At 48.1% G+C, this 72,089-nt stretch overlaps 1 protein-coding gene and 1 pseudogene across 3 annotated transcripts; both read left to right on the top strand.

The window, feature by feature from the left end:
- The first annotated feature begins 17,545 nt into the window (after window positions 1-17,545).
- LOC144603126 (E3 ubiquitin-protein ligase TRIM39-like) lies at window positions 17,546-28,936 on the top strand (annotated as a pseudogene). Its single transcript, XR_013548545.1, has 6 exons — window positions 17,546-17,956; window positions 18,047-18,142; window positions 19,004-19,237; window positions 19,900-19,922; window positions 20,010-20,128; window positions 28,240-28,936. The product of XR_013548545.1 is annotated as an E3 ubiquitin-protein ligase TRIM39-like (transcript).
- Window positions 28,937-39,627: 10,691 nt separating this feature from the next.
- Window positions 39,628-42,307, top strand: LOC144603125 (vespryn-like). Of its 2 annotated transcripts, XM_078416274.1 has the most exons (3): window positions 39,628-39,727; window positions 40,503-40,625; window positions 41,767-42,307. In XM_078416274.1, exons 1-3 carry the CDS (start codon window positions 39,631-39,633, stop codon window positions 42,015-42,017), a joined length of 471 nt encoding a protein of 156 aa, XP_078272400.1. In that variant the 5' UTR covers window positions 39,628-39,630; the 3' UTR covers window positions 42,018-42,307. The 2 variants fall into 2 exon arrangements, with proteins under 2 accessions (XP_078272400.1, XP_078272402.1); XM_078416276.1 differs by lacking the exon at window positions 41,767-42,307 and having other exon boundaries at window positions 40,503-40,883.
- Window positions 42,308-72,089: the final 29,782 nt, after the last annotated feature.

The raw sequence follows: 72,089 nt of genomic DNA, 5'->3' as shown, positions 1-72,089 counted from the left end.
GACCCCAAGCTAGGCGATCGAAACTTGTCCGGGAGATCACACAGGTCTTACTCCTTACTATCCCCACACAATACTTCCCAAGCAACACAGCTTGGTGCTGCTGCTGCTGATTGCTGCTGGCTGCTGCTGTTGCTGCCGATTGCTGCTGTTGCTGCTGATTGCTGCTACTGCTGCTGATTGCTTCCCAATTGCAGTTTCTGTCCCGTTAGTATATATTGTAAATAACTGCGGTCCCAGAAATGAGCCTTGCGGCACCCCACTAGGGGTTGGTGGACGGATAAATGGGAATTAATGGACACGTGAGAAGGAATAGGCAGCTGGGAATTGTATTAGGGGTAGAGGATTGATGGGTTGTAAGATTACCCTCACGATACTTTAGATGCATTTAGAAAAACTATTAAATTGCCAAAGCAAATAAAAATGCACAGGCCAAATGTCACCAGTAAAGACGCGAGGAACCATAATCAGTGACATGAAATATTGATCTTCACCTTTCATTTCACAGGAACAGTCACACAACCTTCTGTCCAAGATCACATCCCAGTTTGCTGAACTGCATCAGATTCTCACTGAGAAAGAGCAGCGCGTACTGGCAGATATCCGGGAGGAAGAGAAGAAGATTCTAAATACAATGGAGAAAAAACTTGAAGAGATTGAGGAGAATTTAAATTCCATTCAGGAGGAGCTCTTTAAGTTGCAGCAACGGATGGATCAAAAGAACAGTGTGGTGTTTCTGAAGGTGAGGGGTGACTCCACAGTTTGGCGAAGTGAAAGTGCACAGGCACAAAATGGTAGGGGATATTTCTAAAATAAATGCTGCTTTTTCCCAGTAATTGAGAACTGGGTAAATGCCCCGTCTGTTCCAGAGCTGTGCTGCTGTTGTTCCCAAACTAAGTGGCCTCCCGCATAATCTGCGGGATCTCTGTACTGCCTGCGGTCTCCTTGGGATGAGTTACTGTGATCCTGTCACTGAGTTAGCGAATGTTGGAAATTTCCCCGAAAAGATGGAAAATCTCCAGGAAATCAAAAGATCATCTGGAAAGTTTGTCGTATGTTCCTCTTTAGTGGGAAAGAATTACGCGGCATTAAAGGGATCTGTTGAAGGCTTGCCCTCGGATACACAATCAAAACCCCTGCAATTTACCCACCTTAACACGCCTTGAGGTCGCCAGCACTTAAGAGGACCTGTCCTATCCTAATTATCCCTTTGCTCTTAAAGAGACCTATTCTCCCCCTAGTTATTATTTTGCTATTAATACACTTGTAGAATCTCTAGGGCAATATCCAATTTCTGTCTCTGTGACGACGACAATAAATGCTGGGCAGTGGAACATTTCTGGGGCATGTTGTGATTTGTGTGAAACTCCTGTTGTCGGGATGTGGATGTCCCGTCTCAGTCTACTCAGATTTGTGTTTTGTTTCTTGCAGGAGGAAGCTGGTGGGAAGAGGAGGTAGGATATGCTCTTGACTGAAACACTGCATATAACAACTACAGCATGGAAACAGGCCTGTCCGGCCCTACCAGTCCACGCCGACCATTCTCCCTGACCTAGTCTCATCTACCTGCACTCAGACCATAACCCTCCAATCCCCTCCTATCCATATACCTATCCAATTTACTCTTAAATAATAAAATCGAGCCAGCCTCCACCACTTCCACCGGAAGTCCATTCCATACAGCCACAACCCTCTGAGTAAAGAAATTCCCCCTCATGTTACCCCTAAACCTTTGTCCCTCAATTCTGAAGCTATGTCCCCTTGTTGGAATCTTCCCCACTCTCAAAGGGAAAAGCCTACCCACGTCAACTCTGTCCGTCCCTCTCAAAATTTTAAAGACCTCTATCAAGTCCCCCCTCAACCTTCTACGCTCCAAAGAATAAAGACCCAACCTGTTCAACCTCTCTCTGTAGCCTAAGTGCTGAAACCCAGGCAACATTCTAGTAAATCTCCTCTGTACCCTCTCCATTTTGTCGACATCCTTCCTATAATTTGGCGACCAAAACTGCACACCATACTCCAGATTCGGCCTCACCAATGCCCTGTACACTTTCAACATTACATCCCAACTTCTATACTCGATGCTCTGATTTATAAAGGCAAGCATACCAAACGCCTTCTTCACCACCCTATCCACATGAGATTCCACCTTCAGGGAACAATGCACAGTTATTCCCAGATCCCTCTGTTCCACTGCATTCCTCAATTCCCTACCATTTACCCTGTACGTCCTATTTTGATTTGTCCTACCAAAATGCAGCACCTCACACTTATCAGCATTAAACTCCATCTGCCATCTTTCAGCCCACCCTTCCAAAAGGCCCAAGTCTCTCTGTAGACTTTGAAAATCTACCTCACTATCAACTACTCCACCTATCTTAGTATCATCTGCATATTTACTAATCCAATTTGCCACACCATCATCCAGATCATTAATGTAAATGACAAACAACAGTGGACCCAACACAGATCCTTGGGGCACTCCACTAGACACTGGCCTCCAACCTGACATACAATTGTCAACCGTTACCCTCTGGTATCTCCCATTCAGCCATTGTTGAATCCATCTTGCAACCTCACTATTAATACCCAACGATTTAACCTTCTTAATCAACCTTCCATGTGGAACCTTGTCAAATGCCTTACTGAAGTCCATATAGACAACATCCACAGCCTTGCCCTTATCAATTTCCCTGGTAACCTCTTCAAAAAATTCAAGAAGATTAGTCAAACATGACCTTCCAGGCACAAATCCATGTTGACTGTTTCTAATCAGGCCTTGATTATCCAAATAATTATATATATTGTCCCTAAGTATCTTTTCCATTAATTTTCCCACCACAGACGTCAAACTAATAGGTCTATAATTGCTAGGTTTACTTTTAGAACCTTTTTTAAACAACGGCACAACATGCGCAATGCGCCAATCTTCCGGCACCATCCCTGTTTCTAATGACGTTTGAAATATTTCCGTCATAGCCCCTGCTATTTCTGCACTAACTTCCCTGCATGTTTGTGTGTAACAGCTCAAATAAATTGTTGAGGCTCAGTTTATAACCAGCTGCTAAATATTTGCAGGGTTAGTGATGAAGATAGTGCACTCACAGTGACAGATGGTGCCGTGCCGATTGAAAAATTCCATCACCACTTTTTAATGAACACGCTGTGGAGAGAGACATCTGACATTAAGCACGGTAAAACCTGTTCAGTTTCCCCTCTTCTTGTTTATAATGCCTTTTAGTAACACAGATGCAAACATTGCCGATAGAAATTGTATTCGCCTCTAACACCTCCTATGGCAGCTATCTCTCTGCCACCCAGTGCCTTAAAACGTTGCCGTTGAAGAACATTTTAGACTTTCCCTTCACAACTTAAACAGATGCCCTCGAAGTTTAGAAAACTGCATCTCCCACTCCTCAGTCCGTTGGCCCAGTTCATTACGATCAGTTTAATCTTAGACAACCTTCTTCACTCTCCACCATGTCTCATGAATTTTAGTCTCATCCACAAACCTGCTAGCCATGCCACCCACATACACATCATTTATCTAATCATTTGTATAAATAGGGACCAACAGTGGACTCAGCATTGAGCATTGTGGTGCACCACTTGCAACAGGCCTCCAGTCTGAAAATCAACTCTCTACCTCCGACCTCTGTCTCCCACCTTCAGGCCACATGTTTACCCATTGGCTAACTACCCTGGATTCCATATGTTCCAGCCTTCCTGATTAGCCGACCATAGAGGTTGCTGCTATCAAATTGTTAATCATACCTCTGACATTCACATCCACGCCTTAGAAATATAACATATAAACAGCAGTGAGCATCTGAAATGTTCTTCCCTAGGAGGCAGTGATAGGTCAGATTATTGGAATAGGCAAAGTGAACACAGATGGATATTTGAAGGATCGAGAAATTGGCGGTTATGGAGAACTTGTATAGAACAGGAATTGGTGCCATCTTAGATCAGTCATGATCACATTGAATGGCGGAGTCGACCTGAGGAGCGGAGCCTACTCCTCCTGCTATTTTCTTGTGATCTTTACTTTTTTTCATGCCTACAGCATGATAAACCTTACACAGAGTTGAATATGGCAAAGATTGACAATACTTGTCCCTGGGACAATGAGTTTGCTGTGCGGGGTGAGATTGGATAGACTACGCCTGTGTACTCGAGCGTTTGAGTGTATTAGAGGGGATCACAGTGAAACACAGAGTCCTTACAGGGCTCAGTGGGCTGGATGCAGGGAGGATGGTTCCCCTGTCAGAGGGGTCTGGAGAGTGGGCACTCTCTCAGAATGTGGGCTGCACCATGTGGCACAGAGATAAGGAGACATTACTGCACGCAGAGACTGGGGAACGACCCTGCACCGGTGGCTGTGGAGACTCAGTCATTCAGTGCTCTTGGAGCTGAGAGCCATGGTTGTACATTACAGAGTCTGGCCCTTCGGCCCATCATGCCCATGACCATCTTTTCCCCAGCTATACTAATCGATTTGCCCACATTCCATCGGCATTCTTCTCCACCTCACCTATTTAAATACCTCCAATATATTGATGATATCTCACTCCACCACCCCCTCTGTAGCATGTTCCAGATATCACCCATTCTCAGTGTAAATCTATGTACTAAACCTCTCGTTTGTTTGTTTGTTCCGGAACTACAGCCAAAACGGTACACGATAGCACGACGATTTTAAGCCCACCTTACTCACCGTCATCCCTTTGGTGCTAATGGAAGACGTTTCATTGAAATCGGTGTTATATTTTTTGTTATTCACATTTTAAGGTTTAATTCTATCTCTAGGGACGTAGGGGGGAGGGAGGGAGAGAGGAGGGGGGGGAGGAGAGGGTGCTGCACCAATGCAGGAGAGGTTTGGGCCCAACGGATCCACTTGGTCTAGTAAAACCTAAATCTCAGATATACTTTAAAATACTTTGCTCTCAATATAAACCTGCACTCTCGTGATTTGATATCCCTGCATGTGAATAAGGTTTAGATAATTACCCTGCATCCTGCTGCAGACTTTGACAACCTTCCCTACTATCCACAATTTTTGCTTCCTCCCCAAACTTACTAATCACACCTCCCACATTCACATCCAAGCCATGATCATATAACAAAAACAGCAAAGGGGACTCGAGGTAAAAGAGCCATTAGGAGGCAGTGATCTCAATATGGTAAGTTTTACTTTAAAAATTGAGCGGGAGAAGGGAAAATTGGAAGTGTCAGTATTACAGTACAGCAAAGGGAAGGCATGAGGCAGGAGCTGGCCTGAATTCACTGGAAGGAGGCCCTAGCAGGGAAGACGGTGAAACAGCAATGGCAGGTATTCCTGGGAATAATGCAGAAGTTGCAGGATCAATTTATCCCAAAGAGGAGGAAAGATTCTAAGGGGAGTAAGAGGCACCCGTGGCTGACAAGGGAAGTCAAGGGCAGCATAAAAATAAAAGAGAAGTACAACAAAGCAAAGAAGAGTGGGAAGCCAGAGGATTGGGACTCTTTTAAAGCGCAACAGAAGATAACTAAGAAGGCAATACGGGGAGAAAAGATGGGGTACGAGGGTAGAAACATAGAAACATAGAAAATAGGTGCAGGAGTAGGCCATTCAGCCCTTCGAGCCTGCACCGCCATTCAATATGATCATGGCTGATCATCTAACTCAGTATCCTGTACCTGCCTTCTCTCCATACCTCCTGATCCCTTTAGGCACAAAGGCCACATCTAACTCCCTCTTAAATATAGCCAATGAACAGGCCTCAACTACCCTTTGTGGCAGAGAATTCCACAGATTCACCACTCTGTGTGAAAAAAAACGTTCTCATCTTGGTCCTAAAAGACTCCCCTTATCCTTAAACTGTGACCCCTGGTTCTGGACTTCCCCAACATCGGGAACAATCTTCCTGCATCTAGCCTGTCCAACCCCTTAAGAATTTTGTAAGTTTCTATAATATCCCCCCTCAATCTTCTAAATTCCAGCGAGTAGAAGGTGAGTCTATCCAGTCTTTCTTCATATGAAAGTCCTGCCATCCCAGGAATCAATCTGGTGAACCTTCTCTGTGCTCCCTCTATGGCAAGAATGTCTTTTGTCAGATTAGGAGACCAAAACTGTACGCAATACTCCAGGTGTGGTCTCACCAATGCCCTGTACAACTGCAGCAGAACCTCCTTGCTCCTATACTCAAATCCCCTCGCTATGAATGCCAACATACCATTCACTTTCTTCACTGCCTGCTGCACCTGCATGCCTACTTTCAATGACTGGTGTACCACGACACCCAGGTCTCGTTGCATCTCCCCTTTTCCTAATCGGCCACCATTCAGATAATAGTCTGCTTTCCTGTTCTTGCCACCAAAGTGGATAACCTCACATTTATCCACATTAAACTGCACCTGCCATGCATTTGCCCACTCACCTAACCTATTCAAGTCACCCTGCAGCCTCCTAGCATTCACCTCACCGCTAACACTGCCCCCCAGCTTCGTGTCATCCGCAAACCTGGTGATGTTGCATTCAATTCCCTCGTCCAAATCATTAATATATATTGTAAATAGCTGGGGTCCCAGCACTGAGCCTTGCGGTACCCCACTAGTCACTGCCTGCCATTCTGAAAAGGACCCGTTTATTCCTACTCTTTGCTTCCTGTCTGCCAGCCAGTTCTCTATCCACATCAATACTGAACCCACAATACCGTGTGCTTTAAGTTTGCATACTAATCTCTTATGTGGGACCTTGTCGAAAGCCTTCTGGAAGTCCAGATATAACACATCCACTGGTTCTCCCTTATCCACTCTACTAGTTACATCCTCGAAAAATTCTATAAGATTCGTCAGACATGATTTACCTTTCATAAATCCATGCTGACCTTGTCCAATGATTTCACCACTTTCCAAATGTGCTACTATACCATTTTTAATAACTGACTCTAGCATTTTCCCCACGACCGACGTTAGACTAACTGGTCTGTAATTCCCCGTTTTCTCTCTCCCGCCCTTTTTGAAAAGTGGGGTTCCATTATCTACCCTCCAATCCTCAGAATCTAAAGAGTTTTGAAAAATTATCACTAATGCATCCACTATTTCTGGGGCCACCTCCTTAAGCACTCTGGGATGCAGCTTATCTGGCCCTGGGGATTTATCGGCCTTTAATCCATTAAATTTACCTAACACCACTTCCCGACTAACCTGGATTTCACTCAGTTCCTCCATCTCATTTGACCCCCGGTCCCCCGCTATTTCCGGCAGATTATTTATGTTTTCCTTAGTGAAGACGGAACCAAAGTAGTTATTCAATTGGTCTGTCATGTCCTTGTTCCCCATGACCAATTCACCTGTTTTTGACTGCAAGGGACCTACATTTGTTTTAACTAATCTTTTTATCTTCACATATCTATAAAAGCTTTTGCAGTCAGTTTTTATGTTCCCTGCCAGTTTTCTTTCATAATCTATTTTCCCTTTCCTAATTAAGCCCTTTGTCCTCCTCTGCTGGATTCTGAATTTCTCCCAGTCCTCTGGTAGGCTGCTTTTTCTTGCTAATTTGTATGCTTCATCTTTTGTTTTGATACTATCCCTAATTTCCCTTGTTAGCCACGGATGCACTACCTTCCCTGATTGATTATTTTGCCAAACTGCGATGAACAATTGTTGTAGTTCATCCATGCGGTCTTTAAATGCCTTCCATTGCATATCCACCGTCAACCCTTTAAGAATCAATTGCCAGTCTATCTTGGCCAATTCATGTCTCATACCCTCAAAGTTACCTTTCTTTAAGCTCAGAACGGTTGTTTCTGAATTAACTATGTCACTTCCATCCTAATGAAGAACTCAACCATATTATGGTCACTCTTGCCCAAGGGGCCACGCACATCAAGACTGCTAACTAACCCTTCCTCGTTACTCAATACCCAGTCTAGAATAGCCTGCTCTCTCGTTGGTTCCTCTACATGTTGGTTTAGAAAACTATCCCGCATACATTCCAAGAAATCCTCTTCCTCAGCACCTCTGCCAATTTGATTCACCCAATCTATATGTAGATTGAAGTCACCCATTATAACTGTTTTACCTTTGTTGCACGCATTTCTAATTTCCTGTTTGATGCCATCCCCAACTCTACTACTACTGTTAGGTGTCCTGTACACAACTCCCACTAGCGTTTTCTGCCCCCTAGTGTTTCGCAGCTCTACCCATATCGATTCCACATCCTCCAAGCAAATGTCCATCCTTTCTATTGCGTTAATCTCCTCTCTAACCAGCAACGCTACCCCACCTCCTTTTCCTTTCTGTCTATCCCTCCTGAATATTGAATATCCCTGGATGTTCAGCTCCCAGCCTTGGTCACCCTTGAGCCATGTCTCCGTAATCCCAACTATATCATATTCATTAATAACTATCTGCACATTCAACTCATCCACCTTATTATGAATGCTCCTTGCATTGAAACACAAAGCCTTCAGGCTTGTCTTTACAACACTCTTACCCCTTATACAATTATGTTGAAAAGTGGCCCTTTTTGATTTTTTGCCCTGGATTTGTCAGCCTGCCACTTTTACTTTTCACCTTGCTACCTATTGCTTCTACCCTAATTTTACACCGCTTTGTCTCTCTGCTCATGCTCCCATCCCTCTGCCACATTAGTTTAAATCCTCCCCGACAGCACTAGCAAACATTCCCCCAAGGACATTGGTTCCATTCCAGCTCAGGTGCAGACCGTCCTGTTTGTACTGGTCCCACCTCCCCCAGAACTGGTTCCAATGTCCTAGAAATTTGAATCCCTCCCCCTTGCACCATTTTTCAAGCCACGTATTCATCTGAAATATCCTCCTATTTCTACTCTGACTAGCGCGTGGCACTGGTAGTAATCCAGAGACTAATTACATTTGAGGTCCTACTTTTAAGTTTATCTCCTAGCTCCCTAAATTCACCTTGTAGGACCTCATCCCGTTTTTTACCTAAATCGTTGGTGCCAATGTGCACCACGACAACTGGCTGTTCACCCTCCCCCTCCAGAATGTTCTGCAGCCGCTCAGAGACATCCCTGACCCTTGCACCAGGGAGGCAACATACCATCCTGGAGTCTCATTTGCGGCTGCAGAAACGCCTATCTATTCCCCTTACAATTGAATCCCCTATTACTATAGCCTTTCCACTCTCCCCCCCCCCCCCCCTTTGCCGCAGAACCACCCACGGTGCCATGAACTTGGCTGCTGCTGCCTTTTCTGATGAGCCATCTCCCCCAACAGTATCCAAAATGGTATATCTGTTTAGGAGGGAGATGACCGCAGGGGACTCCTGCACTACCTGCCTACTGCTACGCTGGCTAGTGGCCACCCGTTCCCTTTCTGTCCGCTTAACTTTTACCTGCTGTGTGGTCAACTCACTGTACGTGCTATTCACGATCTTCTCAGCATCGTGGATGCTCCTGTATGAATCCAACCGCAGCTCCAACCGTTCAATGTGGTCTGCCAGGAGCCGCAGCTGGACACACTTCTTGCACACGTAGTCATCAGGGACACCGACAATATCCCTGATCTCCCACATGTTGCAGGATGAGCACTCCACTCCACGGTAAACTAGCCAATAATATAAAGGAGGATAGTAAAAGCTTTCTTAGTTATTTAAAGAGGAAAAAAAGAGTCAAGGCAAATGTGGGTCCCTTGAAGACAGAAGCAGGGGAATTTATTATGTGGAACAAGGAAATGGCAGACGAGTTGAACCGGAACTATGGATCTGTCTTCACCAAGGAAGATACAAGCAATCTCCCAAATGTTCTAGTGGCCAGAGATCCTAGGGTGACGGAGGAACTGAAGGAAATTCACATTAGGCAGGAAATGGTGTTGGGTAGACTGATGGGACTGAAGGCTAATAAATCCCCAGTGCCTGATGGTCTGCATCCCAGGGTACTTAAGGGGGTGGCGCTAGAAATTGTGGGCACATTGGTGATCATTTTCCAATGTTCTATAGATTCAGGATCAGTTCATGTGGATTGGAGGGTAGCTAATGTTGTCCCACTTTTTAAGAAAGGAGGGAGAGAGAAAACGGGAAATTATAGACCAGTTAGTCTTGCATCAGTGGTGGGGAAGATGCTGGAGTCAATTATAAAAGACGAAATTGCGGAGCATTTGGATAGTAGTAACAGGATTGTTCCGAGTCAGCATTGATTTACAAAGGGGAAATCATGCTTGACTAATCTTCTGGAATTCTTTGAGGATGTAACTAGGAAATTTGACTGGGGAGAGCCGGTGGATGTGGTGTACCTCGACTTTCAGAAAGCCTTCGACAAGGTTCCACATAGGAGGTTAGTGGGCAAAATTAGATTTTTAGATTTAGAGATACAGCGCGTAAACAGGCCCTTCGGCCCACCGGGTCCGCGCCGCCCAGCGATCCCCGCACATTAACAATATACTACACACACTAGGGACAATTAAAAAAAAAAAACATTTACCCAGCCAATTAACCTACATACCTGTACGTCTTTGGAGTGTGGGAGGAAACCGAAGGACTCGGAGAAAACCCACGCAGGTCAGGGGAGAACGTACAAACTCCGTACAGACGGCACCCGTAGTCAGGATCGAACCTGAGTCTCCGGCGCTGCATTCGCTGTAAGGCGGTAACTCTACCGCTGCGCCACCGTGCCGCCCATGAGAACATGGTATTCTGCCTAACACCCGATCATTCAACCTCTGCTTCCTTCCATGGTCCAAGCCACCCCTCCCTCTCTCTCACCCTCCACTCTAAGAAACAGGGCCAGGTCATCTGGCCCCTCGTGTCTGCCCCTTTTCACTGTGATCATGACGACCCCACCATGCACCTCTACCTCCTCTTTAACATCCTCAAATTACCGCTAACCTCAATATCCTCTTGCTCCGATCTGCCTCCAGATGTGTACCCCCCTTCGATTCTCCTTCACCACCGCAATCTCACAATCCTCCTCACTCTCCACACTCTTCCTCCCCGTCCACCCTCCCCCACCTCACGAAATCCCCCTCGCCATCTCTGGATTAAAAACTCCGGGGGAGATGTCTGTTGTCTACCCGATGTGGTTGTGGGTGAAACCCCGGGCAAGGTTTCAGTTCTCCGCCCGCCTGTGCCTGAGGCCGAGCGGCCTCTCCCCCGGTCCCGGGGTCGCGCTGCCCGAGTCTCCCCCCGACCCCCGGGGACTCTCTGATTCTCTGCTTCTCCCCCCCAGTCTCCGTCACCCTGGATGTGGAAACAGCGCATCCGGAGCTCGAGGTGTCTGAGGATCGGAAGAGGATGAGACGGACCGGGACCCGGAGGAGTCTCTCTGACACCGGGAAGAGGTTTACAGGCAGTGCGTGTGTGCTGGGATCGGACGGATTCACATCAGGGAGACATTACTGGGAGGTGGAGGTGGCGGGGAGTGAGGGCTGGAGTCTGGGAGTCGCCGCAGAGTCTGTGGAGAGGAAGAGACCGGTCACACTGACCCCGGAGGCTGGAGTCTGGAGCATCGGGCGGTGGGATGACGAGTTTGCTGCACTTACCTCCCCTCCATCCCGTCTCCCCGCCCGTCCCATCCCCGGGAGGGTGGGAGTTTATCTCAGTTACGAGTCCGGGACAGTTTCGTTTTACGATGCGGACACCAAGTCCCATCTCCACACCTTCACTGGGAATAAATTCACGGAGAAACTTTATCCTTTCTTCTGGACGTGGGATGGAAACTGGCTGAGAATCTGCTCCGGTTCCGCTCCGGGTGTGTAAAAGGGTCGGGTCCCGGGACCGGCGTCAGGAGCGGGGCTCAGGGGCTGTGGGGCAGAAACCCGGTGGACAACAGGTCGGCGCTGAACGGCTCCCATTTAATCCCCAAATTCCGCGTCGTAAAAACTCCAGTGAGCGCGGATATAAAACCAGGGGGAATGTAAATGTGGGAAGAGAGAAATAAACAGCAAGTGGAATCAGAGCTGTCGATCCTTTCATTTTAACGCCTTAAACGCGTCCGGCAACAGAACAGAAATTACTTTTGTGAAAATATTTTAAAAATGTAATGGCATTGGACCCTTCTGGTCAAAAGTCGTCACGGTATTATTAACTCCGTTCAATGACTAGTTCAATGTAATAGATACATTTCATGTTCAGTGATTTGGAAAATGTACACAACCATTGACACACACGACAAGCTAATTGAAAGATCGCATTTACAATACAATACAATATATCTTTATTGTCATTGTACCCAGGGGTACAACGAGATTGGGAATGCGCCTCCCATACGATGCAATAATTTAAGTAATTTAGACAACAGCAACCCAACGAAACAAATGTAACAGTTTTAGACAGGGTAAAGTGCAAGTTGATCTATGCGTTGCGACCATCCGGCTCAGCAGGACCGGTTCATAGCAGCTATGGCCCTGGGGATGAAGCTGTTCCTGAATCTGGAGGTGCGGGCGTAGAAAGCCTTGTATCGTCTGCCCGATGGAAAGAGTTCGAACAGACTGTTGCAGGGGTGTGAATAGTCTTTGTGGATGCTGGTGGCTTTTCTGAGGCATTGTGTGTTGTAGATGCCCTCCAAGTCTGGTAGCTGTGTTCCGATGGCCCTCTGAGCTCTATGGACTACCCGCTGTAGAGCTTTCCTTTCTGCCTCCGTGCAGCTTAGGTACCACACAGGGATGCCATGCGTTAGGATGCTCTCTATGGTGCAGCGGTAGAAGGTCGTCAGCAGCTGTTGGGGTAGACCAGACTTTTTCAGTGTTCTTAGGTAGAACAGTCTTTGTTGTGCCTTCTTGACCAGCGCAGCAGTGTTATTGGACCATGTTAGGTCCTCCGAAATGTGAGTGCCCAGAAACTTGAAGCTGGACACTCTCTCCACACTGTCCCCGTTGATAGAGATCGGGGCATATTCCCCATTATGTGACTTACGGAAGTTGATGATCAGCTCCTTGGTCTTGGTGGTATTTAGGGACAGGTTGTTATCCGAGCACCAGTCCGCCAGGTTCTGCACCTCCGCTCTATAGTTTGTTTCATCCCCGTTGGTGATAAGCCCGATCACCGTTGTGTCGTCTGCAAACTTGACAATGGTGTTGGTGACGAATGCAGGAACACAGTCGTGTGTGAAGAGGGAGTAGAGCATGGGGCTCAGAACACAGCCTTGTACTCAGGGTGATAGTGGAGGACAGGTGCGGGCCCATTCTCACTGCCTGCGGTCGTTCCAGCAGGAAGTCCAGGATCCAGTCACATAACGATGAACTCAGGCCTAGCTGGTGGAATTTGATGATGAGCTTGGTGGGGATGACCGTGTTGAAGGCGGAGCTATAGTCTTTGAATAGCATCCTCACGTACGTGCCCTGTCTCTCTACGTGAGTCAGGACAGTGTAAAGAGCCAGAGAGATGGTGTCCTCTGTGGATCTATTTGCCCTGTATGCAAATTGATGTGGGTCCAGTGAGTCAGGGATGCTGGATTTGATGTGTGAGAGGACCAGCCTCTCAAAGCACTTCATGACTATCGGCGTTAGGGCAACCCGGGCGGTAGTCGTTCAGGTTGGAGATCTTTGCTTTTTTCGGCACCGGAACTATGATAGCCGACTTCAGGCACTTGGGGACCGTAGCCAGAGATAATGACAGGTTAAAGATCCTGGTGAATACCTCAGCCAGCTGTTCAGCAGTCCTTCAGTACCCTTCCTTGAACTCCATCCGGTCCTGCAGCCTTGCGTGGGTTGACCCTTTGCAGAGCGCATTGTACCTCCTGTGTGCCCAGTTGCAAGACCTGTCCCTCCGCCTCGGCTGGGGTTCTTCCACTCAAGGTGGTTTTGGCAGTTTCAAAGCGGGCAAAGAAGGTGTTAAGCTCGTTGGTCAGTGCCATATCGCTGTGGGGGCAGGCAGGGCTGCTCTTGTAGCCAGTGATGTCCCTGACACCCTGCCACATGCTTCTGGTGTCCGTGGTGTTGAAGTGGTCTTCCACCCGTTGCCTGTGGGTGTCTTTGGCCCTTTTAATACCTTTGTTCAGGTTTGATCTGGCAACACTATGCTGAAGTGTCACCAGATTTAAAGGCATTGTTGTGTGCCCTCAGCAGGTTCTGTACCTCCTTGTTCATCCAGGGTTTCCGGTTTGGGAACATCTTTATCTCCTTGTCCTCCGTGACATTCTCCAAACAGCAGTTGATGTAGGAGAGCACAGTGGATGCGTATTCCTCCAAGTCTACCTCTGAACCATAGGTGGCCTGTTGTGCAAACAGGTCCCAGTCGGTGCGATCAAAGCAGTCCTGGAGTTGTAGGGTGGCATCCTCGGGCCATATTTTGACCGTCTTTATTGTGGGTTTGGTCTTGCGGATGAGGGGTTTGTATGCGGTTAGTAGAAACAGTGAGAGGTGATCGGATTGTCCCAAGGGTGGGCAGGGGAGAGCTCTGTAGGCGTCCTTTACGTTGGTGTACACCTTATCCAGTGTGTTTGAGCCCCTGGTAGGGCACTGCACATGCTGATGGAATTTGTGGAGCGAGCATTGTTGCTTCCAATACTGTCATTGAAATAAACTCAAAATTACTTGAACTGTACAGCTTGCTTTTGAATTCTTTTGAAATCTACTGAACGGGGAGACAGCAGTTTAGTTTGGTTTAGTTGAGATTGGAGATACAGCGCGGAAACAGGCCCCTCGGCCCACCGAGTCCGCACCGACCAGCGATCCCCGCACATTAACACTACCCTACACACACGAGGGACAATTTGCACTTATACCAAGCCAATTGACCTACAAATCTATACCTCTTTGGAGTGTGAGAGGAAACCACAGAACACGCAGCTCACGGGGAGAACGTACAAACTATGTACAGACAGCACCCGTAGTCCTGATGGAACCCAGATCTCTGGCGCTGTGAGGCAGCAACTCTACCGGTGCCACCCCTTAATCTTTTGAATTGTGTTTTTGAGTTGTCCTTTCTACAAATTGGCGACTGCATTCCCTACACCTTCAACAGTGGCAGGTTTTGAGTGACAGGGGTTGAGGGGGACCCGTGAACCACTTGCTCTGTGGTTGACTGCAGGGGAACCACCTCTGTTGGCGCCGCAGGTGCATTTGTCCCATTTCTTTAAATTGGTCGTCATGATGGAGACCCTCGGGTCCTCTGGCCGGCGCCCCTCTTCCCAGACGGAAGCAGACATCGATGGTGAAATCCACCAGCTCCTACTGCGCGCCTGCACAAAGTTTGGCCGCCTGAGGAGAAGAGTGTTTGATGAGCGGATCTCCAAAGCTCCACAAATCTCGGTGAACGCTGCCCTGGGCATGAGAAGCACAGGTTAGGACCCCGACTGGAGAATCTGGTCTATTTCCCTTCACCAAACACAAGGAGTGAATCGGGAGGCTTCGGGAAGTTGCAGGAGATATTTGCTGGAGAGGTTTTGGAGATGACGGGGTCCAGGTTCAGGATAAGACCGGAGAAGAGTGTTTGTTTCTCCGGGGAACATAGATAGGGGCTGTCGGGAGATTTGACAGAGGGGTCCAATTTCGGTCCGGAGCAACAGGGGCCAATGATCTTCCCATCTGTGGTGGTCAGTGGGAGGAGCAAAGACCACACCGATTTCAACAGAGACGCAACCAGGTGGCGAGTAAAGTTGGGCCGATGGGCCTGTTTCCACGCTGCATCACTCCTTGACTCTGTGACTCCAACAAGGGGAATATGATGGAAAATGACCTGCACTGACGTTGGAAATTCAACAAATTCGATCCCAGGCTTTCGATGCGGAATGTTCACCGCCCCCCACTGTCACTCGTGAGCGGACAAACCTAAATACTCGGGCATAAAGGTTAATGGATTCTATAACACAATTTATCAAGCGATGCGCCGCGTCTCCAAATATAGATTGACCTGAAGACTGGCGCACGAGAGACAGGTGCACTGTGGGGATTAAAATAAGACCGGAGAGAGGTCTCCGTCCATCCTGATCCCGGGCTGGGAACGGAGATGCGGGCGGCGGGTTCCACTGCCCAACGCCTTCTCAGTTACACCCGAGGCCTCGTTAGCACCGGGCCCCGACCATTTATCATCGAGTACAACTGCACGGACGCAGATCTTTCTGCCCAACTTGCTCGTGTCGACCAATATGCCCCATCTACACTCGTCCCAGCAGCTCGCGTCTGGCCCATTTCGCTCTAAACCTTTCCCATCCCTGTACCTGCTCAAATGCCCTTTAAGCTACGTTGTAGCACCGTCCTCAATTGCTCCCCTGCCAGCGTGTTCCATATATCATCTACCCTCTGCGTAAAGGTTGCCCCTTGTGTTCCTGTTGAATCTTTCCCTCTCTCATTAAAGCTATCTCTGGTTGTTGATGTTATCCCAGTTTTCAAGAAAGGAGCGAGAGAGACAGCGGGGGGGATTATAGACCAGTTGGCCTGACATCGGTGGTGGGGAAGATGCTGGAGTCAATTATTAAAGAGGTAATAACGGCGCATTTGGATAGCGGCTAAAGGATTGTTCCAAGTCAGCGAGGATTTATGAAGGGGAAATCCTGCTTGTCAAATCTTCTGGAATTTTTTGAGGATGTGACAAGTAAAATAGATGAAGGAGAGCCAGTTGATGTAGTGTATCTAGACTTTCAGAAAGCCTTTGATATGGTCCCACACGGGAGGTTGGTGAGCAAAATTAGATCACATGGTATTGGGGGAAGGGTATTGACATGGATAGAGAATTGGTTGGCAGACAGGAAGCAAAGAGTAGGAATAAACCGGTCCTTTTCAGAAAGGTAGGCAGTGGAGAGTGGAGTGCTGCAAGGCTCGGTGCTGGGGCCGCAACTATTTACAATATATATTAATGATTTGGATGAAGGAATTAGAAGTAATACTAGCAAGTTTGCGGATGATACAAAGCTGGGTGGTAGTGCGAACTGCGAAGGGGATGTTAGGAGGTTGCAGGGTGACTTGGATAGGTTCAGTGAGTGGGCAGATGCGTGGCAGATGCAGTATAATGTAGATAAATGTGAGGTTATCCACTTTGGCGACAAAAACAAGGAGGCAGATTATTATCTCAATGGTGTCATGTTCGGTAAGGGGGGGAGTGCAGCGAGACCTGGGTGTCCTTGTACACCAGTCACTGAAAGTTGGCGTGCAGGTACAGAGGTATAGAGACATATAAAATTATAAAAAGACTGAATAAGCCAGATGCAGGAAAAATTTTCGCAATGATGGGGGTGTCCAGAACCAGGGGCCACAGTTTAAGAATAAGGGGGAGGCCATTTAGAACGGAGATGAGGAAAAACATTTTCACTCAGAGAGTTGTGAAGCTGTGGAACTCTCTGCCTCAGAAGGCAGTGGAGGCCAATTCCCTGGATGCTTTCAAGAGAGAGCTAGATAGGGCTCCAAATGATAGCGGAGTCAGGGGGTATGGGGAGAAGGCAGGAACGGGGTAATGGTTGTGGATGATCAGCCATGATCACGTTGAATGGCGGTGCTGGTTCGAAGGGCTGAGTGGCCTTCTCCTGCAACCTAATGTCCATTGTCAAATAACATTCATTGCCCGGGAAGGCAATGGACACTCGCGCTACTGCAGAGGTTGGTCAGCAGCTCCACGTCAATGAAAGGATTTTGAAGCAGGAAGAGGCGGAGTTACAATGGCTGCGAAAGACCCGGTCGAGAGTTTAACCGAGGAGGCAGTTTGTCCCATCTGCCTGGATTTCTTCACCGATCCGGTGGCACTGGAGTGTGGCCACTACTTCTGCCGCTCCTGTATCACACAGAGTTGGGACAGGGAGGGGAGAAACTCCTGCCCGGAATGTAGAGAGGTGTTTACAGACCGCACCCTCAGGGTGAGTCGGGCCTTGGCGAGACTGGCTGAGAAAGCTCGAGCACTGAGCCTGAATCGGACAGAGAAGGAAAGTAAACTTCACTGCGAGAAACATCAGGAAGAACTGAAGCTGTTTTGTGAAACGGATAAGAAGCTGATCTGTGTGATTTGTGCAGCTGGGCGGGAACACAAGTCTCACAGCTTCATGCCGGTAGATGAAGCTGTTGAATTCTACAAGGTAAAACCAAATCGTTTTTGATCACATCATTGTGTAATCTATTCTTTATTGTCTGACATGTTTATTCTCTGATCTGAAACCCAACCCCAGGATCAGGTGGAATCATCTTTCGAATCTCTCACAGAAAAGAAATCAAAGGTCAAGAAAATTAAGCAGAAACAGAAACAGAGCATTTCTGGAGTTCAGGTGAGGCTTTGTCTTATTGATTTAAGGTTTTTGTGTAGATTCAATCCCTATGTTGCGTGTAATAAGTGGGCACCTGTATAGAGCTCAGTGGTCGAGGGCCCGAGCTATTGGGAGAGGTTGGAGAGACAAGGACTTTACCAAATGGAGCGCAGGAGTCTGAATAATGATCTATTGCAGGTGTATAATATCATGAAACGAAATGTTCCGGTGAATACTCAGTCCTTTACCCTGAGTAGGGCGTCGAGATTGCGAGGGCATGGGTTTAAGGTGAGAGGGAACAGAGTTAATACGAACATTAAGGGCAACTTTGGTAGTGGGTATATGGAACGACTGCCAGAGGAGGTAGTTGAGTCAGGTACCATAACAACAGTTTAAACGTCTTTGAATAAATTCCTGGAGAGAAAAGTTTTGGAACTATCTGGGCCAAATGCGGACTGGTGGAAATAGCGCAGATGGGGCGTCTTGGTCGGTATCTAACACCCCTTGCTGTATGAATCTGTGAAGTCTGTCATTCTAAGTGGTGCTGCTGTCTGCTAGTCCTGGTGACCTGGTTCTGTCCAATGAGGGTTAATGGACACATGAAATTGAACAGGTTGCAGGGAATTGTACTGGGGAAATGGGAATGATGTGCTTGTACATTACTTTCACCGACTATTTCAGACTTATTAAGCCGATCTCTTGAATTGCCAAGGTAATGAAAGCAATGGATTAAATAGATGTAAATGGAATTAGTGTAGATACGTACAGAGCCTGGCATGGACATGTTGGTCTGCACTGCAGGACTCGACATTGACTAGCCAAATGTCACATTCCACGTCATGACGGAACACAATATATTGATTTTGAATTTTCATCTGACAGGAAGAGTCACACAACCTTCAGTCACAGATCACATCCCAGTTTGCTGAACTGCACCAGATTCTCACTGAGAAAGAGCAGTGCTTACTGGAAGAGATCCGGGAGGAAGAGAAGAAGCTTGTAAAAACAATGCAGAAAAATCTTCAAGAGATTCAAGAGAATTTAAAGTCCATTCAGGAGGAACTCTCAAAGTTACAGGAACAGATAGATCACAAGGACGGCGTGATATTTCTGAAGGTGAGGGGTTACACTACAGTTTGGTGAAGTGAAAATGCACAGTCACAAAATGGTGGGTTATAATTTCTGAAATAAATGCCACATTTACCAGTAATTCAGAACTGGGTCAATGTTCCGTCTGTTCCAACTACTCACCACATCCTACAACAATGCCCCAAATTCCAGGAATCCTCATGTATTTATCCCACTTCAACTTGCCTTTATCTGCAATATTGTCTCCAGGCCGTCCCGTGAGTTCCACGTTCTCTTTGCTGCATTTCTTATGGAATTTATCAAAAGGTTATCTTAAATGTCAGCTTTGATTTTTGCTCCCCCCACAAGTAGTGATAATATTTCCATCCCCCGCCCATTTAAATCTGACGCTGATCCTAAAATATTCCATCCAATTTTCTGTAACATCTTCTCCAGGTAAAATCCCATGACCTCCCCAGTCTTACTCGTAGGTTGCATGATCGCGCCTATTTTCGTCAACATTCCTAATGCTTTCCCCCGTTTTCGATGTCTCTACCAGAATATCCACTTCTTGTCTGTGTGGCACAGGCAAAGAGTTTGGAAATGGGAATTATCAGTGGGTTTTTTTGTAGCAATTTGGCGAAACACCCGCTGTCGGGATCATGACGATCCATCTCAGTCTATTGACATTTGTGTTTTATTTATTTCAGGAGGTAGCTGGTCGCAAGACGAGGTAAGACATGCTTTTGACTGAAACAACATATGTTTTAAAAGAACAGCTCAAATGCTCAGTTTATAACCAGCTGTTAAATATTTGCAGGTTTAGTGATGAAGCCAAACCAATGTTGGTGGTAGATGACGCGTTGCCAATTGAAACGTTTGATCTCACCTTTTTCTACAACATGGCATTGAGAGAAACATCTGATATCATCAAGCGAGGTAAAACTGATACCTCTTAACAACTCTTTGTGTGAAGAAAACTGTGTTCTCCAGAATTTATATCCCCGCATGAAAATAATGTTTCGATGATCCAGCCTAGATCTTGTTGCAAACTTTGACAGATTTTCTCGCAACCCATAACATTTCCCATTCTCCACAAACGTACTATATACACCTCCTACATTCACACCCAAGCCACGAAAATATAAAATAAACAGCAAAGGTTGCAGCACCGATCTGTGATACACACCACCAGTCACAGACCTCCAGGCAGGAAAATCATAGAAACATAGAAAATAGGTGCAGGAGTAGGCCATTCGGCCCTTCGAGCCTGCACCGCCATTCAATATGATCATGGCTGATCATCCAGCTCAGTAGCCTGTACCTGCCTTCTGTCCATACCCCCTGATCCCTTTAGCAAAAAGGGCCACATCTAACTCCCTCTTAAATATAGCCAATGAACTGGCCTCAACTACCTTCTGTGGCAGAGAATTCCACAGACTCACCACTCTGTGTGAAGAAATGTTTTCTCATCTCGGTCCTAAAATACTTCCCCCTTATCCTCAAGCTGTGACCCCTGGTTCTAGACTCCCCCAACATCGGGAACAAACTTCCCGCATCCAGCCTCTCCAACCCCTTAAGAATTTTATATGTTTCTATAAGATCCCCCCTTAGTCTTCTAAATTCCAGCGAGTACAAGCCCAGTCTATCCAGTCTTTCCTCATATGAAAGTCCCGCCATCCCAGGGATCAATCTGGTGAACCTTCTCTGTACTCCCTCTAAGGCAAGAACGTCTTTCCTCAGGTTAGGAGACCAAAACTGCACACAATACTCCAGGTGCGGTCTCACCAAGGCCCTGTACAACTGCAGCAGAACCTCCCTGCTCCTAAACTCAAATCCTCTTGCTATGAATGCCAACATACCATTCGCTTTCTTCACTGCCTGCTGCACCTGTATGCTTGCTTTCAATGACTGGTGCACCATGACACCCAGGTCACATTGCATCTCCCCTTCTCCCAATCGGTCACCATTCAGGTAATACTCAGCTTTCCTGTTCTTGCCGCCAAAGTGGATAACCTCACATTTATCCACATTATATTGCATCTGCCATGCATTTGCCCACTCGCCTAATCTATCCAAGTCACTCTGCAGCCTCCTAGCATCCTCCTCGCAGCTAACACTGCCACCCAGCTTCGTGTCATCCGCAAACTTAGAGATGTTGCATTCAATTCCCTCGTCCAAATCATTAATATACACTGTAAATAACTGGGGTCCCAGCACTGAGCCTTGCGGTACCCCACTAGTCACTGACTGCCATTCCGAAAAGGATCCGTTTATTCCTACTCTTTGCTTCCTGTCCGCCAACCAATTTTCTATCCACCTCAACACTGAACCCTCAATACCGTGTGCTTGTTTGTACACCAATCTCCTATGTGGGACCTTGTCGAAGGCCTTCTGAAAGTCCAGATATAACACATCGACTGGTTCTCCCTTATCCACTCTACTAGTTACATCCTCGAATAATTCTATAAGATTCGTCAGACATGATTTGCCTTTGGTAAATCCATGCTGACTTTGTCTGATGATTTCACCACTTTCCAAATGTGATGCTATCACATCTTTAATAACTGACTCGAGCATTTTCCCTCTATCGATGTTAGGCTAACTGGTCTATAATTCCCTGTTTTCTCTCTCCCTCCCTTTTTAAAAAGTGGGGTTACATTAGCTACCCTCCAGTCCTCAGGAACTACTCCAGAATCTAAAGAGTTTTGAAAAATTATCACTAATGCATCCACTATTTCTGAGGCTACTACCTTAAGCACTCTGGGATGCAGCCTATCTGGCCCTGGGGATTTATCTGCCTTTAATCCATTTAATTTACCTAACACCACTTCCCGACTAACCTGGATTTCCCTCAGTTCCTCCATCTCAGACCCCCGGTCCCCCGCTATTTCCGGCAGATGGTTTATGTCTTCCTTAGTGAAGACAGAACCAAAGTATTTGTTCAATTGGTCTGCCATCTCCTTGTTCCCTATGATCAATTCACCTGCTTCCGACTGCAAGGGACCTACATTTGTCTTAACTAATCTTTTTCTCTTGACATATCTATAAAAGCTTTTGCAGTCAGTTTTTATGTTCCTTGCCAGTTTTCCTTCATAATCTATTTTCCCTTTCCTAATTAAGCCCTTTGTCCTCCTCTGCTGGACTCTGAATTTCTCCCAGTCCTCTGGTATGCTACTTTTTCTGGCTAATCTGTATGCTTCATCTTTTGTTTTAATACTATCCTTGATTTCCTTTGTTAGTCACGGATGCACTACCTTACCTGGTTTGTTCTTTTACCAAACTGGGATGAACACTTGTTGTAGTTCATCCATACGACCTTTAAATGCCTTCCATTGCATGTCCACCGTCAACCCTTTCAGCATCAATCGCCAGTCTATCTTGGACAATTCACGCCTCATACCCTCAGTTACCTTTCTTTAAGTTCAGAACACTTGTTTCTGTATTGACTTTGTCACTCTCCATCCTAATGAAGAACTCCACCATATTATGATCACTCTTGCCCAAGGGGCCTCGCACAACAAGACTGCTAACTAACCCTTCCTCATTACTCAATATCCAGTCTAGAATGGCCTGTTCTCTCGTTGGTTCCTCGACATGTTGGTTTAGAAAACCATCTCTCAAACATTCCAAGAAATCCTCTTCCTCAGCACCCCTGCCAGTTTGGTTCACCCAATCTATCTGTAGATTGAAGTCACCCATTATAACTGCTGCACCTTTAGTGTACGCATTTCTAATTTCCTGCTTGATGCCATCCCCAACCTCACTACTGCTGTTAGGTGGCCTGTACACAACTCCCACTAGCGTTTTCTGCCCCTTAGTGTTTCGTAGCTTTACCCATATCGATTCCACTTCCTCCAAGCTAATGTCCTTCCTTTCCACTGCTTTAATCTCCTCTCTAACCAGTAACGCTACCCCACCTCCTTTTCCTTTCTGTCTATCCCGCCTGAATATAGAATATCCCTGGATGTTGAGCTCCCAGCCTTGGTCACCCTGGAGCCATGTCTCCGTAATCCCAACTATATCATAATCATAAATAATTACCTAAGGATATTAATCAGAGATTTTTGCAATTTTATCAGTCATTATATTCATCAAAAATAACAGATACTTCTGCGCAGATGCAAAAGTTTTTGCAGGAATGTAACCTTCCTGGTTTGAATGTGAGTGATAGAAATTTACTGGGCGCAGAAATAACTATGAAAGACGTTGAAGAGACTATTAAATCCATGAAAAATGGGAAGACTCCTGGCCCTGATGGCTTAAATAATGAATTTTATAAAAAATTCAGTGGTTTGATCTCTCCACGTTTGCAAACTGTATATAGTTACGCTTTTAAACAACAGAGATTGCCACAAACTCTGACTGAATCAACAATAATCCTCATTCCTAAAAAAGATAAGGATTCTGAAGACCCTGGTTCGTATAGGGCGATAGCTCTTTTAAATACTGATCAGAAGATATTAGCGAAAATCTTAGCTCAGAGATTAAGTCTAGTTATAGACAAATTGATACACCCCGATCAATCAGGCTTTATAGCCAAACGATATTCATTTTTCAACTTGAGACGCTTGTTTAATATAATTTATTCAAATAGATTATTAAATGAAGATTTAGCAATCATCTCGCTAGATGCTGAAAAAGCATTTGATCAAGTAGAATGGCCCTATCTTTTCTCAGTGATGGAAAAATTTCAACTAGGTGAAAATTTTTGTGCATGGGTGAAACTTTTATATACATCCCCAACAGCTAGAATATTAACTAATCAAATGCTGTCATCTAAATTTCATTTAGCTAGGGGTTGTAGACAAGGATGTCCACTATCACCACTTTTATTTGCCCTTATTATAGAACCACTTGCTGAGAGTATTAGATCAAATTCAGATATTTATGGCTACAACACTAAACATACAACCAATAAAATTTCTTTATATGCGGATGATGTATTAATATATATTACAAAGCCAGAAATTAGCATTCCGAATTTATTAAATCTCATAACTCAATTTGGTTCATTTTCAGGTTATAGAATTAACTGGTATAAAAGTGAAATTATGCCAATAATGGAGCATAATCCGGCCATACTTCAACAATTTCCTTTCAAAATTGCCTATGAAAAGTTTAAATATCTTGGAATTTACGTGACTAGGAAATATACTTCTTTATTTAAATCAAATTTTCCTCCTTTACTTGCTAAATTACACAGAAATATCCAATTTTGGAAAACACTTCCTATATCATTAGTTGGTCGTAGTAATGCTATAAAGATGATCTTTCTTCCACAGCTACTATACTTATTTCAAGCAATTCCGATCTACCTTCCAAAAAAGTTTTTTTTAAAAATTGATTCAATTGTTACTAATTTTATTTGGGACTACAAGACTCATAGAATAAATAAAAGACACTTATGTAAGTCTAAAATTAATGGAGGAATTGCTTTACCTAACTTTTTATTTTATTATTGGGCGGTTAATATTAAAAATATAACCTGCTGGTTGGATGATTCTGATCAACAACCGGATTGGTTAAAGATGGAGAAAGAGGATTGTTTACCATTCGATATTGGTGCGATCCTCTTAGCTCCAATAAATTTAAATAAAAAAACATATGGAGGTAATCCCATTATACATAGTGTTATCCGTACCTGGAAACAATTAAAGCTTACGTTAAAATTGAGTAAATTATCTGTTTTCCTTCCTATTGCGAATAATCCTTCTTTTAAACCGTCTGTCTTAGATAGAGGCTTTGCTCAATGGAAAAGTTATGGAATCAAAAGGGTGGGAGATCTTTATCATAAGGGAACTTTTCTTTCGTTTCAGGAGTTACAGCAGAAGTACGGATTACATGTTAATAATTATTTTAGATATTTACAACTTAGAGATTATGTAAAATCACACATGCAAGAATATAAGTTTAGAGGTCCAGAAACACTTGATGTATGCCTGAATCGACATTATAACTCAAATAAATTAATATCTTTTATTTACAATATTCTCCTTGACATTGACATTCCGTCATCAGAATCTTATAGACGAGCATGGGAGGACGAATTGAATCAATTTATAATGCAAGATATATGGGATGAAAGTTTACAACATATACATCAATGTTCATTGAATACTAGACATTCCTTAATACAATTTAAAATAATACATAGATTACATTATTCGAAGACGAAATTAAATAGGATTTTTCCTAGTATCTCTCCTATGTGTGATAAATGTCAATTTCAAGAAGCTAATTTAACTCATATTTTCGTAACTTGTATAAAAATGCAAAACTTCTGGTTGGAGATTTTTAAAATAGTTTCTAAAGTTATTAATAAAAAATTAGATATGGACCCAAAATTAATTATATTAGGATTATCAGAACATACTACAAATTTTACAGTAAGTCAGGTACATTTTCTTGATTACAGTCTAATAACTGCGAAAAAACTAATACTTAAATTTTGGAAAAAACCAATAACCCCCACAATTAAAATGTGGATTATGGAAATGACAGAGACCCTGCATTTGGAAAAAATAAGGTTTGCCTTAATCGACAAACCTGAGTTATTTTTAAAAATATGGTCTCCATTTATTGAATTTTTAGAAAAGTAAATGGGTTTGGCACAGGACTAAAATTAAAAAAAAATTTAAATAAAAAGTTGAAACTGGAGTTGGGGGTTGGATGTACAGCTGTGGTTTTTGTCTCCCGGATCTACTCCCGTTAATTTTCATTGTTAGATCCTTTTTTATTTTATTTTTTAACCCTCTTACTCTCTCTCCCCAAGTTTATAGTTTTATATTTTTATTTTTACTTTCTCTCTTCAAAAATTTAAAAATTGAAGCTATGTAAGAACTTTGTAACAAATGTGTTTTTTCTTATTTCGATTTGTACATATGCTTTTCAAAAAATAAAAAATAAAAAAAATAAATAAATAAAAATAAAAAATAATAATTATCTCCACATTTAATTCATCCACCTTATTACGTATACTCCTTGCATCGAGACACAAAGCCTTCAGGCTTGTTTTTACAACTCTCTTACCCCTTATACAATTATGTTGAAAAGTGGCCCTTTTTGATTTTTGCCCTGGATTTGTCTGCCTGCCACGTTTACTTTTCACCTTGCTACCTGTTGCTTCTACCCTCATTTTACACCCCTCTGTCTCTCTGCTCCTGCTCCCACCCCCCCTGCCACATTAGTTTAAATCCTCCCCGACAGCACTAGCAAACACTCCCCCTAGGACATTGGTTCCATTCCAGCTCAGGTGCAGACCGTCCTGTTTGTACTGGTCCCACCTCTCCCAGAACTGGTTCCAATGTCCTAAAAAATTGAATCCCTCCCCCTTGCACCATTTTTCAAGCCACATATTCATCTGAAATATCCTCCTATTCCTACTCTAACTAGCACGTGGCGCTGGTAGTAATCCAGAGATTATTACCTTTGAGGTCCTACTTTTAAGTTTTTCTCCTAGCTCTCTAAATTCACCTTGTAGGACCTCATCCCGTTTTTTACCTAAATCGTTGGTGCCAATGTGCATCATGACAACTGGCTGCTCACCCTCCCCCTCCAGAATGTCCTGCAGCCGCTCAGAGATATCCCTGACCCTTGCACCAGGGAGGCAACATACCATCCTGGAGTCTCGTTTGCGGCCGCAGAAACGCCTATCTATTCCCCTTACAATTGAATCCCCTATCACTATAGCCCTTCCACTCTTTTTCCTCCCCACTTTTGCCGCAGAGCCACCCACGGTGCCATGAACTTGGCTGCTGCTGCCTTCCCCTGATGAGCCATCTCCACAAACAGTATCCAAAATGGCATATCTGTTTAGGAGGGAGATGACCGCAGGGGACTCCTGCACTACCTGCCTACTGCTACGCTGGCAAGTGGCCACCCGTTTCCTTTCTGTCCGCTTATCTTTTACCTGTTGTGTGGCCAACTCACTATACGTGCTATCCATGACCTTCTCAGCATCGTGGATGCTCCAGAATGAGTCCAACCGCAGCTCCAACCATTCAATGCGGTTTGCCAGGAGCTGCAGCTGGACACACTTCCTGCACACGTAGTCATCAGGGACACCGACAATATCCCTGATCTCCCACATGACATGTCTTACCTCCAAATTAAATCAAATCCCTCTTAATCCTTTAAACTGTACCTTTACTAAAGCACTGAACCCTTAACTCACTGAACCCTTAACTCACTGAACCTTTAACTCACTGAACCCTTAACTCACTGAACCCTTAAATAAAGTACGAACAAAAAGCAGAAAATCATCCTTCTGCCGCTACCTTCCACCTCCAACCACCAAGCCAATTATGGGTCCATTTCACCAGCTCGTCTTGGATCCCACCTGCCTTAGCTTTCTGGACCAGCCTTACATGCGGAACATTGTCAATTCCCTCAGTGAAGTTCATATATTGGTTTACAATGAGATCAGTGTGTTAGTTGTACACACCCATCAAATCCACCCGTGAATCCGCTCACTTTCAGCAACCCCACAACCACAGGTCTCCACCCGTTCTGTCCAACACCCGATCATTCAACCTCTGCTTCCTTCCATGGTCCAAGCCACCCCTCCCTCTCTCTCACCCTCCACTCAAAGAAACAGGGGCAGGTCATCTGGCCCCTCGCGTCTGTCCCCTTTCACTGTGATCATGACGACCCCACCACGTACCTCTACCTCCTCTTTAACCTCAAATTACCGCTAACCTCAATATCCTCTTGCTCCGATCTGCCTCCATGTATGAGTAGCCCCCCCCCCCCCCCCCAATTTCTCCTTCACCACCGCAATCTCGCAATCCACCTCACTCTCCGCACTCTTCCTCCCCGTCCACCCTCCCCACCTCACGAAATTCCCCTCGCCATCTCTGGATTAAAAACTCCAGGGGAGATGTCTGTTGTCCACCCGATGTGGTTGTGAGTGAAACCCCGGGCAGGGTTTCAGTTGTTCGCCCGCCTGTGCCTGAGGCCGAGCGGCCTCTCCCCCGGTCCCGGGGCCGCGCTGCCCGAGTCTCCCCCCGACCCCCGGGGACTCTCTGATTCTCTGCTTCTCCCCCCAGTCTCCGTCACTCTGGATGTGGAAACAGCGCATCCGGAGCTCGAGGTGTCTGAGGATCGGAAGAGGGTGAGACGGACCCGGACCCGGAGGAGTCTCCCTGACACCGGGAAGAGGTTTACAGACAGTGCGTGTGTGCTGGGATCGGAGGGATTCACATCGGGGAGACATTACTGGGAGGTGGAGGTGGCGGAGAGTCAGTGGTGGAGACTGGGAGTCGCCGCAGAGTCTGTGGAGAGGAAGGGAGAGGACGACCCGACCCCGGAGACTGGAGTCTGGAGCATCAGTTGGTGTGATGACGAGTTTGAAGCAGATACCGACCCCCCACTCCCTCTCCCCGCCCGTCCCATCCCCGGGAGGGTGGGAGTTTATCTCAGTTACAAGTCCGGGACAGTTTCATTTTACGACGCGGACACCAAGTCCCATCTCCACACCTTCACTGGGAATAAATTCACGGAGAAACTTTACCCTTTCTTCGGGCCTTATTGGGGTGAAAACAAGTGGCTGAGAATCTGCTCTGGTTCCGCTCCGGGTGTATAAAAGGGTCGGGTCCCGGGACCGGCGTTAGGAGCGGGGCTCGGGGGCTGTGGGGCAGAAACCCGGAGTACAACAGGTCGGCGCTGAACGGCTCCCATTTATTCCCCAAATTCCGCGTCGTAAAAACCCCAGTGAGCGCGGAAATAAAACCAGGGGGAATGTAAATGTGGGAAGAGTGTAATAAACTGCAACTGAAATCAGAGCTGTCGATCCGTTCATTTTAACGCGTTAACCGCTCGGTGAACGGAACAGAAATTACTTTTGTGAAAATATAAAGATTGAAACAATCGCCCTTCCCGCGGGTTCAGCAGCGGCCGCGGGCGGCGGGTCCTGAGCTCCGGGCTCCCCCGGGTTCTAAAGATTGTAGTTCGACGTCGATACATAGATCATTCTTCATTCAGTCGCCGCCAGACCCCTCCCCCACCTCTCCCTCAGTTACATCACTTCTGTATCGCTTATGCTTCCTGCTTTTGTTCACCGCATTAAGTTCATAAGTGATAGGAGTAGAATTAGGCCATTCGGCCCACCGTCTACTCCGCCATTCAATCATGGCTGATCTATCTCTCCCTCCTAACCCCATTCTCCTGCCATCTACCCGTAATATCTGACACCCGTACTAATCAAGAATCTATCTGTCTCTGCCTTAACGCTCATCATATGTTAACATACTCATTCCTGGTTGGATAAGAAAATAACTGCAGATGCTGGTACAAATCGAAGGTATTTATTCACAAAATGCTGGAGTATCTCAGCAGGTCAGGCAGCATCTCGGGAGAGAAGGAATGGTCGCCCATTCCTTCTCGCCCGAGATGCTGCCTGACCTGCTGAGTTCCTGCAGCATTTTGTGAATAAATACTCGTTCCTGGGATCATTCTTGTAAACCTCCTCTGGATCCTCTCCAGAGCCAGCACATCCTTCCTCAGATATGGTGCCAAGAATTGCTCATGATATTTGAAATGCGGCCAGGCCAGCGCCTCATAGAGCCTCAGCATTTAACGCTTCATCTCCCTCACCTCTCTCTCAGGCACATCATGTCTGTATCGGTGCTGCTTCCTGCTCTCGTTCACGGCATTAACACTTCACCTCCCTCACTGCCAGTTTCCCACCAGCTCCCACTTTCCTCTGCTCGAGCCCCGACTCTTCCCTTCGCTTTCTCGCCGTCTCTGTCTCCGTTTCAGGGAAAACGCGAGTGACCATAGTCCACTCCAACCCCGCGGACGCCATCGGCTACTTTGTCTCTCCACTACCCCTGTTTGCGCATCGGAAATGGAATATTCCCTCTAAAGTCGAGAGCGTACAGCAACAACTCGCTTACATTTACACAATGTCCTTGCATCCCTTTTAGGAGACCCCAGAGTGCTTTACAGGCGCAAATCTCTTTAAAGTGCAGCCACGAACGGCGACTGAAATGCAGGAGTCTATTTGCAGACAGGAACATTCACAAACTGAGTTTAAATGCAAGCGATACTCTCCAAAGAGAATTAGGTTGATTTCAATAGCAGTTTTTTGAAGCATCAAGCACATTCTAACAAAAACACAATATTTCTATTCAGTTCTTGTGAATGTTACTGGTCGTGTAAATTATGGAAATTCACCAACAGGGTATTAAATGTATCTGTTGCGGAGAAAAGAACAGAGGAGGCCGTCTGGATATCTAGATTTGATGAAAATTGCGCCATTACTCGTGTTAATTGTTCATTAACTTGAACAGTTAATAAGATAACATCTTCCATAAACACTACTCCATCTTCCTATAGAGGAATACTTAAATGGATGATCTTGATCGGTGTTAAGGGTTTGGTTGTCGCTGCAGGTACATCACTTACTGCACATCCCTAATTATCGCCTGAGTGGTTCCTTCAAGCACTTTGAACTTGATGCGTGTCTTAGCAGCGTTGTGGTCTTCGCTCCTCGGACAAGTTTATTTTTAGAGGATTTGAGATGATATTTCTGAGATGATATTTCAATGGATATTTTTAAGGCAGAGAGAGCTAGATTTTTGAATAGTACAGGTGTCAGGGGATACGGGGGAAGGCAGAATGGGGTTAGGAGGGAGAGAAAGATCAACCATGATTGAGTGGCTGTGCGGACTTCATGCGACGAATGGCCCAATTCTGCTCCTATCACTTATGAGTAACTGTATTTAAGGTGCGTTAGGAGACTTCAATTTGTGTCTCTGGGTTCCTCATTCAATAAATAAATCACTGCCTCAACACCTCACGCCGACTGCCTGTTGCTGCCTTGAGTTCGCCAGTCTCTATGGAATTGCGGCCCTTTAGTTAATAATCATGCTTAAAACCGGGATTAAGGCTGGCCAGCATTGTAACATTACACAGCGATGTAGTTTATTGTCACGTGAACTGAGGTACAGGGAAAAATCATTGGGGAAGCTCCCGGCAGGCGCCGAGGAGTCGTCTGGAGAGGACCCAGCGGCGGTGTGGACGGGGCCGGTGGTCGAAGGAGAGGAAGGGGCCGCTGGTCGAGGATGGACGTCGGCGGTCGAGGACAGGCCTGCAGAGGGCGCCATGAGGTCGACAGGCTCGTGTGCGCGCAGAAGGGTGGAGGTATCACAAAATGCTGGAGTAACTCAGCAGGTCAGGCAGCATCTAGGAGAGAGGGAATGGCTGACGTTTCGGGTCGAGTCCCTTGGTTGGACGCGCGGCCGAGAACAAATAGGGACCGGCGTGTTGAGGGGGGGGGGGGGGGGCTGCGAGAACAGAGGGACCATTGGGGACTAAGTGGAATACTTTGTAACTCTATCGGCGCCCATTATGTGACGACTCTTTGCAGACTTGTGTATGCAAAACAAAGAATCACACCGTGACATGTCACATGTGATAATAAAGTATCATTCGTTCATTCATTCATTCATTCATTCATTCATTCATTCATTCATTCATTCATTCATTCATTCATTCATTCATTCGTTCATTCATTCATTCGTTCATTCATTCATTCGTTCTTTCATTCATTCATTCATTCATTCATTCATTCATTCATTCATTCACTCATTCACTCATTCACTCATTCATTCGTTCATTCATTCGTTCATTCATCGTTCAGTTATTCATTCATTCAGTCATTCATTCACTGACACGCTGACAGCAACATGGTGGTTTCGTTAGGTTTATGATTTCACGTGCACCGAGGTACAGTGAAAAGCTTTGCCTGCGTGCTGTCCATTGAAATCATACTGTATACGAACACAATCTAGATGTACCAAGTCATACCAGCGGCCGCGCGGTTCAAGGGGAAATTCAAGTTCTGAAAGTGAAATTCTGTAAAAGCTCGTTCTTTTTTACGCACGATTTTAAAGAAGAGAAGCCAATCGTCCATCAAGCCTGAGGATCACGAGTGGAAACGTGAAACATCCATGTCCCTCCACAGATGCTGCCTCACCCGTTGAGTCGAGCGGATTTTTAAAATGTTGTTCCATATTCCAGCAACTCCTGGCTCTAGTGAGTCAACTCTCTGCCGCCACTCACTATATTCCCATCAGCCCCACTGCTTGCACTAATTCATCGCACTCGAACCATCAGCCCCCCACCCCCCCTCACCCTACCCTATTCCCCCATGCATCCACCCCCACACTAACCTACGCTGGGGTCACATCAAGCAGCCGGTTCACCGAGAGCCCCTCACGCCCTCGGGAAGTGGCAGGAAACCGGAGCACCCGCGGGAAAAGCACGAGGCGACGGGTTGAATTAACAAAGTCCACACAGGCAGAACCGGAGGCCAGGATCGAACCCTGGTCGTCGGATCTCGCTGGCGGCAGCTGTAATCACTGGAACACCCCGCCAGCCACGGCAGCGTTTGTGATGGGGTAGTGCAGCGAATTTGTCGATTAAACCAGTTAAATAATTATCGATTTATATTCCAAATATGTGACTTTCTTCACAGAATGCCCAAAAGTCTCTGTGAGTGAGGCCACCATCATTACTCGGCGGCCCTCCGGATCACGGACAACACGGGGGCAGAACATAAACACCGGAGGGAGTGAAACCCCCGCCCACCCAACCCGCCCGCCTCCCACCCCCGGCACTCCTCACACCCCTGCAATAGTCTGTTCGAACTTCAACCACCGGGCAGACGATATAAGGCCTTCGACGCCCGAACCTCCGAACTCACGAACAGCTTCATCCCCAGGGCCATAGCTGCTGTGAACCGGTCCTGCTGAGCCGGATGGTCACATCGCACATCGACCCGGTACAGATCTACTTGCACTTTATTCTGTTTTAAAACTGTTTCTAATTTTGTTTCATTGGGTTGTCTAAATTTATACTGATTAGCCAATTGATTTATTGGATCGTATTGAAGGCGCATTCCAAATCTCGTTGTACCACTCCCTGTACAATGACAATAAAGATATATTGTATTGTATTGTATTGTAGCATATAGTTCTCAGCATTGCAGCGTCACAACCCGCTAACATTTATACAATGTCCTCCCATCTCTTTTAGGAGACCCCAGAGTGCTTTGCTGGCGTAAATCGCATTGAAGTGCAGCCAGTAATTGTAACAAGAATGGAAAATCGATTTACAGACAGGAACATTGACAAACAGACTTTAAAAGCAAGTTATACTATCCGAACAGATTTGTGTTGATGTGTTGGAAAGACTTGCAGATGCTGGTTGAAATCGAAGGTAGACACAAAATGCAGGAGTAACTCAGCGGGACAGGCAGCATCTCTGGAGAGAAGGAATGGGTGACGTTTCGGGTCGAGAAGCACCAAGCACATGTTCTAATAAACACAAATTTCTATTCGGTTCTTGTGAACCTTACTAGTCGTGGAAATTATCCAAATTCAACCAGAGGGTATTTCATTTATCTATTGCACGAACCTATTAATATAAAATATTGTAAGTGGGTATGAGTTTTTAAATTGTCATTAAAAGACAAGTGGGAGACCAAGTTCCTCGTAGAGGGTGTACAGGGAAGGGGAGAGGGTGTGACAGAGGAGCCCTGGATCCAAAGCCTCTCCTGTATTGGTGTAGCACCCTCAACCCCCTACTCTATCCCCCTTATCCCCCCCTCCCCACCCCCACTCTCCCATCTTCCCTGACCCCCACCGCCCCCTCCCCCCCACCCACACTCTCTCATCCCCCCCATCACCCCCTCTCTACCCCACCCCTGCTGTCCCCTTCCCCCACCCCCTCCCCCACACGCCCACTCTTCCCTCCTCCTCACCCCGCTCTCCCTCCCACCCCACTCTCCCCCACCCCCCAATAAACACCACCCCCCATTAACCAACAACCCCCTTTCCCCCACTCACTCCCTCCCCACCCCCCATTTTCTCCCCCATCCCCTCCTCCCCCACTGTTCCCCTCCCCAGCCCCACTCTCACTCTCCCCAACCCTTCTCTCCTCCACCCCGCTCTCTCCTCCCCCCACCGCCACCCCCCTCCTACCCCCACACTCGCACCATCCCCATTCTCACTGTCCCCCTCCCCCCTTTCCCCACACCCCCACTCTCCCCTCTTCCCCACCCCAAACTCTTCCCTGACCCCAACTGTCCCGTTGCCCCCCACCCCCACTCTCTTCCCCCACCACTATCCCCCTTCCCCCGCTGTTCCGCTCCCCAGTCCCACTCTCCCTCCCACCCACCCTCACGCTCTGCTCCTCCCAACCTCCCCCCCACTCGTCCCTCTTCCCTGACCCCCACTGTCCCCCTTCCCCCCCCCACCCCCACTCTCTCTTCCCCCCACCACCACCCCTCCTCCCGCACTGTCCCCCTCTCCAGTCCCACTCTCCCTCCCACCCCTACTCTCTGCTCCTCCCCCTCCCCCCCATTCACTCCTCTCCCAACCCCACTCTCACTCTCCCCTACGCCCTCTCTCCTCCTCCCCCACCTCCCGCTCCTCTCCTCCCCATCCTTAGCCCCTCCTACCCCACCCCTCCACACACTCGCCCGACCCCCATTCTCACTGAACCCCGCCCCATACCCCCACTGTCCCCTCTTCCCCACCCCCACTGTCCCCTCTTTCCCACCCCCACTGTCCCAATCCCCCACCCCACTCTCTTCCCACCACCACCCCCCCCCTTCCCTCTCGTTCCCCAGCATCCCCCTCCTGCCACACCCCCTCCTCCCCCTTTCACTGCCACTGTCCCCTTCCCCCACCCACCTTCCCCTCCCACCACTCTTCCCTGACCCCCACTTTCCCCCTTCTTTCCCATACCCACTCTCTCTTCCCTCCACCACCCCCGCTGCCCACTCCTCAGTCCCACTCTCCCTCCCACCCCCACTCTCTGCTCCTCCCACCCTCCCCTCCCACTCTCCCCTCTTCCCTGAGCCCCACTGTTCCCCTTACACCCACCCCACTCTCTCTTCCCCCAACCACCCCCCTCCCCCGCTGTTCCCCTCCCCAGTCCCACTCTCCCTCCCACCCTCCCACCTCCCCCCCACTCTCCCACCCACCTCCCCCCCAACTCTCTCCTCCCCCACCCCCAATCTCCCTCACCCCCCCTTGACCCTACTCTCTCCTCCCCACCCCCCCCCCCCCCCATTCTCTCCTCCCTCAGCCTCACACAGACAGACAGACAGACAGACAGACAGACAGACAGACAGACAGACAGACAGACAGACAGACAGACAGACAGACAGACAGACAGACAGACAGACAGACAGACAGACAGACAGACAGACAGACGGTCCTCCCCCGACATCAGTCCGAAGAAGCGTCTCGACCCGAAACGTCTCCCATTCCTTTTCTCCTGAGATGCTGCCTGACCTGCTGAGTTACTCCAGGACTTTGTGAATAAATACCTTCGATTTGTACCAGCATCTGCAGTTATATTCTTACGACAGACAGACAGACAGACAGATAAACTGCCCTGGCCTGTCTTACCAACTTGCATCACCTTTATCCGAGTCAAATAAATCAGCCGTTAATATGATATGATATGATATGATAATCAGCCCATTGGCCCAGTTCATGGAAATCTTGCTCCTTCCCAGATGAATGGATTCACTCTCCAAAACTTCACCATAGAAACGGCGAAACATAGAAAATAATTGCACGAGTAGGCCATTCGGCCTTTTGACGAATCTCTGACGATTTGAGGCAGCAACTCTCCCGCTACCACCCCTTAATCTTTTGAACATTGTTTTTGAGTTGTCCTTTCCGTAAATTGGCGACTGCATTTCCTACAGTGGCAGGTTTTCAGTGACAGGGAGGTGATGGTTGATAGACAATAGACAATAGGTGCAGGAGTTGGCCATTCAGCCCTTCGAGCCAGCATTGCCATTCAATGCGATCATGGCTGATCACTCTCAATCAGTACCCCGTTCCTGCCTTCTCCCCATACCCCCTCACTCCGCTATCCTTAAGAGCTCTATCCAGCTCTCTCTTGAAAGCATCCAACGAACTGGCCTCCACTGCCTTCTGAGGCAGAGAATTCCACACCTTCACCACTCTCTGACTGAAAAAGTTCTTCCTCATCTCCGTTCTAAATGGCCTACCCCTTATTCTTAAACTGTGGCCCCTTGTTCTGGACTCCCCCCAACATTGGGAACATGTTTTCTGCCTCTAATTTGTCCAATCCCCTAATTATCTTATATGTTTCAATAAGATCCCCCCTCATCCTTCTAAATTCCAGTGTATACAAGCCTAATTGCTCCAGCCTTTCAACATACGACAGTCCCGCCATTCCGGGAATTAACCTAGTGAACCTACGCTGCACGCCCTCAATAGCAAGAATATCCTTCCTGAAATTTGGAGACGAAAATTGCACACAGTACTCCAGGTGCGGTCTCACCAGGGCCCGGTACAACTGTAGAAGGACCTCTTTGCTCCGATACTCAACTCTTCTTGTTATGAAGGCCAACATTCAATTGGCTTTCTTCACTGCCTGCTGGACCTGCATGCTTCCTTTCAGTGACTGATGCACTAGGACACCCAGATCTCGTTGAACATCCCATCTTCCTAACTTGACACCATTCATATAATAATCTGCCTTTCTATTCTTACTTCCAAAGTGAATAACATCACACTTATCTACATTAAACTGCATTTGCCATGTATCCGCCCACTCACACAACCTGTCCAGGAACCCCTGAACCACTTGCCCTGTGGTTGACAGCGGGGGAACCCCCCACCCCACCCTTGTTGGCGCCGCAGGTGCGTATGTCCAATTTCTTAAAAGTGGTCGCCATGATTGTGGCCCTCGGGTCCTATGTCAGACGACCATCTGAGACCGGGTGGAAGTCTAATTCTATCTTGATCCCGGGCTGTGAACGGAGATGCGGGCGGCGGGTTCCACTGCCCAACAGGTGCAACGCCTCCTCAGTTACACCTCCTTAGCGCTGGTCTCTGTCCCGCCTTACACAATCCCAGGACAATCTCTCCGCTTTCGTCTATATTCAGGCCAGTTTAATGTCGAAGTGACCCCTCCCTCGAGTGATTAGTTGGAAGTGGCCAGGACACCTTCACACTGAACACTTGCAGCCAAATAAGGTCATTGCCGGAGACGGCAGCGCGCGCAGTGGAAAACACTGAACCAGGAAGAGGCGGAGTTACAATGGCTGCGAAAGACCCGGTCGAGAGTTTAACCGAGGAGGCAGTTTGTCCCATCTGCATGGATTTCTTCACCGATCCGGTGGCACTGGAGTGTGGCCACTACTTCTGCCGCCCCTGTATCACACAGAGATGGGACAGGGAGGAGAGAAACTCCTGCCCGGAATGTAGAGAGGAGTTTGAAGAACGCACCCTCAGGGTTAGTCGGGCCTTGGCGAGAATCGCTGAGAAAGCTCGAAAACTGAGCCTGAATCGGACAAAGGGAAGTAAACTTCACTGCGAGAAACATCAGGAAGAACTGAAGCTGTTTTGTGAAACGGACAAGAAACTGATCTGTGTGGTTTGTGCAGCTGCGCGGGAACACACGTCTCACAGCTTCATGCTGATAGAAGAAGCTGTTGAAATCTACAAGGTAAAAGCAAACCGATTCTGATCACTTCATTATGTCACGTCTTGTTTATTTTCTGGCAATTTTATTCTCTGATTTAAAACCCAACCCTAGGGTCAGGTGAAATCTACCTTCGAATCTCTCAGAAACAAAGAATCAGAGATCTGGCGAACGGAGGAGGAACAGAAAGAGAGCTTTTCTGAAGTTCAGGTTTGTACTGTCGATTTAATGTTCTTGTGTACATTTCATCTTGCGATGTGTGTAATAATCTGGCACCTCTATAGAGCTCAGTAGTCGAGGGCCAAAACACTTGGGAGAGGTTGAGCAGCCAAGGACTTTACTCCCTGGAGTGCAGTAGTCTGAAGAATGGACTGTGGCAGGTGTATAATATCACGAAACGGAATGATACGTTGGATGGTCAGTCATAGTAGGAGGATCGGGAAAGTGAGGGTGTAGGTTTTAGGTGAGAGGGAAAAGATTTCAAATGAACATGAAGGACAAATTTGGTAGTGTGTACATGGAAAGAGCTGCTAGATGAGGTCGTTGAGTCAGGTACCAAAACAACATTTAAAAGGTATAGTGCAGATGGGGCGTCTTGGTCGGTATGACCCCTTGCTGTATGACTCTGTGAAGTCTGACATTCTAAGTGGTGCTGCTATCTGATAGTTCTGGTGACCTGGTTCTGTTCAGTGAGGGTTAATGGAGAAATTAAATGGAACATGTTGCAGAGAATTGAATTGGGGAAATGGGAATGATGTGCTTGTACATTACTTTCACAAAATATTCCAGAATTATCATGATGAGCTCTTTAATTGCCAAGGTAATGAAAGCTATGGTTTAAATACATGTAAATGGGATTTGTGTAGATACATATGAAGCCCAGCATGGACATGATGGACCAAATGGCATATTCTGCGCTGAGAATGATATAACATATATATTATCATCTTTCATCTGACAGGAAGAGTCACACAAACTTCAGTCACAGATCACATCCCAGTTTGCTGAACTGCACCAGATTCTCACTGAGAAAGAGCAGTGCTTACTGGGAGAGATCCGGGAGGAAGAGAAGACGATTGTAAAAACAATGCAGAAAAATCTTCAAGAGATTCAAGAGAATTTAAAGTCCATTCAGGAGGAACTCTCAAAGTTACAGGAACAGATAGATCACAAGGACGGCGTGATATTTCTGAAGGTGAGGGGTTACACTACAGTTTGGTGAAGTGAAAGTGCACAGGCACAAAATGGTGGGTTAAATTTTCTGAAATAAATGCCGCATTTACCAGTAATTCAAAACTGGGTCAATGTTCCGTCTGTTCCAACAACTCACCACATCCTACAGCAATGCCCCAAATTACAGGAATCCTCATGTATTTATCTAACTTCAACTTAAATTTATCTGCAATATTGTCTTCAGGCCGTCCTGTGAGTTCCATGTTCTGTTTACTGCATTTCTTATGGAATTTAGCAAAAGGTCATCTTACATTTCAGCTTTGATTTTTGTTCCCCCCACAAGTAGTGATAATATTTCCATCCCCCACCCATTTAAATCCTACGCTGATCCTAAAATATTCCAGCCCATTTTCTCTGACCGGTCTGAGTCGTAGGTTGCATGATCGCGCCTATTTTCATCAACATTCCTAATGCTTTGCCCTGTGTTTGGTGTCTCTATCAGAATATCCACTTCCTGTCTGTGTGGCACAGGCAAAGAGTTTGGAAATGGGAATTATCAGTGAGTTATTGTGTAGCAATTTGGCGAAATACCCGCTGTCGGGATCATGACGATCCATCTCAGTCTATTGACATTTGTGTTTTATTTATTTCAGGAGGTAGCTGGTCGCAAGACATGGTAGGACATGCTTTTAACTGAAACAATGTATATTTTATAAGAACAGCTCAAATGCTCCGATTATAACCAGCTGTTAAATATTTGCAGGTTCAGTGATGAAGCCAAACCAATGTTGGTGGTCAGAGGCAAGTTGCCAAATGAAAAGTTTGATCACACCTTTTTCTACAACATGGCATTTAGCGAAACATCTGATATCATCAAACGAGGTAAAACTGATACCTCTTAACAACTCTTTTGTGTGAAGAAAACTGTGTACTCCAGAATTTGTATCCCCGCATGAAAATAATGTTTTGATGATCTTGCCTAGATCTTTCTGCAAACTTTGACAGACTTCCTCGCAACCCATAAAATTGCTCATTCTCCACAAACGTACTATACACACCTCTTACATTCGCATCCAGATCACGAAAATATAAAATAAACAGCAAAGTTTGCAGCACCGATCTGTGATACACACCACCAGTCACAGACCTCCAGGATACCTTCCACCTCCAATCACCAAGCCAATTATGGGTCCATTTTACCAACTCCTCTTGTATCCCACCTGCCTTCGCTTTCTGGACCAGCCTTACATGCGGAACATTGTCAAGTCCCTCATTGAAGTTCATATATTGGTTCACAACGAGATCAGAGTGTTCTTGATTGCACAGACGCATCAAATCCACCCTCCAATAAATAAACCAAGTAACCAGTAGCAGATTGCCTCGCCCGTCCAGTCCTCTCCCGTTCAGTGTGATCACGGCAACTCCATCCCACATCTCTACCTCCTCTTTAACCACCTCCAATTACCCCTCACACCAGTCTCCTCAAAGGTGTCTGTTCTGCACCCGATGTGGTTGTGGGTGAAACCCCGGGCAGGGTTTCAGTTGTCCGCCCGCCTGTGCCTGAGGCCGAGCGGCCTCTCCCCCGGTCCCGGGGCCGCGCTGCCCGAGTCTCCCCCCGACCCCCGGGGACTCTCTGATTCTCTGCTTCTCCCCCCAGTCTCCGTCACCCTGGATGTGGAAACAGCGCATCCGGAGCTCGAGGTGTCTGAGGATCGGAAGAGGGTGAGATGGACCCGGACCGAGAGGAGTCTCCTTGACACCGGGAAGAGGTTTACAGGCAGTGCGTGTGTGCTGGGATCGGAGGGATTCACATCGGGGAGATATTACTGGGAGATGGAGGTGGCGGGGAGTGAGGACTGGAGACTGGGAGTCGCCGCAGAGTCTGTGGAGAGGAAGGGAGAGGACGACCTGACCCCGGAGACTGGAGCCTGGAGCATCAGTTGGTGGGATGACGAGTTTGAAGCAGATACCGACCCTCCATCCCGTCTCCCCAAACTTTCTATTCGGTTCTTGTGAACCTTACTAGTCTGGGGAAGGAGTGAGTGGGGGAAAGGGGGGTGGTGGTTAATGGGGGGTGGGGAGAGTGGGGGTGGAAGGGAGACCGGGGTGGGGAGGAAGGAAGATTGGGGGTGGGGAGGAGGGGGGTGGGGAGAAAGGGACAGCAGGAGTGGGGGGGGATGAGAGAGTGGGTGGGGGGGGGAGGGGGCGGTGGGGGTCAGGGAAGATGGGAGAGTGGGGGTGGGGAGGGGGGGATAAGGGGGATTGTGTACGGGGTTGAGGGTGCTGCACCAATACAGGAGAGGCTTTGGATCCAGGGCTCCTCGATCACACCCTCTCCCCTTCCCTGTACACCCTCTATGAGGAACGTGGTCTCCCACTTGTCTTTTAATGACAATTAAAAACGCATACCCACTTACCGTATTATATATTAATAGGTTCGTGCAATAGATAAATGAAATACCCTCTGGTTGAATTTGGATAATTTCCACGACTAGTAAGGTTCACAAGAACCGAATAGAAAGTTTGTGTTTATTAGAACATGTGCTTGGTGCTTCTCGACCCGAAACGTCACCCATTCCTTCTCTCCAGAGATGCTGCCTGTCCCGCTGAGTTACTCCTGCATTTTGTGTCTACCTTCGATTTCAACCAGCATCTGCAGGTCTTTCCAACACATCAACACAAATCTGTTCGGATAGTATAACTTGCTTTTAAAGTCTGTTTGTCAATGTTCCTGTCTGTAAATCGATTCTCCATTCTTGTTACAATTACTGGCTGCACTTCAATGCGATTTACACCAGCAAAGCACTCTGGGGTCTCCTAAAAGAGATGCGAGGACATTGTATAAATGTTAGCGGGTTGTGACGCTGCAATGCTGAGAACTATATGCTACAATACAATATATCTTTATTGTCATTGTACAGGGAGTGGTACAACGAGATTTGGAATGCGCCTTCAATACGATCCAATAAATCAATTGGCTAATCAGTATAAATTTAGTCAACCCAATGAAACAAAATTAGAAACAGTTTTAAAACAGAATAAAGTGCAAGTAGATCTGTACCGGTTCGATGTGCGATGTGACCATCCGGCTCAGCAGGACCGGTTCATAGCAGCTATGGCCCTGGGGATGAAGCTGTTCGTGAGTCCGGAGGTGCGGGCGTCGAAGGCCTGATAGCGTCTGCCCGGTGGTTGAAGTTCGAACAGACTATTGCAGGGGTGTGAGGAGTCTTTGTGGATGCTTGTGGCTTTTCTGAGGCATCGTGTGTTGTAGATGCCCTCCAATGCTGGTAGCTGTGTTCCGATAGTCCTCTGAGCTCTATGGACTACCCGCTGAAGAGCACATTGTAACTTCCCGTTTCCCTATCTATTGTATTTGTGTTTGACTTGACTGCATTTATCTTTGGTATTATCTAATTTGACTGGATAGTGTGCAAAAGTAAATCTTTGTACACGTGAAAATAATAAACCTCAACCTAAACCGGTTTGGGACTGGATACACTGCGGCAGGTGGGGGCGGGTGGTGGTTGGGCGGGGGTGCCGGGGGTGGGAGGCGGGCGGGTTGGGGTGGGCGGGGGTTTCACACTCTCCGGTGATTATGTTCTGCCCCCGTGTTGTACGTGATCCGTAGGGCCGCTGAGTAATGATGGTGGCTTCACTCACAGAGACTTTTGGACATTCTGTGAATAAAATCACATATTTGGAATATAAATCGATAATTATTTAACTGGTTTAGTCGACAAATTCACTGCACTGCCCCATCACAAACGCTGCCGTGGCTGGCGGGGTGTTCCAGTGATTACAGCTGCCGCCAGCGAGAACCAACGACCAGGGTTCGATCCTGGCCTCCGGTTCTGCCTGTGTGGACTTTGTTCATTCAACCCGTCACCGCGTGCTTTTCCCGCGGGTGCTCCGGTTTCCTGCCACTTCCCGAGGGCGTGAGGGGCTCTCGGTGAACCGGCTGCTTGATGTGACCCCAGCGTAGGTTAGTGTTAGGGTGGAGGCAAGGGGAAATAGGGTAGGGTGAGGGGAGGGGGATGGTACGAGTGCGAGAAATGAGTGCAGGCAGTGGGGCTGATGGGAATACAGTGAGTGGCGGCAGAGAGTTGACTCACAAGAGCCAGGAGTTGCCGGAATCTGGAACAAAATTTTAAAAATCATCTCAAATCCTCTGAAAATAAACTAGTCCGAGGAGCGATGACCACAACGCTGCTAAGACACGCATCAAGTTCAAAGTGCTTGAAGGAACCACTCAGAGGATAATTAGGGATGTGCAGTAAGTGATGTACCTGCAGCGACAACCAAACCGTGAACACCGATCAAGATCATCCATTTAAAGTATTCCTCTATAGGAAGATGAGTCGTGTTTATGGAAGATGTTATCATATTAACTGTCCAAGTTAATGAACAATTACCACGAGTAATAGCGCAATTTATTATCAAATTTTGATATCTAGGCAGCTTGTGGCCTTCCCTCTTCTATTGACTCGTCGTCCCGGATTACGTTCTTGTCCCCACGTCCCTGACGGCCCTAAGCAGCGGAATTTGCTCATTCTCTCTGCCCCAGATTCACTTTCCCCGCGGGTAACGGGTTAATTTTTCGGCCGATTTTTCGGCCGATCCTGCAGTACCGGTTTCTAGCAGCAGGTGGGGATCCTGCAGTGGCGAATCTGCACAAACCTTTGCACAGCTCGGCATCCCCACTCGATCTTGGAGAGAATATTCAATTTCCGATGCGCAAACAGGGGTAGTGGAGAGATAAAGTAGTTGATGGCGTCCGTGGGCTTGGAATGGACTTTGGTCATTAAAAGACAAGTGGGAGACCACGTTCCTCGTAGAGGGTGTACAGGGAAGGGGAGAGGGTGTGACCGAGGAGCCCTGGATCCAACGCCTCTCCTGTATTGGTGCAGCACCCTCAACCCCGTACACAATCCCCCTTATCCCCCCCTCCCCACCCCCTACTCTCCCCTCTGAAACTGAGACAGAGACGGCGAGAAAGCGAAGGGAAGAGTCGGGGCCCGAGCAGAGGAAAGTGGGAGCAGAGGAAACATGGTGTCAGTCGATTCGAACCTACTCCTCTGTGTTTATCGAGTTTTATTTTCTTTGTTCAGTTGCTCCTGTTTTACTCTATTATGGCTAATTCGTGCCGTCGCCTGGACCCTCTGGTTTTTGATTTAGACATTGCTGAACGATGGCGCATTTTCGAGCGTGACTATACTCATTATGCTCGCATCGTTCATCGCAATGACCCTCTTGATGTGCGTGCATCTGTTTTACTCAACCTTGCGGGTCCTGAGGCTATGAACCGAGCTGACAACTTTGTTTTTGCTCCTGCTGTTGTGGGTGATGGCGACCAGGTTATCACTCCTGCCGAGACTATAGATGACCCTGTGGTTCTATTAAACAAATTCAGGGAACTGTGTGATATGCCTTCGAACCATATCATTGAGAGAACAAAGTTCTATGCTCGTTGTCAGCGGGCTGATGAACCGATTGAACTGTTCATTAGTGACCTCCGCCACATGGCTGCGCGCTGTCGATTTGGTGCGTTGCGGGATGAACTTGTTCGAGATAGGTTGGTAGGGGGCATGCTTGATGACAAACTGAGAGCTGTGCTGCTTCGCAACACTGAGTTGACCCTAGACCAGGCTATCCACTCCTGCCGTATTTCGGAGATTACTGCTTCCCATGCTGTTCCTGTCCATTTCAACCCACGCCAGCAGCATAGCGTTAACTTTGCAGACTTCTTCTCCCGCAGACCCTCTAACGCGCCTGATGTTCGCTGTTTGAATTGCAACTATGTTCATGCGAAGGGTCGTCAGTTCTGTGCTGCTTCCGGAAAGACTTGCAATTCCTGTAAAAAGTTGAACCATTTCGCTAGGTGCTGTCGTTCTCGTGTGACTACTAATGTTCCCAAGACCAGTTTGCACCTGCTTCAACAGGAATTCACTGATGACGATTCACAGGGGTCGGCCCCCGCGCTCTGCTCCGTCAGTGCAGATAGCAGTTTAGTTATTCATTCCCTCTTCCCTCCGTCTAACAAGCTACTTGACCCTGCAGTAACTGTGTTTGTAAATAGCAGGCCCTCTACTCGCCAAGGTAGACACGGGTGCGAAGGTCAACGTTATGTCAGTAACTGCGTTCGTCAAAATTCACGCTGCTGAGTGTATTGATCAAGCCTCCTCAACGCTTCGGGCTTATGGGGAGAGATCCTGCACCCACTTGGAAAGGTTCTTCTAAAGTGCACTGTTGGTGAGCAGACCCGCACCCTGCTGTTTTACATTGTTGCATCAAATTCAGAGACATTGCTCGGTATCAACGCATGCCGTGATTTAGGCCTGGTGTTTTTCGGCCACGCGGTCCACAAACTATGCCTCGCTGATGAGCCTACTCAACAGCTACTGTCGCATTATAAAGACCTCTTTGATGATGAACTGGGCACGCTGCCTGCCACATATCGCATCACTGTGGATCCTGCCGTCACTCCTGTGGTCCGAGCGCCACATCGGGTTCCACATGCCATGCGTGACAGAATATACAATGAACTCAAACGCATGGTCTCAATGGGTGTTATTGCCGAAGTAGCTGACCCGTCTGATTGGGTTTCCACAATGGTTGTCGCAACTAAGAGAAATAAGCAGGAGATCCGCATCTGCATCAATCCCAGAGATCTTAATACGGCTATCAAGCGCCCTCACTACCCTATGCGAACCACAGAAGATGTAGCTGCACAGATTGGTAACGCAGCAGTGTTTTCGGTCCTGGATGCCAAAAGCTCTTTTTGGCAGATTCCACTTGACCCGGACTCCTCCAACCTCACTACTTTCGCTACACCTTTTGGCCATTTCAAGTTTCTGAGGATGCCTTTCGGCATCAACTCCGCCAGCGAAGTTTTCCAACGTACCATGGAACAGTTGTTTGCGGAGTACCCGTGCGCCATCATCGTTGATGATATTCTTATCTACAGTCGCGACCTGGCTGAACACGATGTTAATCTGAAGTGTGTACTCGACCGCGCCAGGGACATTAATCTCAAACTGAATCCACTAAAGTGCAGGTTTCGCCTTCCTGAGGTCACTTACGTCGGACATGTTTTCACCAGCAGCAGTCTCCGACCAGATCCACTGAAAACTGCAGCCATCAATGAGCTGCCGGTTCCTACCGACGTTGTAGGTTTACAACGATTCCTCGGCATGGTTAATTACTTGGGGAAATTTATCCCCAACCTTAGCGAATTATCTGCCCCCCTGCGCGAACTGACACACAAAGGCACGGCGTGGTCCTGGTATCAGCAGCACCAAAGGGCTTTTGACACCCTCAAGCTACAGCTAGCTAGCGCACCAACCCTTTCCTATTTTGATCTGGCACTACTGGTTACAATCACCTGCGATGCGTCCCAGTACGGGTTAGGCGCTGCGTGCCTGCAGACCATGACTGGTGGCGGCTTCCAGCCCGTCTCGTATGCATCCCGTACTCTGACTGATACCGAGCAGCGTTATGCGCAGATCGAAAAGGAGCTGCTCGCACTGGTTTTCGCCTGCACCAAATTCAAGGACTTTATTTTTGGCAAGCCTTTTACTGTCGAGACTGACCACCAGCCACTGGTCACTATCTTAAACAAGTCGATTCACGCTGCCCCTGCACGGTTGCAACGGATGATAATGCAGCTGCAGCGGTTTGATTTCCAGATCGTCTACAAGAGGGGTAAAGACATGCACATAGCAGATACGCTATCCAGAGCCCCGCGCAGAATCAATGAACAGCACCTCTCCGAACAGGATGAGTTCTCGGTCATGAAGGTCTCGTTTGTGCCGACTGATCGTTTATACCGCCTAGCCGAACACACGGCTGCTGATGAGACTTTACAATTGTTGTCCACAGTCATACGGGCCGGCTGGCCCCACAAACAATCAAATACCTCGTTTGAGATACGCCCCTATTTCCTGGTTCGCGACGAACTAGTGCTCCAGGACGGAATCATAGTCAAGGGCCATAAAGTGGTGGTCCCAGCCGTACTCCGGGACGAATACTACAACGACGTCCAAAGGGGTCACCCCGGCACCGAGGCAACCCTTCAATGGGCGCAAAGCATGTTTTACTGGCCCGGGATGACGAAATACATACGTGAAAGAACCGAAACGTGCGCTGTCTGCAACAGCCTGGCACCACATCAACAGAAGAAGCCCCTACTGCCCCAACCGGTCCCGTCTCTTCCATGGTCCTCGTTGGCTGCCGACGTTTTCGAGTGGCGCGGGAAACACTACCTGGTTTTGGTTGACTCTTACTCGGGATGGTTCGAGATAGACCTTCTGCGGACCATTTCCTCGGAGGCTGTGATCGAGAAGCTGCAACGGCACCTCTCCACACATGGATCCCCTGCACGTCTTCAGTCTGACAACGGTAGGCAGTTCACCAGCCAAGCGTTTAAGGATTTTGCTAACCGATGGGACTTCCAACACATTACCAGTAGCCCCGAATTTCCGCAGTCCAATGGGCTCGCTGAACGCGCTGTCCGGAGTGCGAAACAGCTCATGGAACGAGCTTACCTTGCCAAATCTGACGTATACCTGGCCTTACTCAATATACGAAACATTGCTCGAGATCCTGTCCTAGGCTCGCCAGCCCAGCGTCTGATGTCTCGCCAAACCCGTGCTCCCCTGCCTGTCTCCCAGCAGCTGCTCCAGCCGCATGTTCGGTCTCCGCCCGTGGTGCAGCAGCAGCTACAGCGTCACCGGGACGCACAGAAGCGGTTTTTTGACAGGTCCAGTAGGCCGCTCACGCCTCTTGCACGTGGGCAAGTGGTTCGTCTGCAAACCGACAAGGGCCATGCACGGCTGGGACACATTTACGGGCCTTCCACGGAGCCACGTTCATACCTGGTCAAAGTGGATGGGGCCATCTACAGACGCAACCGTCAACACATCCTTCCGGTGAAGGAACCGCGTCCTGCGTCTCCGAGTCGTGACGCCCCGCATCTCGTGTTCGCTCCCACCATTGATTCTGGCAGTGAGGGAGGTGAAGCGTTAAAGCGATGAACGAGAGCAGGAAGCAGCGCCGATACAGGCATGATGTGCCTGAGAGAGAGGTGAGGGAGATGAAATGAGACCCCCATTCACTCTCAAAATCGTCTCCATAGAAACGGCGAAACGTAGAAAATAATTGCACAAGTAGGCCATTCGGCCTTTTGACTAATCTCTGACGATATGAGGCAGCAACTCTATCGCTACCACCCCTTAATCTTTTGAACATTGTTTTTGAGTTGTCCTTTCTACAAATTGGCGACTGCATTTCCTACACCTTCAACAGTGGCAGGTTTTCAGTGACAGGGAGGTGGTGGTTGAGAGGAACCCGTGAACCACTTGCCCTGTGGTTGACAGCGGGGGAACCCCCCACCCCACCCTTGTTGGCGTCGCAGGTGCATATGTACAATTTCTTAAAAGTGGTCGCCATGATTGTGGCCCTCGGGTCCTATGCCCGACGACCCTCTGAGACCGGGTAGACGTCTCGTTCTATCTTGATCCCGGGCTGTGAACGGAGATGCGGGCGGCGGGTTCCACTGCCCAACAGGGTCAACGCCTCCTCAGTTACACCTCCTCAGCGCTGGTCCTTGTCCCTTTCTGTCCTGCCTTACACAATCCCAGGACAATCTCTCCGCTTTCGTCTATATTCAGGCCGGTTTAATGTCTAAGTGACCTCTCCCTCGAGTGACTAGTTGGAAGTGGCCAGGACACCTTCACACTGAACACTTGCAGCCAAATAAGGTCATTGCCGGAGACGGCAGCGCGCGCAGTGGAAAACACTGAACCAGGAAGAGGCGGAGTTACAATGGCTGCGAAAGACCAGGTCGAGAGTTTAACCGAGGAGGCAGTTTGTCCCATCTGCCTGGATTTCTTCACCGATCCGGTGGCACTGGAGTGTGGCCACTACTTCTGCCGCCCCTGTATCACACAGAGATGGGACAGGGAGGAGAGAAACTCCTGCCCGGAATGTAGAGAGGAGTTTGAAGAACGCACCCTCAGGGTTAGTCGGGCCTTGGCGAGACTGGCTGAGAAAGCTCGAAAACTGAGCCTGAATCGGACAAAGGGAAGTAAACTTCACTGCGAGGAACATCAGGAAGAATTGAAACTGTTTTGTGAAACGGACAAGAAACTGATCTGTGTGGTTTGTGCAGCTGCGCGGGAACACACGTCTCACAGCTTCATGCTGATAGAAGAAGCTGTTGAAATCTACAAGGTAAAAGCAAGCCCGATTCTGATCACATAATGGTGTCACGTCTTGTTTATTTTCTGACAATTTTATTCTCTGATTTAAAACCCTACCCCAGGGTCAGGTGAAATCTACCTTCGAATCTCTCAGAAGGAAAGAATCAGAGATCTGGCGAACGGAGGCGGAACAGAAAGAGAGCTTTTCTGAAGTTCAGGTTTGTACTGTCGATTTACTGTTCTTGTGTACATTTCATCCCTGCGATGTGTGTAATAATTTGGCTCCTCTATAGAGCTCAGTAGTCGAGGGCCAAAACTCTTGGGAGAGGTTGAGCAGCCAAGGACTTTACTCCCTGCAGCGCAGTAGTCTGAAGAATGGGCTGAGGCAGGTGTATAATATCGTTGGATGGTCAGTCTGTTACCCCTAGTAGGGGGATCGGGAAAGTGAGGGTATAGGTTTTAGGTGAGAGGGAAAAGATTTCAAACGAACATGAAGGACAAATTTGGTAGTGTGTACATGGAAAGAGCTGCCAGATGAGGTCGTTGAGTCAGGTACCATAAGAACATTTAAAAGGTATTCGAACAAATTCGTGGAGAGAAAGGTTTTTGAACGATTTGGGCCAAATGCGACAGGTGGAAATAGTGCAGATGGGGCGTCTTGGTCGGTATGACCCCTTGCTGTATGACTCTGTGAAGTCTGACATTCTAAGTGGTGCTGCTGTCTGCTAGTTCTGATGACCTGGTTCTGTCCAGTGAGGGTTAATGGAGAAATTAAATGGAACAGGTTGCAGAGAATTGAATTGGGGAAATGGGAATGATGTGCTTGTACATTACTTTCACAAAATATTTCAGAATTATCATGACGAGCTCTTTAATTGCCAAGGTAATCAAAGCAATGGTTTAAATACATGTAAATGGGATTTGTGTAGATACAAATGAAGCCCAGCATGGACATGATGGACCAAATGGCATATTCTGCGCTCAGAATGATATAACATATATATTATCATCTTTCATCTGACAGGAAGAGTCACACAAACTTCAGTCGCATATCACATCCCAGTTTGCTGAACTGCACCAGATTCTCACTGAGAAAGAGCAGTGCTTACTGGGAGAGATCCGGGAGGAAGAGAAGACGATTGTAAAAACAATGGAGAAAAATCTTCAAGAGATTCAAGAGAATTTAAAGTCCATTCAGGAGGAACTCTCAAAGTTACAGGAACAGATAGATCACAAGGACGGCATGATATTTCTGATGGTGAGGGGTTACACTACAGTTTTGTGAAGTGAAAGTGCACAGGCACAAAATGGTGGGTTACATTTTCTGAAATAAATGCCGCCTTTACCAGTAATTCAGAACTGGGTCAATGTTCCGTCTGTTCCAACTACTCACCACATCCGACAACAATGCCCCAAATTCCAGGAATCCTCATATATTCATCCCACTTCAACTTAAATTTATCTGCAATATTGTCTCCAGGCCATCCTGTGAGTTCCACGTTCTCTTTACTGCATTTCTTGTGGAATTTATCAAAAGGTCATCTTACATTTCAGCTTTGATTTTTGTTCCCCCCACAAGTAGTGATAATATTTCCATCCCCCACCCATTTAAATCCGACGCTGATCCTAAAATATTCCATCCCATTTTCTCTGACATCTTCTCCAGGTAAAATCCCACGACCTGCCCGGTCTGACTCGTAGGTTGCATGATCGCGCCTATTTTCATCAACATTCCTAATGCTTTGCCCTGTGTTCGATGTCTCTACCAGAATATCCACTTCCTGTCTGTGTGGCACAGGCAAAGAGTTTGGAAATGGGAATTTTCAGTGGTTTTTTTTGTAGTAATTTGGCGAAATACCCGCTGTCGGGATCATGACGATCCATCTCAGTCTATTGACATTTGTGTTTTATTTATTTCAGGAGGTAGCTAGTCGCAAGACGAGGTAGGACATACTTTTGACTGAAACAATGTATGTTTTAAAAGAACAGCTCAAATGCTCATTTTATAACCAGCTGTTAAACATTTGCAGGTTCAGCGATGAAGCCAAACCAATGTTGGTGGTCGGTGGCAAGTTGCCGAATGAAAAGTTTGATCGCACCTTTTTCTACAACATGGCATTGAGAGAAACATGTGATATCATCAAGCGAGGTAAAACTGATACCTCTTAACAACTCTTTGTGTGAAGAAAACTACGTTATCCAGAATTGATATCCCCGCATGAAAATAATGTTTTGATGATCCAGCCTAGATCTTTTTGCAAACTTTGACAGACTTCCTCGCAACCCATAACATTTCTCATTCTCCACAAACGTACTATACACACCTCTTGCATTCACATCCAGATCATGAAAATATAAAATAAACAGCAAAGTTTGCAGCACCGATCTGTGATAGACACCACCAGTCACAGACCTCCAGGCAGAAAAATCATCCTTCTACCGCTACCTTTCACCTCCAACCACCAAGCCAATTATGGCTCCATTTTACCAACTTGTCTTGGATCCCACCTGCCTTCGCTTTCTGGACCAGCCTTACATGCGGAACATTGTCACGTCCCTCAGTGAAGTTCATATATTGGTTCACAATGAGATCAGAGTGTTCATGGTTACACAGACGCATCAAATCCACCCTCCAATAAATAAAGCAAGTAACCAGTAGCAGATTGCCTCGCCCATCCAGTACACTCCCATTCAATGTGATCACGGTAACTCCACCCCATATCTCTACCTCCTCTTTAACCATCTCCAATTACCCCTCACAACAGCCTCCTCATCTTCCAATCTGCCTCTCCCTCGGCATCTACCCGCAAGATAGACAATAGACAATAGGTGCAGGAGTAGGCCATTCGGCCCTTCGAGCCAGCACCGCCATTCAATGTGATCATGGCTGATCATTCTCAATCAGTACCCCGTTCCTGCCTTCTCCCCTTACCCCCTGACTGCGCTATACTTAAGAGCTCTATCTAGCTCTCTCTTGAATGCATTCTGAGAATTGGCCTCCACTGCCTTCTGAGGCAGAGAATTCCACAGATTCACAACTCTCTGACTGAAAACGTTTTTCCTCATTTCCGTTCTAAATGGCCTACCCCTTATTCTTAAACTGTGGCCCCTGGTTCTGGACTCCCCCAACATAGGGAACATGTTTCCTGCCTCTAACGTGTCCAACCCCTTAATAATCTTATACGTTTCGATAAGATCCCCTCTCATCCTTCTAAATTCCAGTGTATACAAGCCTAGTAGCTCCAGTCTTTCAACAAATGACAGTCCCGCCATTCCGGGAATTAACCTAGTAAACCTACGCTGCACGCCCTCAATAGCAAGAATATCCTTCCTCAAATTTGGAGACCAAAACTGCACACAGTACTCCAGGTTTGGTCTCACTAGGGCCCTGTACAACTGCAGAAGGACCTCTTTGCTCCTATACTCAACTCCTCTTGTTATGAAGGCCAACATTCCATTGAATTTCGTCACTGCCTGCTGCACCTGCATGCTTCCTTTCAGTGACTGATGCACTAGGACACCCAGATATTTGACTACCCGCCGTATCTCCATCCCCATCCGCAATCTCTCGTTCATCTTCACTTTTCGCGTTCGTTCTCCCCCTCCGCACCCCGGGCAGGGTTTCAGTTGTACGCCCGCCTGTGCCTGAGGCCGAGGGGCCTCTCCCCCGGTCCCGGTGCCACGCTGCCCGAGTCTCCCCCCGACCCCCGGACACTCTCTGATTCTCTGCTTCTCCCCCCAGTCTCCGTCACCCTGGATGTGGAAACAGCGCATCCGGAGCTCGAGGTGTCTGAGGATCGGAAGAGGGTGAGATGGACCGAGACCCGGATGAGTCTCCCTGAGACCGGGAAGAGGTTTACAGACACTGCGTGTGTGCTGGGATCGGAGGGATTCACATCGGGGAGACATTACTGGGAGGTGGAGGTGGCGGGGAGTCAGCGCTGGGGTCTGGGAGTCGCCGCAGAATCTTTGGAGAGGAAGAGACCGGTCACACTGACCCCGGAGACTGGAGTCTGGAGCATCTGGCGGGGGTGGGGTGACGAGTTTGTTGCATTCACCTCCCCTTCATCCCGTCTCCCCGCCCGTCCCATCCCCGGGAGGGTGGGAGTTTATCTCAGTTACGAGTCCGGGACAATTTCATTTTACGACGCGGACACCAAGTCCCATCTCCACACCTTCGGTGGGAATAAATTCACGGAGAAACTTTACCCTTTCTTCGGGCCTTGGACACCAAACCAGTGGCTGAGAATCTGCTCCAGTTCCGCTCCGGGTGTGTAAAAGGGTCGGGTCCCAGGACCGGCGTCAGGAGCGGGTCTCAGGGGATGTGGGGCAGAAACACGGTGGACAACAGGTCGGCGCTGAACGGCTCCCATTTAATGCCCAAATTCCGCGTCGTAAAAACCCCAGTGAGCGCGGAAATAAAACCAGGGGGAATGTAAATGTGGGAAGAGTGTAATAAACTGCAACTGAAATCAGAGCTGTCGATCCGTTCATTTTAACGCGTTAACCGCGTCCGTCAACGGAACAGAAATTACTTTTGTGAAAATATAAAGATTGAAACAATCGTCCTTCCCGCGGGTTCAGCAGCGGCCGCGGGCCCTGAGCTCCGGGCTCCCCCGGGTACTAAAGATTGTAGTTCGACGTCGATACATATATCATTCTTCATTTAGTCGCCGCCAGACCCCTCCCCCACCTCTCCCTCAGTTACATCAAGTCTGTATCGCTGCTGCTTCCTGCTTTTGTTCACCGCATTAAGATCATAAGTGATAGGAGTAGAATTAGGCCATTCGGCCCATCAATTCTACCCCGCCATTCAATCATTGCTATCTATCTCTCCCTCCTAACCCATTCTCCTGTCTTCTCCTCATAACTCCTGACACCCACATTAATCAAAAATCTATCTGTCTCTGCCTAAAATATATTAACTGACTTGGACAGCCTTTTGTGGCAGACAATTCCACCGATTCACCATCCTCTGACGAAATAAATTCCTCCTCATCTCGTTCCTAAAAGAACGTTGTTTAATTCTGAGGCTGTGACCACTTGTCTTCGACTCTCCCACTAGTGGAAACATCCTCTCCACATCCACTCTATCGAAGCCTTTCACTATTCTGTATGTTTCAATGAGGTCCTCCCTCATTCTTCTAAACTCCAGCGAGTACAGGCCCAGTGCAGTCAAATGTTCATCTTATGTTAACTTTCTCATTCCTGGGATCATTCATGTAAACGTCCTCTGGACCGTCTCCAGAGCCAGCACATCCTTCCTCAGATATGGTGCCAGGAATTGCTCACGATATTTGAAATGCGGCCAGACCAGCGCGTTATAGAGCCTCAGCATTTAACGCTTCATCTCCCTCACCTCTCCCAGGCACATCATGTCCGTATCGGTGCTGCTTCCTGCTCTCGTTCATCGCTTTAACGTTTCACCTCCCTCAATAGTCAATTTTATTTTGTCACACACACATAAATGCGCAGTGAAGTGAAACATTACCCACAGTCCAACAATAAGAGCAAAAAAATAAGCAATAACACACACAATCACAAACCAACACCAAACAAAAAGAAACATCCATCGCAGCGAGTCTCCTCCAGTCACCTCCTCACTGTGATGGAAGGCCAGAATGTCTTTTCTCTTCCCCTGCCGTCTTCTCCCGTGGTCAGGCTGTTGAAGTTGCTACGTTGCTACGTTCCAGGCCGCGCCAGACGGTGAAAGGTCAACGCAGAAGCCTCCGAAGGCGAGCCGCAGCCGCTCCCGCAGCGCCACCACAGCCTCCGAAGGCAGCCAGCTACGCAATTGGTAAGTACAGTCCGGTCCGCGGGCTCTGCGAACCAGAGCCCAGGTGGTCCCAGCTGGAGGCCGCCAGCTCCAGGTGTTTGGCCGATGGTAGGGTGCAGCGGGAACGGAGACACCACCCAGAAAAAAGGTCGCGTTTCCGTTTGGAAGAGACAATTTTACAGCCCCCCCCCACCCCCACCCCAAACACATAGTACACAACCACAAAAAAACACGACATCACATCTAAACACTACAATTAAGACAAAAAACAACAAAAAACACAAAAGACAAACGGACTACAGGCGAGCCGCAGCTGCTAGAGCAGCGCAGTCAGTTTCCCACCAGCTCCCACTTTCCTCTGCTCGAGCCCCGACTCTTCCCTTCGCTTTCTCGCCGTCTCTGTCTCCGTTTCAGAGAAAACGCGAGTGACCAAAGTCCACTCCAAGCTCGCGGACGCCATCGGCTACTTTGTCTCTCCACTACCCCTGTTTGCGGATCGGAAATGGAATATTCCCTCCAAGTCCGAGTGCGCACAGCAACGACCCGCTTTACATTTACACAACGTCCTCGCATCCCTTTAGGAGACCCCAGAATGCTTTACAGGCGCTAATCTCTTTTGAAATGCAGGCAAGAACGGCTACTGAAACGCAGGAGTCAATTTGAAGATAGGAACATTCACAAAATTAAAAGCAAGCGATACTCTCCAAAGAGAATTGGGTTGATTTCAATTGCAGTATTAGAAGCACCAAGCACATAATTCTAACAAAAAACACAATCTTTCTATTCAGTTCTTGTGAATGTTACTGGTCGTGCAAATTATGGAAATTTACCAACAGGGTATTAAATTAATCTGTTGCGGAGAAAAGAACAGGGGAGGCCACAAGCTGCCTGGATATCTAAATTTGATACAAATTGCGCCATTACTAGTGTTAATTGTTCATTAACTTGAACAGTTAATAAGATAATATCTTCCATAAACACTACTCCAACTTCCTATAGAGGAATACTTTAAATGGATGATCTTGATCGGTGTTCACGGTTTGGTTGTCGCTGCAGGTTCATCACTTACTGCACATCCCTAATTATCCTGAGTGGTTCCTTCAAGCACTGTGAACTTGATGCGTGTCTTAGCAGCGTTGTGGTCATCACTCCTCGGACTAGTTAATTTTTAAAGGATTTGAGATGATATTTTTGAGATGATATTTCAATGGGTATCTTTAAGACAGACATAGCTAGATTAGACAATAGACAATAGACAATAGACAATAGGTGCAGGAGTAGGCCATTCAGCCCTTCGAGCCAGCACCGCCATTCAATGCGATCATGGCTGATCACTATCAATCAGTACCCCGTTCCTGCCTTCTCCCCATACCCCCTCACTCCGCTATCCTTAAGAGCTCTATCCAGCTCTCTCTTGAAAGCATCCAACGAACTGGCCTCCACTGCCTTCTGAGGCAGAGAATTCCACACCTTCACCACCCTCTGACTGAAAAAGTTCTTCCTCATCTCCGTTCTAAATGGCCTACCCCTTATTCTCAAACTGCGGCCCCTTGTTCTGGACTCCCCCAACATTGGGAACATGTTATCTGCCTCTAATGTGTCCAATCCCCTAATTATCTTATATGTTTCAATAAGATCCCCCCTCATCCTTCTAAATTCCAGTGTATACAAGCCCAATCGCTCCAGCCTTTCAACATACGACAGTCCCGCCATTCCGGGAATTAATCTAGTGAACCTACGCTGCACGCCCTCCATAGCAAGAATATCCTTCCTCAAATTTGGAGACCAAAACTGCACACAGTACTCCAGGTGCGGTCTCACCAGGGCCCGGTACAACTGTAGAAGGACCTCTTTGCTCCTATACTCAACTCCTCTTGTTACGAAGGCCAACATTCCATTGGCTTTCTTCACTGCCTGCTGAACCTGCATGCTTCCTTTCATTGACTGATGCACTAGGACACCCAGATCTCGTTGAACTCCCCCTCCTCCTAACTTGACACCATTCAGATAATAATCTGCCTTTCTATTCTTACTTCCAAAGTGAATAACCTCACACTTATCTACATTAAACTGCATCTGCCATGTATCCGCCCACTCACACAACCTGTCCAGGTCACCCTGCAGCCTTATTGCATCTTCCTCACAATTCACACTACCCCCCAACTTAGTATCATCTGCAAATTTGCTAATGGTACTTTTAATCCCTTCGTCTAAGTCATTAATGTATATCGTAAATAGCTGGGGTCCCAGCACCGAACCTTGCGGTACCCCACTGGTCACTGCCTGCCATTCCGAAAGGGACCCATTTATCCCCACTCTTTGCTTTCTGTCTGTTAACCAATTTTCTATCCATGTCAGTACCCTACCCCCAATACCATGTGCCCTAATTTTGCCCACTAATCTCCTATGTGGGACCTTGTCGAAGGCTTTCTGAAAGTCGAGGTACACCACATCCACTGACTCTCCCTTGTCAATTTTCCTAGTTACATCCTCAAAAAATTCCAGTAGATTTGTCAAGCATGATTTCCCCTTCGTAAATCCATGCTGACTCGGAACGATCCCGTTACTGCTATCCAAATGCTCAGCAATTTCGTCTTTTATAATTGACTCCAGCATTTTCCCCACCACTGATGTCAGACTAACTGGTCTATAATTACCCGTTTTCTCTCTCCCTCCTTTCTTAAAAAGTGGGATAACATTTGCTATTCTCCAATCCACAGGAACTGATCCTGAATCTATAGAACATTGAAAAATGATCTCCAATGCTTCCACTATTTCTAGAGCCACCTCCTTAAGTACTCTGGGATGCAGACCATCAGGCCCTGGGGATTTATCAGCCTTCAGTCCCATCAGTCTACCCAAAACCATTTCCTGCCTAATGTGGATTTCCTTCAGTTCCTCCATCACCCTAGGTTCTCCAGCCCCTAGAACATTTGGGAGATTGTGTGTATCTTCCTCAGTGAAGACAGATCCAAAGTAACGGTTTAACTCGTCTGCCATTTCTTTGTTCCCCATAATAAATTCCCCTGCTTCTGTCTTCAAGGGACCCACATTTGCCTTGACTATTTTTTTCCTCTTCACGTACCTAAAAAAACTTTTGCTATCCTCCTTTATATTATTGGCTAGTTTACCCTCGTACCTCATCTTTTCTCCTCGTATTGCCTTTTTAGTTAACTTTTGTTGCTCTTTAAAAGAGTCCCAATCCTCTGTCTTCCCACTCTTCTTTGCCGACACTTCCGATTTTCCCTTCTGCCTTTCCATTTGCAGAGTAAATCTTATCATGTTGTGATCACTGCCTCCTAATGGCTCTTTTACCTCTAGTCCCCTTATCAGATCAGGATCATTACACAACACTAAATCCAGAATTGCCTTCTCCCTGGTAGGCTCCAGTACAAGCTGTTCTAAGAATCCATCTCGAAGGCACTCTACAAACTCTCTTTCCTGGGGTCCATTTCCAACCTGATTTTCCCAGTCTACCTGCATGTTGAAATCTCCCATAACCACCGTAGCATTACATTTTTGACACGCCAATTTTATCTCCTGATTTAACTTGCACCCTAAGTCGAGGCTACTGTTTGGGGGCCTATAGATAACTCCCATTAGGGTCTTTTTACCCTTACAATTTCTCATTTCTATCCATACTGATTCAACATCTCCTGATTCTATGTCACCCCTTGCAAGGGAATGAATATCATTCCTTACCATCAGAGCAACCCCACCCCCTCTGCCCACCTGTCTGTCTTTTCTATACGTTGTGTACCCCTGAATATTCAGTTCCCAGCCCTGGTCCTCTTGTAGCCATGTCTCAGTGATCCCTACAACATCATACTTGCCCATGACTAACTGAGCCTCAAGCTCATCCACTTTATTTTTTATACTACGCGCATTTAAGTACAACACTTTAACTTCTGTATTTACCTCCCCTCTCACATCGTTCACAATTGGCCCTGCCCTTAATTTCTTTTCCGCTCTAGAACTTCTGTTCCCATTCTTCCGAGAGTCTTTTGCAATATCTCCTGTATTCCCTTTTACCTCATCTTCATATTCACAATTTGTTAACCCCTCCCCCCCACTACTTAGTTTAAAGCCACAGGTGTCACACTAGCAAACCTGCCTGCCAGAATGTTTGTCCCCCTGCTGTTAAGATGCAACCCGTCCCTTTAGTACAAGTCACCCCTAGCCCAGAAGAGATCCCAGTGGTCCAGAAATCTAAATCCCTGCTCTCTGCACCAGTCCCTCAGCCATAAATTCATACCCTCTATCTCTCTGTTCCTGGCCTCACCAGCACGAGGTACCGGTAGCAGTCCAGAGATAACTACCTTCGACGTCCTACTTCTCAGCGTTTTTCCCAACTCTCTAAACTCCCGCTGTAGCACCTCCTTCCTCTTCCGCCCGACGTCATTCGTGCCCACGTGCACAACGACTTCAGGTTGATCGCCTTCCCTCGCTAGGATTTTCTGAAGCCGGTCTGTGATGTGTTGAACCCTGGCACCAGGGAGGCAACAGACCATCCTCAAGTCCCTCCTGCTGCCACAGAATCTTCTGTCCGTCCCTCGGACTATGGAGTCACCGACCACTACGGCTCTTCCAGACTTCGGTCTCCCCTGTCGTGTATCCTTGCCAACAGGTCCGCCACTCGGACTGGAAACGTCTTCTGCCCCGACAGTTCCCAAGAGGGTATACCTATTTGCAATAGGCACAGCCACTGGGGTCTCCTGTAGTCCACGTCCACTCCCCCCGGAAACAGTCTCCCACCTTCGCTCGACCTGGACCCTTGGCGTGACAGCCTCACAATAGGTCCTGTCGAGGAAACTCTCGCATTCCCGGATGGCCCTGAGGTCATCCAACTGCCTCTCCAACTCCACCACACGTCCCTTCAGGAGCTGCACCTGGACACAGTTCTTGCAGGTGTAGCTCCCAGAAGCTCCCGCGACGTCCCTGTCTTCCCACATCCTGCAGGAAACACACCGCACCAACTTTTCCGCCATCACCTTGAGCCTATAACCAGCTCTGGCTTAAAACAATGGTATCCTCCTCACCTCAGCCTCCTCGCCGAAGACTCGCACTTTTCTCACTGGGCACTTCCCTCATTGGGCTGCACCTGAACAGGGCTGCACCCTTTTGTGAGCCTTGCTTATATCACCAATTTAAATTGCCTGATTGTCCAATTTACCTGACTTCTCACTTAAACTGCCTGTTGAACTGTGATTAGCACTTACTTTACTGCTCAGCCAACGGGCGTCCTTGCTCTGCTCCCGGACTTTTCTTGAACAGTACAGGTGTCAGGGGATATGGGAGAAGGCAGGAGAATGGGGTTAGGAGGGAGAGAAAGATCAACCACGATTGAATGGCTGTGCGGACTTCATGCGATGAATGGCCCAATTCTGCTCCTATCACTTATGAGTAACTGTATTTAAGGTGCGTTAGGAGACTTCAATTTGTGTCTCTGGGTTTCTCATTCAATAAATAAATCGCCCCCTCAACACCTCACGCCGACTGCCTGTTGCTGCCTTGAGTTCGCCAGTTTCTATGGAATTAGTTAATAATCATGCTTAAAACCGGGATTAAGGCTGGCCGGACATTGTAACGTTACACAGCGATGTAGTTTATTATCACGTGTACTGAGGTACAGGGGGAAGTCATTGGGGAAGCTCCCGGCAGGCGCCGAGGAGTCGTCTGGAGAGGACCCAGCGGCGGTGGGGACGGGGCCGTTGGTCGAAGTCGAGGACGGGCGGAGGCGGTCGAGGACAGGCCTGCAGAGGGCGCCATGACGTCGACAGACTCGTGTACGTGCAGAAGGGTGGAGGTATCACAAAATGCTGGAGTAACTCAGCAGGTCAGGCAGCATCTAGGAGAGAGGGAATGGGTGACGTTTCGGGTCGAGATCCTTGGTTGGACGCGCGGCCGAGAACAAATAGGGACCGGCGTGTTGAGGGGGGGGGGGGGGGGGTCTGCGAGAACTGAGGGATCATTGGGGACTAAGTGGAATACTTTGTAACTCTATCGGCGCCCATTATGTGGCGACTGTTTGCAGACTTGTGTATGCAAAACAAAGAATCCCACCGTGACATGTCACATGTGATAATAAAGTATCATTCATTCATTCATCCACTCATTCATTCATTCATTCATTCATTCATTCATTCATTCATTCATCATTTATTAATTCATTCATTCACTAACACGCTGAAAACAACATGGTGGTATTGGTTTCGTTAGGTTTATGATTTCACGTGCACCGAGGTACAGTGAAAAACTTTGCCTGCGTGATGTCCATTGAAATCATACTGTACACAAGCTCATTCTAGATGTACCAAGTCATACCAGCGGCCGCGCGGTTCAAGGGGAAATTCAAGTTCTGAAAGTGAAATTCTGTAATGGATCGTTCTTTTTTACGCACGATTTTAAAGACGGGAAGCCAATCGTCCATCAAGCCTGAGGATCACGAGTGGAAACGTGAAACATCCATGTCCCTCCACAGATGCTGCCTCACCCGTTGAGTCGAGCGGATTTTTTTGTTGTTCCAGATTCCAGCAACTCCTGGCTCTTGTGTCTCAACTCTCTGCCGCCACTCACTGTATTCCCATCAGCCCCACTGCCTGCACTCATTTCTCGCACTCGTACCATCACCCCTCCCCTCCCCTCACCCTACCCTATTCCCCCATGCCTCCACCCCCACACTAACCTACGCTGGGGTCACATCAAGCATCCGGTTCACCGAGAGCCCCTCGCGCCCTCGGGAAGTGGCAGGAAACCGGAGCACCCGCGGGAAAAGCACGCGGTGATGGGTTGAATGAACAAAGTCCACACAGGCAGAACCGGAGGCCAGGATCGAACCCTGGTCGTTGTATCTCGCTGGCGGCAGCTGTAATCATTGGAACACCCCGCCAGCCACGGCAGCGTTTGTGATGGGGCAGTGCAGTGAATTTATCGACTAAATAAGATGCACAGCACCCAGATAAATCGTTATAGACAATAGACAATAGACAATAGGTGCAGGAGTAGGCCATTCAGCCCTTCGAGCCAGCACCGCCATTCAATGCGATCATGGCTGATCACTCTCAATCAGTACCCCGTTCCTGCCTTCTCCCCATACCCCCTCACTCCGCTATCCTTAAGAGCTCTATCCAGCTCTCTCTTGAAAGCATCCAACGAACTGGCCTCCACTGCCTTCTGAGGCAGAGAATTCCACACCTTCACCACTCTCTGACTGAAAAAGTTCTTCCTCATCTCCGTTCTAAATGGCCTACCCCTTATTCTTAAACTGTGGCCCCTTGTTCTGGACTCCCCCAACATTGGGAACATGTTTCCTGCCTCTAATGTGTCCAATCCCCTAATTATCTTATATGTTTCAATAAGATCCCCCCTCATCCTTCTAAATTCCAGTGTATACAAGCCCAATCGCTCCAGCCTTTCAACATACGACAGTCCCGTCATTCCGGGAATTAACCTAGTGAACCTACGCTGCACGCCCTCCATAGCAAGAATATCCTTCCTCAAATTTGGAGACCAAAACTGCACACAGTACTCCAGGTGCGGTCTCACCAGGGCCCGGTACAACTGTAGAAGGACCTCTTTGCTCCTATACTCAACTCCTCTTGTTACGAAGGCCAACATTCCATTGGCTTTCTTCACTGCCTGCTGTACCTGCATGCTTCCTTTCATTGACTGATGCACTAGGACACCCAGATCTCGTTGAACTCCCCCTCCTCCTAACTTGACACCATTCAGATAATAATCTGCCTTTCTATTCTTACTTCCAAAGTGAATAACCTCACACTTATCTACATTAAACTGCATCTGCCATGTATCCGCCCACTCACACAACCTGTCCAAGTCACCCTGCAGCCTTATTGCATCTTCCTCACAATTCACACTACCCCCCAGCTTAGTATCATCTGCAAATTTGCTAATGGTACTTTTAATCCCTTCGTCTAAGTCATTAATGTATATCGTAAATAGCTGGGGTCCCAGCACCGAACCTTGCGGTACCCCACTGGTCACTGCCTCCCATTCCGAAAGGGACCCATTTATCCCCACTCTTTGCTTTCTGTCTGTCAACCAATTTTCTATCCATGTCAGTACCCTACCCCCAATACCATGTGCCCTAATTTTGCCCACTAATCTCCTGTGTGGGACCTTGTCGAAGGCTTTCTGAAAGTCGAGGTACACCACATCCACTGACTCTCCCTTGTCAATTTTCCTAGTTACATCCTCAAAAAATTCCAGTAGATTTGTCAAGCATGATTTCCCCTTCGTAAATCCATGCTGACTTGGAATGATCCCGTTACTGCTATCCAAATGCTCAGCAATTTCGTCTTTTATAATTGACTCCAGCATCTTCCCCACCACTGATGTCAGACTAACTGGTCTATAATTACCCATTTTCTCTCTCCCTCCTTTCTTAAAAAGTGGGGTAACATTTGCTATCCTCCAATCCACCGGAACTGATCCTGAATCTATAGAACATTGAAAAATGATCTCCAATGCTTCCACTATTTCTAGAGCCACCTCCTTAAGTACCCTGGGATGCAGACCATCAGGCCTTATCGATTTATATTCCAGATATGTGACTTTCTTCACAGAATTTCCCAACGTCTCTGTGCGTGTGGCCACCTTCAGTATCGGCGGCCCTCCGGATCACGGACAACACGGTGGACGAACACAAACACTGGAGGGTGTGATACCCCCCGCCCGCACCAACCCGCCCGCCTCCCACCCCCGGCACTCACACCCCCACCACCCGGCCCCACCTGCCGCAGTGTCTCCAGTCCCAAACCGGTTTAGGTTGATTATTTTAACGTGTACACTAACGTTTGCAAACTATCCATTCAAATTAGATAATACCAAAGATAAATGCAATCAAGTCAAACACGAGTACAATAGATAGGGAAAAGGGGAAGTTACAATGTGCAGCATATTAGTTCTCAGCATTGCAGCGTCACAACCCGCTCGCGTTTATACAATGTACCCGCATCTCTTTTAGGAGACCCCTGAGTGCTTTACCTGCGTAAATCACATTGAAGCGCAGCCGGTAATGGCAACGGCAATCCAGAACCTCATCAATGAGTCATAGAGTCTTACAGCACAGAAAGAGGCCCTTCGGCCCATCGTGTCCGTGCCACCCGTTACCAAACACAGTCTGATTTTAATCCCATTTTCCCGCATTTGGACCGTAGCCCTGAATGTTGTAGCATTTCAAGTGCCCATCCAAATGCCTCTTAAACGTTCTGATTGTTCCTGCCTCCACCACCACCCCAGGCAGTGAGTTCCAGACTCCAACCACCCTCTGGGTGAAAAAGTTATTTCTCACATCCCCCCGAAACCTCCCTCCCCTTACCCTGTATCTATGTCCCCTCGTTGTTGAACCTTCCACCAGTGGAAGAAGTTCCCCACCATCTACCTTATCTATGCCCCTCATGATCTTGTACACCTCGATCATGTCCCCTCTCAGCCTTCTCTGCTCCAGGGAAAACAACCCCAGTCTGCTCAGTCTCTCCTCATAGCCGAGGCCCTTCATCCCTGGCAGCATCCTGGTGAATCTCCTCTGCACCCTCTCCAAAGCTATCACATCCTTTCTATAATGTGGTGACCAGAACTGTACACAATACTCCAGCTGTGGCCTCACCAGTGTTCTGTACAATTCCATCATTACCCCCCTACTTTTATATTCGATGCCCCGGCTAATGAAGGCCAGTAACACATATGCTTTTTTGACCACCCTGTCCACCTGTCCTGCTGCCTTCAAGGACTTGTGTACCTGTACTCCAAGGTCCCTCTGTACCCCTGTCATCCCTAGGGTCCTTCCATTCATGGTGTACTCCCTCTCCAAGTTATTTCTGCCAAAGTGCATCACCTCGCACTTTTCAGGATTAAATTCCATCTGCCACTGCTCCGCCCATCTGACCATCTCATCTATATCTTCCTGCAGCTTGCAGATCCCTCGCTATTCACCCCCCCCCCCCCCTACCTTTGTGTCATCTGCAAACTTGCTGATCATGCCCTGTACGTTAACATCCAGATCATTTATGTAGATTACAAACAGTAAGGGACCCAACACCGATCCCTGCGGCACCCCACTGGACACCGGCCTCCAGTCACAGAAGCACCCTTCTACCATCACTCTGCCTTCTGTCACTAAGCCAGTTTTTTATCCATTTTGCCAAGGTGCCCTGGATCCCATGGGCTCTTACCTTCTTGACTAGTCTCCTGTGTGGGACCTTGTCAAAAGCCTTACTGAAATCCATGTATACCACATCCACTGCACTACCCCCATCTACCTCCCTGGTCACCCCTTCAAAAAATTCAATCAAGTTAGTCAGACACGACCTTCCCTTAACAAAGCCATGTTGACTATCCTTAATTAACCCTCGATCCTCCAAGTGAAGACTGATTCTGTCCCTCAGAATCTTTTCTAGCAGCTTCCCCACCACTGATGTCAGACTCACCGGTCTGTAGTTCCCAGGTTTATCCCTACTGCCCTTTTTAAATAATGGCACCACATTAGCTATCCTCCAGTCCTCCGGTACATCCCCTGTTGCAAGAGAGGCTCTGAAAATTTGTGCCAGAGCCCCCGCAATCTCCTCCCTTGCCTCTCTCAGCATCCTGGGATACATCTCGTCAGGGCCCGGAGACTTATCCACTTTTAAGCCTGCCAGAGCCTCCAGCACCGCCTCCCTGTCAATAGCAATATGCTCAAGAACATCTCAACCCTCCTGCTCCATTTCTAAGTCCGCATCGCCCTCCTCCCTCGTAAAAACAGATGCAAAAAAATAATTTAAAACATCTCCTACATCCTCTGGCTCCACACACAGCCTTCCACTATGGTCCCTGATGGGCCCCACTCTTTCCATCGTTATCCTCTTACCCTTGATATACTTATAGAACACTTTGGGATTTTCTTTTATTTTGCCCGCTAGTGCTATCTCATGGCCCCTTTTTGCTCTCCTAATTTCTTTTTTAAGAACCGCCCTACACCTTCTGTATTCCTCTAATGTGTCTGTGCCTTAAGTTCTTTATGCCTTCCAAAAGCCCCCCTTTTTTTTCGAATCAATCCCACTATATCGTTCGACATCCAAGGTTCTTTGGACTTGTTTGTCCCACCCTTATACTTTAGGGGAACATGCTTCCTCTGTACTTTTTCAATTATTCCTTTGAATGACTCCCACTGTTCTGATGCTGTCCTCCCCACGAGAAGCTGATCCCAGTCCACCAGGGCCAACTTCTGCCTTATCAGATTAAAATCGGCCTTGCCCCAATTTAGAAATTTTCCTCTTTCCTCTGGTCCCTCTTTATCCTTTTCCATTACCACCTTAAATATCACTGAATTGTGATCACTGTCACCAAAATGCTCTGCCACTGACACTTCAGCCACCTGTCCGGCCTCATTTCCCAAGATTAAGTCCAATATCGCCCCCTCCCTTGTTGGACTTTCAACATATTGGCTCAAAAAGCCCTCCTGGATGACCCTTAGGAACTCTACACCCTCAGGGCCCTTGACACTTTGGCTATCCCAATCAATATTCGGGAAGTTGAAATCCCCTACTATTACTACCCTGTTGTTTTCACACACCCCCGAGATTTGCCTACAAATATGTTCTTCTATTTCCCTCTGACTGTTTGGGGGTCTGTAGTATACACCCAGTAAGGTGCATGCCCCTTTTCTATTTCTCAATTCCACCCAAATAGCCTCATTTGAGGAACCCGCTAATATGTCATCCCTTCTTACAGCAGAAATAGATTCTTTGATTAATACTGCAACACCCCCTCCCCTTTTTCCCTGCTCTATGTCTCTCCTGAAGATTCTATATCCTGGAATATTGAGCTGCCAGTCCTGCCCTTCCTTCAACCATGTTTCCATAATGGCAACAATGTCGTACTCCCATGTGTTCAGTAACACCTTCAATTCATCCCCCTTGCTTCCAATACTCCTTGCATTAAAATAAATGCCGTTCAGACTTGCCCTACCCCATTGTGCTGGGGCATTCTTGTTCTGCCTCCCAATCTGACCAGTTTTTTCCTCTATATTTTCCTTCTCCTCACCCCCTATACGAGCTCCATGCTGTATCCCAACCCCCTGCCAAATTAGTTTAAACCCTCCCCAACAGTGCTAGTAAAACTCCCCACCAGGATATTGGTCCCCCTCTGGTTAGGGTGGAGACCGTCCGGCCTATACAGTTCCCACCTTTCCCAGAAAAAGGCCCAATTATCCAGAAAAACTAATCCCACCCCCCTGCTCCAACTCCTGAGCAACACATTAAACTGCTCTATCCTCCTATTTCTATACTCTCTAGCTCGTGGCACAGGGAGTAATCCAGAGATTACAACCTTAGATGCCCTACACTTCAATCCTCTACCTAGTCCTTTTTTTAAACTCTCTTCCTAGCCCCTTAAATTCTCCTTTCAGGACCTCTGCCCTTATCCTACCTATATTGTTGGTACCTATATGTACCACGACCTCTGGCTCCTCTCCCTCCCCATTCAGGATATCCTGGACATGCTCAGATACATCCCGGACACCGGCACCAGGGAGGCAAACCGCCATCCGGGTCTCCCGACTGCGTCCACAGAATCGCCTATCTGACCCCCTCACTATAGAGTCCCCTATCACTATCGCTCTCCTCTTCCTTTCCCTACCCTTCTGAGCAACGGGGCCGGACTCCGTGCCAGAGGCCCGGGCGCCGTCGCTGCCCCCAGGTAGGCTATACTCCCCAACAACACCTAAACAGGAGTATTTATTGCCAAGGGGTACATCCACTGGGGTACTCTCTCGTCCCTGCCTCTGCTCCTTGCCCCCCTAACCGTGACCCACTTGTCTACCTCCCGTGGTCTTGGAGTGACCACCTCTTCATAACTCCTCTCTATAACCTCCTCACTCTCCCTAACCAGACGGTGGTCATCAATCTGCCGCTCCAGGTTCCTAATACGGTCCCTTAGGAGCCACATCTCATCGCACCTGGCGCAGATGTGGATGTCTGGAAGACTATCAGACTCCCAGATTCCCCACATCCGACACCCAGAACAATAAACTGCCCTGGCACTCATACTCTCCAAGCAAAGCCCCGTGCTCAGTTACTAAACCTACCGCCCGGCCGCTGCTCCACCCGCTCCAACCGGCCACCCAAAAGAACTGAGTGATCTCCTGGGAGAGGCGAAAACCCGGATAAAAAACCCAGGCCAATTTGGGAAATAAAATCCGGGAAATTCCTCTCCGACCCCAAGCTAGGCGATCGAAACTTGTCCGGGAGATCACACAGGTCTTACTCCTTAATATCTACACACAATACTTCCCAATCTGCTGCTTGCTGCTTGCTGCTGCTTGCTGATTGCTGCTACTGCTGCTGATTGTAACAAGAATGGAGAATCGGTTTGCAGACAGGAACATTGACAAACAGACTTTAAAAGCAAGTTATACTATCCGAACAGATTTGTGTTGATGTGTTGGAAAGACCTGTAGATGCAGGTTTGAAATCGAAGGCAGACACAAAATGCAGGAGTAACTCAGCGGGACAGGCAGCATCTCTGGAGAGAAGGAATGGGTGACGTTTCGGGTCGAGAAGCACCAAGCACATCTTCTAATAAACAAACTTTCTATTCGGTTCTTGTGAACCTTACTAGTCGTGCAAATTATCCAAATTCAACCAGAGGGTATTTCATTTACCTATTGCACGAACCTATTAATATATAATAATGTAAGTGGGTATGAGTTTTTAATTGTCATTAAAAGACAAGTGGGAGACCAAGTTCCTCGTAGAGGATGTATGGTGAAGGGGAGAGGGTGTGACCGAGGAGCCCTGGATCCAAAGCCTCCCCTGTATTGGTGTAGCACCCTCAACCCCCTACTCTATCCCCTTTATCCCCCCCCCCTCCCCCACCCCCCACTCTCCCAACTTCCCTGACCCCCACCGCCCCCTTCCCCCCACCCAAACGATCTCATCCCCCCACCACCACCACCCCCCCTCCCCCCCACCCCTGCTGTCCCCTTCCCCCAACCCCCCCCTCCTCCCCACCCCCATTCTTCCCTCCTCCCCACCCCCTCTCTCCCACCTCCACTATCCCCCACCCCCCATTCACCACCACCCCCTTTCCCCCACTCACTCCTTCCCCACCCCCCTATTCTCTCCTCCCCAACCCCACTCTTACTCTCCCCCACCCCCTCTCCTCCACACCGCCTCCCCCGCTCCCTCCTCCCCCCACTGTCACCCCCTCCTACCCCACCCTCACCTCCACCCACTCGCTCCACCCCCATTCTCACTGTCCCCCTTCCCCCCACCCCCACTCTCCCCTCTTCCCCACCCCAAACTCTTCCCTGACCCCCACTGTCCCCCTTCCCCCACCACCACTCTCTCTTCCCCCCACCACTAACCCCCCTCCCCCGCTGTCCCCCTCCCCAGTCAAACTCTCCCTCCCACCCGCACTCTCTGCTCCTCCCAACCTCCCCCCACTCTCCCCTCTTCCATGACCCCCACTGTCCCCCTTCCCCTCCACCCCCACTCTCTCTTCCCCCCACCACCACCCCCCCTCCCCCCCTCCCCCACTGTCCCCTCCCCCACTGTCCCCCTCCCCAGTCCCACTCTCCCTCCCACCCCTACTCTCTGCTCCTCCCCCTCCCCCTCCCCCTCCCCCCATTCTCTCCTCCCCAGCCCCACTCTCACTCTCCCCCATCCCCCCTCTCTCCTGCACCCCTCCTCCCCAGCCCCCTCTACTCTCCTCCCCCACCCTCAGCCCCTCCTACCCCACCCCTCCCCAACACACATTCGCCACACCCCCATTGTCACTGTCCCCCTCCCCCCCACCCCCACTGTCCCCTCTTCCCCACCCCACTGTCCCCTCTTCCCCACCCCCACTGTCCCCTTCCCCCCACCCCACTCTATCCCCACTCTCTTCCCACCACCTCCCTTCCCCACACACCCTCTCTCTCCCCCAGCCTCCCCCACCCCTTCCTCCTCCACCACCCCCTCCTCCCCCACCCCCCCCACCCCCACCCCCTCCTCCCCCCACCCCCACCCCCACCCCCTCCTCCCCCTTTCACTCTCAGTGTCCCCTTCCCCCCACCCACCTTCCACATTCCCCTCCCCCCACTCTTCCCTGACCCCCACTTTCCCCTTCCCTCCCATCCCCACTCTCCCCACCCCCTTTACACCATTCTCTCCTCCCCCAGCCCCACTCTCAGTCCCCCCAACCACCGGTCCTCTCCTCCCCACAACCTCACACTACCTCCTACCCCCACCCTCCCCTCCACCCACTCGCCCCACCCCATTCTCACTGTCCCTCTCCCCCCCCCACTCCCACTGCTCCCTCTTCCCCACCCCCACTGTCCCCCTTCCTCCCATCCCCACGCTATTCCCCCAACACCACCCCCTTCCCTCCACACCCCCTCTCTCCTCCTCCCCTTTCACTCACTGTCCTCTTCTCCCCACCCACCTTCCCCCCCTTTCCCTCCCTCCCCCACTCCCTCCCCCACTCTTCCCATACCCCCACTGCCCCCCTTCCCTCCCACCCACCCCACTCTCTCTTCCCCCCACCACCACCCCCCTCCCCCGCTGTCCCCTTCCCCGTGGCGTGCGTTGAAGGGACGGAAGGAAAGGATGAGTGGACCATCAGTCCGACCAATCTCCCTCCTGCTCGGGAGTGTCCCCCGGGTGTGGGAGAGCGGGGAGAGTGAAGAGAGGGGAGCCCCTGATTGCGGGCGGGCGGCTCCGCTAACGGCGTCCATCTTGTTTGTGTGAGTGAGGAGAGGCCGTGCACAGGAGAGGAGAGGAGACGCACAGCAATTTGAATAATGTGTTTACAAATGAGAGTTTTAAAGTTTAAAATGTCTGTAACTTAAATGATATACGACCAATTTAAGTAAAACTTGTTATAAACAGTGGCCAGGACAGTGGTGATTAAGGTGGCGCTAACATTGTGGCGCTATGGTTTACCGTTGTGGCTGCAGGTCCACATGTTATACATATATCTGCATGAGTTGTGTGTGGGGGAGGGGGGGGGGCTCATCTCACAGGCGCATTGTGATGTCACACGCTGAAGACCTTCAATAAATCGGTTAGAAATTAAATGTTTCAACTTTAAAACCTCTCTAACTTAAAAAAATAACGAACAATTTAAATGAACCTGTTACAGGCACCGGCGGCGAGTATAGTGATTAAGGCGGTGCAAACATTGTGGCGCTACGGTTTACCGTTTTGGCAAAATCACTGATAGGTACATGTATATATATATATATATATATATATATATATATATATATATATGTACCTCATATCATATCATATCATATATTTACAGCCGGAAACAGGCCTTTTCGGCCCTCCAAGTCCGTGCCGCCCAGTGATCCCCGTACATTAACACTATCCTACACCCACTAGGGACAATTTTTTTACATTTACCCAGCCAATTAACCTAGATACCTGTACGTCTTTGGAGTGTGGGAGGAAACCGAAGATCTCGGAGAAAACCCACGCAGGTCACGGGGAGAACGTACAAACTCCTTACAGTGCAGCACCCATCGTCAGGATCGAACCTGAGTCTCCGGCGCTGCATTCGCTGTAAAGCAGCAACTCTACCGCTGCGCTACCGTACCGTACCTATCAGTGATTTATACATATATACACACACAAGATCTGAGTTTTAGAGGGAGGTACGTAGGTAGGTAGGTAGGTAGGTAGGTGGGTAGGTGGATGGATGGATGGTCCCCCCCTCCCTGACATCAGTCTGAAGAAGGATCTCGACCTGAAACGTCATCCATTCTTTCTCTCCTGAGATGCTGCCTGACCTGCTGTGTTACTCCAGGACTTTGTGAAAAAAATACCTTCCATTTGTACCAGCATTTGTAGTTATTTTCTTACGACAGACAAACAGACAGATAAACTGCCCTGGCCTGTCTTACCAACTTGCATCACCTTTATCCGAGTCAAATAAATCAGGCGTTAATCCGCCAATTGGCCCAGTTCATGGAAATCTTGCTCCATCCCAGATGAATGGATTCACTCTCCAAAACGTCACCATAGAAACGGCGAAACGTAGAAAATAATTGCACGAGTAGGCCATTCGGCCTTTTGACGAATCTCTGACGATGTGAGGCAGCAACTCTACCGCTACCACCCCTTAATCTTTTGAACATTGTTTTTGAGTTGTCCTTTCTACAAACTGGTGTCTGCATTTCCTACACCTTCAACAGTGGCAGGTTTTCAGTGACAGGGAGGTGGTGGTTGAGAGGAACCCGTGAACCACTTGCCCTGTGGTTGACAGCGGGGGAACCCCCCACCCC

The sequence above is a fragment of the Rhinoraja longicauda genome, chromosome 19 (assembly GCF_053455715.1).
Source record: "Rhinoraja longicauda isolate Sanriku21f chromosome 19, sRhiLon1.1, whole genome shotgun sequence".
Classification (NCBI taxonomy): Eukaryota; Metazoa; Chordata; class Chondrichthyes; order Rajiformes; family Arhynchobatidae; genus Rhinoraja; species Rhinoraja longicauda.
This window is presented reverse-complemented; position numbering and strand designations above follow the sequence as displayed.

What these genes read in the sequence shown, in the direction of transcription:
- LOC144603125 (XM_078416274.1), top strand. Translation starts at nt 39,631, where the DNA reads ATGTTGGTGGTCAGAGGCAAGTTGCCAAATGAAAAGTTTGATCACACC. An exon ending in ATCTGATATCATCAAACGAG is followed by an intron (nt 39,728 to 40,502) that starts GTAAAACTGATA and finishes TTCTCCCCCCAG; the next exon opens with TCTCCGTCACCCTGGATGTG. An exon ending in CGGGAAGAGGTTTACAGGCA is followed by an intron (nt 40,626 to 41,766) that starts GTGCGTGTGTGC and finishes GTCATTGTACAG; the next exon opens with GGAGTGGTACAACGAGATTT.